Source organism: Somniosus microcephalus, chromosome 30, assembly GCF_052327205.1.
Source record: "Somniosus microcephalus isolate GS21.2 chromosome 30, FLI_Smic_1.0, whole genome shotgun sequence".
Lineage (NCBI taxonomy): Eukaryota > Metazoa > Chordata > Chondrichthyes > Squaliformes > Somniosidae > Somniosus > Somniosus microcephalus.
In genome coordinates, this window is record NC_141016.1 from 7,781,628 (window position 1) to 7,842,575 (window position 60,948).

At 48.2% G+C, this 60,948-nt stretch overlaps 2 protein-coding genes across 2 annotated transcripts; one reads left to right on the forward strand and one right to left on the reverse strand.

Moving 5' to 3' along the window:
• Positions 1–5,087: 5,087 nt before the first annotated feature.
• pcna (proliferating cell nuclear antigen) lies at positions 5,088–11,329 on the reverse strand. The gene is made up of 6 exons (XM_085970956.1): positions 10,979–11,329; positions 9,438–9,535; positions 8,370–8,437; positions 8,076–8,270; positions 6,715–6,838; positions 5,088–5,426 (listed from the first exon to the last, which is right to left on the reverse strand). The coding sequence occupies exons 1-6, from the start codon at positions 11,197–11,199 to the stop codon at positions 5,347–5,349; spliced, it is 786 nt and encodes a 261-aa protein (XP_085827082.1). The 5' UTR covers positions 11,200–11,329; the 3' UTR covers positions 5,088–5,346.
• A 1,338-nt stretch (positions 11,330–12,667) lies between these two features.
• On the forward strand, positions 12,668–60,170 carry cds2 (CDP-diacylglycerol synthase (phosphatidate cytidylyltransferase) 2). Its single transcript, XM_085970957.1, has 13 exons — positions 12,668–12,905; positions 29,115–29,236; positions 30,879–30,975; positions 34,537–34,634; positions 36,612–36,751; positions 39,027–39,085; positions 40,258–40,340; positions 43,159–43,246; positions 44,806–44,874; positions 47,250–47,402; positions 47,656–47,775; positions 49,954–50,057; positions 51,692–60,170. Exons 1-13 carry the CDS (start codon positions 12,834–12,836, stop codon positions 51,813–51,815), a joined length of 1,329 nt encoding a protein of 442 aa, XP_085827083.1. The 5' UTR covers positions 12,668–12,833; the 3' UTR covers positions 51,816–60,170.
• Positions 60,171–60,948: the final 778 nt, after the last annotated feature.

Below are 60,948 nucleotides of genomic sequence, written 5' to 3' on the forward strand. Positions count from 1 at the left end.
GTAGCTTGCTGGTTGGCGGTGAGCCGCCTTCTTGAACCGCTGCAGTCCGTGTGGTGAAGGTACTCCCACAGTGCTGTTAGGGAGGGAGTTCCAGGATTTTTGACCCAGCCACGAATAAAGCACAGGCAATATATTTCCACCTCGGGACGGTGTGAGACTTGGGACGGAAACTAGGAGGTGGCGGGATCCCTACAACATTGCTGCTCCCGTCCTTCCTGAAGGCAGAGGTCACAGGGGAGGGGAGGGGACTCGCTTTCTAAATTAAGCAATGTTTTCCAAACTTCCTGTTCAAGGTCTTTGTTGCACGATTGGATGGAATCCAAATCGAACTCCATTCTGCCTTGTGAACAAGCAGAGTTATGAAGTGGATCCTGCTGCTTCTGGTGGCTCAGTGTGTGAGTGCGCGCCGGGGCCGATTGTGTCCCAAAGCCAGTTTCAATCTGTGGTCGGTGCCGATCGGCTGGTCTCGGCCAATGGGGTCGCAGCTGGCCTCAGTACTCCTGCAAGGAGTAAAAAGTTTGCATTTTATCACTGCCTTGTGCCCACTTCGTGAGAAGTGCCCCCAAGTGGACATTGGGTGAAAGTGGGATGAGGCGAATCAGAATTAGAATCGTAGAATTAATACTGCACAGGAGGAGGCCAGTCGGCCCATCGTACCTGTGCCAGCTCTTTGAAAGAGCTCTCCAATTAGTCCCACTCCCCCCGGCTCTTTCCCCAGAGCCCTGTACATTTTTTCCCTTCAAGTATTTATCCAATTCTCTTTTGAAAGTTACTATTGAATCTGCGATTTACTCTTACCAAAACCATTCATGATTTTGAACACCTCTATCAAATCTCCTCTGCTCCAAGGAGAACAACCCCAACTGCTCCAGCCTCTCCACGTAACTGAAGACCCTCATCCCTGGAGCCATTCTGTAAATCTCCTCTGCACCCTCTCCAAGCACTTGACACCCTTCCTAAAGTGCGGTGCCCAGCATTGGGCACAATACTCCGGCTGAGGCCAAGCCAGTGTATTATGAAGCTGCCCTAGTTGAATAGCCAGCTCGCTGACACTGTCAAAGGTCACGTATACAGGTGAGCTACTGAAGGGCTGTCAGCAGCTGTGCAACTGGAGCCCAGTGTGTATTTACCTCCTTCGGGAAAGGAGGGAAATTGTGAAAAGACTTGCATTTATATAGCACCTTTCACGGCCACCAGACGTCTCAAAGCGCTTTACAGCCAATGAAGTACTTTTTTTGAAGTGTAGTCACTGTTGCAATGTGGGAAACGCGGCAGCCAATTTGCGCACAGCAAGCTCCCACTAGCAGCAATGTGATAATGGCCGGATAATCTGTACCAGGCTCGTTTCTGCTTTTGATGACAAAGCAAACACGAGAAGTAGATTAAATCAGTGATTATGTACAAAGAGAGTGAGCCAAAACAATCCGGTGTCAGAAGCCCAGCCTTGCAGCTGGTTTATGATGCTGAACTGTGTTGATTCATTCTCGACGCAGTTCACACATTCCAGGATAAGCAGAGTTATCATCTGCTGCCATCATGTGGCCAGAAAATGTATTGCTATAAAACTTAATCTGCTGGGTGAGTTGGTGAATCTCTGTAATGGGCCAATATTTACACCACCGAATCAGGCCATTCAGCCCAACGGGTCCATGTCGGTGTATATGCTCGACACGAGCCTCCTCCCACCCTAATTCATCTCACCCCATCAACACATCCTTCTATTCCTTTCTCCCTCGTGTGTTTATCCAGCTTCCCCTTAAATGCATCTGTACTATTCACCTTAACCACTCCCTGTGGTAGCGAGTTCCACATTCTCTGGGTAAAGAGGTTTCTCCTGAATTCCCCATTGGATTTATTAGTAATATATCTTGGATTTATTCGCCTTAGTTCTGGTCTCGTCTCACCTAACAGCACTGTGGGAGTACCTTCACCTCACGGACTGCAGCGGTTCAAGAAGGCGGCTCACCACCACTTTCTCAAGGGCGATTAGGGATGGGCAATAAACGCCGGCCTTGCCAGCGACGCCCACATCCCGTGAATGAATTTTAAAAAAAGAAGTGGATTGTTTTGCCGAGGTCTTTACTCTCTTCAGATTTCCAGCGTCCGCAGTATTTTGCTTTGGAACAAAAAAAACCCCATTGTCTAAATTCCCATCACAAAGTCCGTCCCCTCGCCGCCAATTCCGCCGCCCCCCCCCCCCCCCCAGCCACTGCCACAGGCTGGCCTCCCGTCCTCAGCACTCCGCAAACATCAGCGGGCGCGAAGCTCAGACCCCCTCCGTATCCCATCCCACACCAAGGCCTGCCCACCCACATCCCCTTTGACCCACCGTCTCCCAGAAACTCAGATCCAGCATGCTCATCCTCATGCCTTCATTTTTACTCCAGCTCTACAACCCCTGGAACTCTGTTCCCTTGACTCTGGCCTCTTGCGCGTCCCTCACTGCCTTCGCCCCACCATTGGCGGCCACGTCTTCAGCCACCTCTGGAATTCCCTCCCCGAACCCACCCTTTAAGAACCTCCAAACCTTTGGTCTCCTAATATCTCCATCTTTTTGTCTTGTGAAGTTACTTGGATTATTTTCCATATAAATACACTTAAAAAAAATTCATTCTTGGGATGTGGGCATCGCTGGGCAAGGCCGACATTTATTGCCCATCCCTAATTGCCCTGGAGGTGAGCCGCCTTCTTGAACCGCTGCAGTCCGTGTGGTGCTGTTACAGAGGGAGTTCCAGGATTTTGACCCAGATGACAGAACGGCAATGTATGTCTCGGTCGGGATGGTGTGCGACTTGTAGGTGCTTCACCAGGGTGTTGATGATGGCTCACTTTTCGAAGGTAACGTGAAGGGGAGATGGTTTGGCACTGTCTTGTTGCGGATGACCATTGCCTGGTACTTATCAGCCCAAATGTGGGTGCTGTTCAGATCTGGCTGCATGCGGGCAGGGATTGCTTTAGTTGAGGAGTTGCAAATGAAACTGAACGCTGCAATCAGCGAACAGCCCAACTTCTGACTTTATGATGGAGGGAAGGTCATTGATGAAGCAGGTGGGCCGAGGACACTGCCCTGAGGAACTCCTGCAGCGCTGTCCTGGGGCAGATGATTGCCCTCCAATCTGTTAATTAGCAACTCCAAACCGTGTGCTTAAAATGCCTGCGGGGGCCTGACAATTGGAACCTGGAATCATAGCTTCCTAACTGCATGCTTGCAACCATTTGACAATCCATTTAAAAAGCACACGAGCCAGGGCCAATATTACCTTGGGCTGCAACAGAACTGGGTGCTGCATTGGATGAACTCTGGCCCTTCACTTGTGTACAGCTAGTGTTCCCTCCTATGTGGAGTTCTTGTCTTCTCTTCCATTGCATTTGACAGCATTAGACCAAATCATTTAAAAACTGAATCGTGCTGTTGAGAAAGTTTCCCCTTCAGAGAATTTTTTGAGAAGGCAGAGTCTGTTCCTGGGAACATCACCATTTAACAGGCCAGGCTGTGGAGACATTCAGTTTTATAGACATTTTTTTTGTTAGAAACCTTGTTTTACGGCTTAAGATGTTTGCGAGAAATTGGCAGGTTTGGGAAATTTTGACGGGTTCCAGGTAAGATTGTTACGGTTTAATTTGACTCTCAATAAAATGGTCATTGTTCTGCAGTCGGCACTCCTGATTTTCTGATTGCAGCAAGATCACATGAAAGCAACTCAAAGTTTGCGCTGAGGGGCAAGCCGCGTATTACGTGCAGTGACATTCTTATAAAATGTACTGTAGGGCTGCTCATGGCAGGACATGCACTACAGCTTTAAGGACAGGACTGTTGCCGCATGCAATGCGATGGTCTCACATCTGCTGTGAAATTGGAGAAACTGTACCCGGTGCAGCTTTTCACACGAAGTCTGTGGAGGTGGCATGGCTGAGCACCAGCAAGATGTGGTGCCTGTAAACAGATCAAATCTCATGGTCAAAGAAAGATCGCATCAGTAGAAAGTCGTTTTGAGGGTTGGCGATTTCTTTTTTAAATTCGTTATGGGGAATGTGGGTGTCGCTGGCAAGGGCCAGCATTTCTTGCCCACCGCCATCAACAGATGTCTTAAGATTCACAAAGGGATGAGTAGACAGGCACTGGGGCCAGCCACGATCGAGGTAGTCCCAGACAGACTGTAGCAGGAGCTGGGTTGAAGGGCCGGGGGGGGGGGGGGGAAGAGGGGCCGCTTCGGAAACCAAACCCAAAGTTCTTATTCATCACTTCAGAGAATTGGCCAACATACTCACACAAAAATGTACCAGTTCAGATACTCTCAATAGTTGGGGTTTGTCTCATTTTCTGGGCCAAATATGCAGCACAAGGCAAATCACTCACTTGTCATTATCTGACAACAGCTTTTCAGCATAACCTGGTATTTTACCCAGGTCCATCTAGACTTGCTACAATTGTACAGGGTCTTGGTGAGACCACACCTGGAGTACTGGGCACAGTTTTGGTCTCCTTATCTAAGGAAGGATATACTTGCCTTGGAGGCGGTGCAACGAAGGTTCACTAGATTGATTCCTGGGATGAGAGGGTTGTCCTATGAGGAGAGATTGTGCAGAATGGGCCTAGACTCTCTGGAGTTTAGAAGAATGAGAGGTGATCTCATTGAAACATACAAGATTCTGAAGGGGATTGACAGGGTAGATGCTGGGAGGTTGTTTCCCCTGGCTGGAGTGTCTAGAACCAGGGGTCACAGTCTCAGGATAAGGGGTCGGCCATTTAAGAGCGAGATGAGGAAGAATTTATTCACTCAGAGGGTTGTGAATCTTTGGAATTCTCCGCCCCAGAGGGCTGTGGATGCTCAGTCGTTGAGTATATTCAAGACTGAGTTAAGATAGATGTTTGGACTCATGGGGAACCAAGGGATACGGAGATCGGGCAGGAAAGTAGAGATGAGGTCGATGATCAGCCATGATCTTATTGAATGGCGGAGCAGGCTCGAGGGGCCATATGGCCGACTCCCACTCTTACTTCTTATGTAGACCAGAACCTAACACCGCTCCCTCACTACCCCTCCCTCCACTACTGCCCCATCCTCTTTAGAGAAACAGGCCACCAGTACCAGGACACATTTTATTTTCTGCCTTTTCGCTGAACGCTCTGTATAACAAAAACAAAACTGAACGTTGGATAACATATTTACATAAAATATCTACAAAAACCTCAGAAGGGCAGGAACACAAGCATCTGTAAAAGAGGAACACGGAACCGAGTCAAAGTCAGTGACTGCCTTCCACAGAACCTCGAGTTATCTCTACTGATCGCATCTCAACCACGTCTGTCCCATGGTCATAGTCTTCATCGTCCAAGCTCCCGTCTTAAGAAGTCTCCTCATCTTCAATCTTGGGTGCCAAGTAATACTTGACGTGCCCCATGTCGGCAATCTTGTACTCCACCACTAGAAAGTCAAAATCAGGCATTAAGCACCGGTTCCTCAGGACCACAGACCAATACAGTTACTCAAGCCGCTCTCAACGGGTGCTGCTCTAGTTATCTGAAGGCTGGTACAGGAAACTCTTTGGTATCCGGCACCGAGATGGTGCCAGTTGATTAAAAATTCCGGATGACGGAGAGGGTTATCTACCAAGGCTATTTTTAACAAAATTTTTTTTTTAAATCAAGAAATGTGCAGTATACAGTAATTGGCGGATCGGAAGAGACTACCGGCAGCGCGGGAGAGTCGGACTCCTGTTATTGAGGTGTTAAGACTTCCGACAGCGCCAAGAAGCAGAGTAGCGGCAGTTTGGAGAACTACCCCCACTGACTAACTCGGCCACCGCGGGAGACTCGGACTCGGCAACATTGCCGGTTATTGAGGTGTTGTTTTTGGAGTGAGAATTTTGCCGGTTAATGGAGAATTCCGGATATTTAGGTGCCGTTTAAACGAGAGTTTCCTGTACTATGGTGTTGGCCGGCTCGCTGGTAGCTCAGCTCAAGCAGTCGGTTTCCATGCACGAGGCTGGAGAATGCACCGACGGGCTTATTCAACAGCAGGAAGGGTGCGCCACAGCCAAGCCCGATTCAGCCAGGAGCCAACACCCACCTCCCAGCAGGGGTCACCGGGCCGCCATTTGCAGCAACACCCTCCCTTCTTTACCCGCTCAGCCACTGGATGGTCAGAACCAATGGCCCCTCTAGTTTTATTTTGGGGCCGCACCGGCCCCTTTAACAGGCTGCGCGGGACCTCTAGAGCGTTGTGCGGCCACGCAGCTTCAAGGGAACATTGATCGAAACCCCCAAGCTGTGTAATTGGCAGAGACGTCACGGCACTTACTTTGCTCCAAAGGACACACCTCACCTCATTGGACAGCTCCACCAAAGAGCCGGCACCGGCACAACGGGCCGAATGGCCTCCTTTTGCGCTGTATCATTCTAAATGGTACCAAGAGCTCAGGAAGGGAGCTCAAGAACGCATGACAGGGGAGGTTCCTGCGTATCAGCATAGCGGAGGATAGCAAGACCAGTCAGCAACCGGCTCACCACGACAACCAGGATAAATCTTCTTGCCGGGACAGCCTTGAAATAAACCAGCGCAAAGCCACTGCACTGCTGTGGCCGGGAGGGAGTCAAGGCGGCCAGACTAAAAGGCCACATCTTACAAGTAACATTGCTTCAAGACAAACGCTTAATTTGACAAACGTTGCGCACGGGTGGGGGGGCAGAACGTGATTCGCCGGAACACATACCGAGAGGAATGTCTGCAGACATGCTGAGCGTGACTGTCGGGGAGAGAGGGGTGGCTTTGGTGAAGAAGTTCAGGTACCGCAGGGCAAAGGTCAGCTGCACGGGTTCGTTCATCTCGATGGTCACCTGCGAAGGGGAGAAAGTTTATTTTCCCCACAGTTGCTGCACAAAAAAAAGTCCCTCAAAACCCCACCATCACCCACAGCAGTCAGACCCGGATAGTTACAGCCACATACTCCCAGAGGACATCTTGAGCGAGGTGCTCCAATTTAATATAACAACAGAAAATGTTGGAAAAGCTCAGCAGGCCAGGCAACATCCGCGGAGAGAGAAATAGAGTCAATGTTTCAGGTCAAAACCCTTCGTCAGGACCAATCAAGCTCCAATTTAATTGTGGCTCTGGGCTGGGGGCGTCGAGGAATTGGGCTGAAGTTGATGGACCCCCCCCCCCCCACGGTCTGGACAGGGTGGATGTGGAGATGTTTCCTCTTAAAACATAGAAGCTAGGAGTAGGCCATTCGGCCCCTCGAGCCTGCTCCGCCATTCAATGCGATCATGGCTGATCATCCAAATTCAGTACCTTGTCCCTGCCTTCTCCCCAGATCCCTTTAGCCGTAAGAAATATATCTAACTCCTTCTTGAATATATTTAATGAATTGGCCTCTTTGGTAGAGAAGGCAGTAGAGGCCAATTGTGGGATAATCTGGAACTAGGGGGGTCACTGTTTAAAAATAGGGGGGTCGCCCATTTAAGACAGAGATGAGGAGAATTTTTTTTCCCCACAGGAGGGTCGTAAGTCTTTGGAACTCTCTTCCTCAGAGGGCGGTGGAAGCAGAGTCTTTGAATATTTTTAAGGCAGAGGTAGATAGATTCTTGATAAGCAAAGGGGGTGAAAGGTTATCGGGGGTAGGCGGGAATGTGGAGTCATCAGATCTGCCATGATCTTATTGAATGGCGGAGCAGGCTCGAGGGGCCGACTCCTGCTCCTAATTCGTGTGTTTGTATGAATCGACCCATAGCCATGGACGCAAGGGCAGGCAGAGGCCAGGAATGGATCCTCAGACACCACCTCTTGTGGACAAATAGGATTGACCCCCCACTTCCTTCCCAAGTTAAATGCAATTAACAGCCCACACTCAAGGCCTGAGCCTGCCCGAAATAAAAACCATCAACTCTAAAGGATTTCTGGCACAGTATCTGATGCAGTGGTGGGCACTCGATCGACAGACGGGGCCACGGGCGGGATCGATATATGTATCCTGGCACCGAATAGATTTATTAGGTGAATCATCTCGGTGAGCGGTCCGGTCTTGTGATACCCATTTTGCTCCCCAAGACACAGCAAGGAATGGAAGGCACTCACCGCTTCCTCCTCTTTGTCGACATTGCTGGTCTGGGACAGTTTAACGTTGCCCGTTCCCAGCTCTCCGCTAGCCGAGAACTTCACCCCATCTTTGGCGCAGGAAATCACCACGGCATCACCGATCTGGCTCAAGTCTCGACAGATCCGGGCAAATTCTCCAGACGGCATCTTCACCACACAGCTGTACTCCTGCTCCTGCACGGCACCAGGACAGAGCGAGCAATCAGATTGTGTCGGACAAATTAAAAAATTATCAATCTTTAACACTCACTGGATATGTTAATACCGACTTACTGGAATTCCAAGCTGTTCAACATCCAAATCCATCAGCTTCATCTCGTAGTCAGAGACTTTCTCCTGATCTGCAATAAGATAGAGTCAGCTGAACACACCAAAGCTCACTGCCCAGAACGTCAGCAATTTCAGAGTTATTCTATTGACAAAGAAAGGCAGCTCTGCCAAACCTTTAAACCCCCCCTCCCCCCCCTGGAGTATTCCAGGCACCACTTTAGGAAGGAGGTCAAGGCCTTGCAAAGGAGATTTACTGGAATGAGACCAGAGACTGGAGAAATTGGGAGCGTTCTCCTTCGAACAGAGAAGGTTAAGGTGAGATTTAATAGAGGCGTTCAAAACGATGACGGGCTTTGATGGCGTAGATGGGGAGAAACTAGCAGGAAGGTCGGTAACCAGAGGACACAGACTTAAGATAATTGGCAAAAGGAACCAGGGGGAAGATGAGATTTTTTTTTAAACGCAGCGAGTTGTTGTAATAGAAACATAGAAAAATAGGAGCAGGAGTCGGCCATTTGCCCTTCGAGCCTGCTCCGCCATTCAATATGATCAGGGCTGATCCTCTATCTCAATACCATATTCCCACTCTCTCCCCATACCCTGTGATCTGGAATGCGCTCCCTGAAAGGGAGGTGGAAGCAGATTCAATAGTAACTTTCAAAAGGGAATGGGATTAATACTTGAAGAGGAAATACTTGCTATGGGGAAAGAGCGGACTAGTGGGACTGATTGGAGAGTTCTTTCAAATCGTAAGAGCTGGCACAGGCAGGACAGGCCGAGCGACCTCCTGTGCTGTGACCCTAGTCTGTGACGGTGCACAGGATCGGGCAGAGGATTTCTTCCAATCTATTCGGTAGCCGAGACTACAACTTTCTGCATCAACAGAACGCAGTTTTGGCTCGTCAACCGGGTACAGCTCTGGCAAGTTAACCCGAGGAGCTAAACCGAATGTACTCGGCCTTCATACCCGCCGCGCCACGCTGTGACCGGCACAGTCCTGGTTTAACGCGCCGACCTATCCGGAGGAAAGGCACCGACAGTGCCAGGCCAACCTGGGCGCCCGCTACTCACTCTGCGACTCGAAGACCAGTGCCAGCGTGTCTGCATTGTCCTCCGCTCTCAGTGTGATGATGTCCTCGTTGCCGGCGCATTTGAGAATTTTGGACATGCTGCAATGGAAACCAGAATATTAGAAATCATGGCTATTGTTGAACCCAATGTCCTTACGAATTAACTGCGAACCGATTAAGTCCTCTGTTCTGGATAATTAGCAATGCATCAATTAAAAAGATTACCTTGCACCCCTGTCTATACAGGACAGCTCCAAGGGTCATTCTGTACTGGGGTTACCAATCCGTTCTGACGAAAGGTCATCGACCTGAAACATTAACTCTTGTTTCTCTCTCCAGTTGCTGCCTGACCTGCTGAGCATTTCCAGCATTTTCTTACATTTTTTTCAGATTTCCAGCATCCGCAGTATTTTGTTTTCTTAGTGCGGGCAACAGGATCAGGGAAGAAATAATCCATCAGGCAGGGCTACCACTCGTGTAACAGGATGCCCAGGATCTGTACACACCCCATAGTCCAATAGCACGGAGACACTCTGCCAAGGTGCAAGTGCGTAGAATCCTTTAAAGTCTTGCATTCATATAGCGCTGTCCTCGACCACAGAACCTCCCAAAGCGCTTTACAGACAACGAAGTGCTTGTGAAGAGCAGTCACTGTAGGAAACGCGGCAGCCAATCTGCGCACAGCAAGCTCCCACAAGCAGCAATGTGATAATGACCCGATAATCGGTTTTAGATGTCGATTGAGGGATAAACATTGGTGGCCGGGGTGAGGGAACCGGGGGGGATGGCAAGAATCGGGGTTGGCGAGGGGCTGCGCAAGACTCAGTAGAATTAGACCCCAGTGAGAGTTTGCAACTTCAGGAGTGGAGGAATTATGTAACATTTTTGAAAAAGGCACAGAGAGATAAATTAAATAAATGGGGGGGGGGGGGCAGATTTACTTTTACAGATCCACAAAAATTGAGTTCAATTAAAAATAAAAAGTACAACAGAATTAAAGGGATGCAGGTGGTTTAAGATCTTTTGCTGGTCTCTTTTTTTAAATCAAACAAAGAATTGCAACAAGTCTGGGCAGATTCCCGCCAACTCCGGCCTTTGTCCTTTCGCGCGCAAATGACGTCACGGCGGGGCCTGGTGGCGCCTTTTTTTTTGCAAAAAAGTGAAATCCGGAGGGAAACGGGAATCGGTGCAAAGCTGGTCCCCCCCCCACAGAATCCAGCCCCGGTTAAAATAAAGCCATCAAGCCGCTCAATGCACCGCAGAAATTAAGAACCGGCCGCACCCTCGGGTCTATTTCAAATGCGCAACATTAAAAGAATTGCAACATTGAAAAGTTGCAGATCACCAAGGCATGCATTTGACCCCTTATGTTGCATTTATGTTTCGCCCCCCCCCACAAATAAATGCATCGAAATGGACTATTTGCAAAATTTAGAGCTTGAAATAATAATTAGTTTTGGCTTGAAGATTGAATATCTCTCCCTAGTGTTAATTATTTCACACGCGGATTGCAAGTTCCTATTTTTTTGCAAATGCACCCACCTGCTGAGATTCACCCCCATGGCGAGGTTTCTGTCGCAGCGGTAGGTGTCGAAGCCATCGCTCCGCAGGGTGAGTTGCACCAGGGAGACATGCGAGCTGTCCATGGACTGCAGGCTGATGCCGGTCGAGCTGATGTCCCAACACGCCTCGGTGATCAGATCCTTCAGCGCCTCCAACACCTTCTTCAGGATGCTGCCCTGCACCAAGCGAGCCTCAAACATCTCTGCAACTGAATGTTTTCTTGCAAAAAGGGCTGCTTAAAAAAATATTATATAATAATAACAGATTGCAAAGATGTGGAGCGTCTGCACCCAACTGCAGCCAGTCTCACCACCAAATGAGAGGGCCTGAGCCTCGCTCACTTCCTGATATAAGGTTATGCAAATGATCACTGCCATATATGGTAACGGCGCGAACTTATTTCTAGTTTTAAAATAAAAACTCAAAAACTTAGCTTTTGCAACCTTTGTTAAAAGCCTGTGTTTGAATTGCAAGTTGTTCTTGGAGATAATGCAATATATTGTTGGATCACATTGACAGGCTTTGAAATTGACATATGCAAATTTATCTGTCATCCGGGCGCGTAAATAAGTGTTAGATTTTATACATTATTTTCCAATTTATCACATTGTTTTCCGCTGGAATTAACCTCTGTTATTACACAAAAAGTCATTCAACAAAACACACTTTGCAAAATTTTCCATTAGGGCAGAAGTTTCTTTAAAAATGTCGATTGTTTGCAATTTCTCTTATTCGAAAGGATTTTATAAAGACACTTTAAATATAAAATTCTGTTAAATGCATTATTGCCCAGACCCTTGAAACTGATAAAACCAAATGTCTTACTGGAATGATGCTAATTGTCAGGATGCAGCAATTTAATATTCTGGCAACATCAGGTCAATGAGATAATTGTCACATTTATATAAAGTATTTGCAAAAGAAATGATCGATTAGGGATCAGAAAAGAGAAATTGGAGCAGAAATACCAGGGGAAGGCTGAAAACCACTGGGCGCATGCGTGGGAGGACCTGTGTGCAGCCCTCTCCTGTGCCCCCTCGCGGTGGGAGGACCGTTGTGCCGCTCTCCTGCGCCACCCGGGGGTGGGAGGACCGTTATGCAGCGCTCTCCTCTGCCCCCTGGTGGTAGGAGGGCCGTTGTGCAGCCTTCTCCTGTGCCCCCTGGCGGTGGGAGGACCTTTGTGCCACGCTCTCCTGCGCCCCCTGGCGCTGGGAGGACAGTTGTGCCGCGCTCTCCTGCGCCCCCTGGCGGTGGGAGGACCTTTGTGCCGCGCTCTCCCCCGCCCCCTGGTGGTGGGAGGACCGTTGTGCAGCGCTCTCCTGCGCCCCCTGGCGGTGGGAGGACCGCTGTGCCGCGCTCTCCTGTGCCCCCTGGTGGTAGGAGGGCCGTTGTGCCGCGCTCTCCTGCGCCCCCTGGCGGTGGGAGGACCTTTGTGCCACGCTCTCCTGCGCCCCCTGGCGCTGGGAGGACAGTTGTGCCGCGTTCTCCTGCGCCCCCTGGTGGTGGGAGGACCGTTGTGCAGCGCTCTCCTGCGCCCCCTGGTGGTAGGAGGGCCGTTGTGCCGCGCTCTCCTGCGCCCCCTGGCGGTGGGGGGACCATTACGCAGCGCTCTCCTGCGCCCCCTGGCAGTGGGAGGACCGCTGTGCCGCGCTCTCCTGCGCCCCCCGGCGGTGGGAGGACCGTTGTGCCGCGCTCGCTGTGAGACAGTTGCTGAGGCGGTGTCGAGTGTCGGTGTCTCCCGGTTGCTGTCGGTGAGGGAATCAAGGCTGCAGGCCGTGCTCCCACAGTCCCCGGGTGAGGTTGGCAGGTGAAGGAGAGACCGAGCGGCCAAGAGATGGAGCGGCGGGGCGGTGACACGACCGAGCTGAGGCGCCGGGCCCGCGACGACGAAATGCTGGATGAGCGGGTGAGAGAGAGTCGGCGAAAACCCGCCGGGCCCGCGCTTTTAAATTCAAGGGATTGACTGAGGGGGTCCGGCCAGACACCCAGACACTCCTCCAGACAGACACATCCCCCCCCCCTCCACAAGACACCCCCTCCCCAGACAACCCCCCCACTGACCACGCCCCCCCAGACAACCCCCGCACTGACCACGCCCCCCCAGACACCCCCTCCCCAGACCCCCCCCACAAACACCCCCTCCCCAGACCCCCCCCACAAACACCCCCCCACAGACAGCCCCCCCCCGACGACCCCCCCCAGACGAACCCCCCCCAGACGACCCCACCCCCAGACAACCCCCCCCGCCCCCCCCAGACAACCCCCCCCCAGACAACCCACCCCGCCCCCCCCCCAGACAACCCACCCCGCCCCCCCCCCAGACAACCCACCCCGCCCCCCCCCAGACAACCCACCCCGCCCCCCCCCCAGACAACCCACCCCGCCCCCCCCCCCAGACAACCCACCCCGCCCCCCCCCCCAGACAACCCACCCCGCCCCCCCCCCCCCAGACAACCCACCCCGCCCCCCCCCCCCAGACAACCCACCCCGCCCCCCCCCCCAGACAACCCACCCCGCCCCCCCCCCCAGACAACCCACCCCGCCCCCCCCCCCAGACAACCCACCCCGCCCCCCCCCCCAGACAACCCACCCCGCCCCCCCCCCCAGACAACCCACCCCGCCCCCCCCCCAGACAACCCACCCCGCCCCCCCCCCAGACAACCCACCCCGCCCCCCCCCCAGACAACCCACCCCGCCCCCCCCCCAGACAACCCACCCCGCCCCCCCCCCAGACAACCCACCCCGCCCCCCCCCCCAGACAACCCACCCCGCCCCCCCCCCCCAGACAACCCACCCCGCCCCCCCCCCCCAGACAACCCACCCCGCCCCCCCCCCCAGACAACCCACCCCGCCCCCCCCCCAGACAACCCACCCCGCCCCCCCCCCCCAGACAACCCACCCCGCCCCCCCCCCCAGACAACCCACCCCGCCCCCCCCCCAGACAACCCACCCCGCCCCCCCCCCCAGACAACCCACCCCGCCCCCCCCCCCAGACAACCCACCCCGCCCCCCCCCCCAGACAACCCACCCCGCCCCCCCCCCCAGACAACCCACCCCGCCCCCCCCCCCCCAGACAACCCACCCCGCCCCGCCCCCCCCCAGACAACCCACCCCGCCCCCCCCCAGACAACCCACCCCGCCCCCCCCCAGACAACCCACCCCGCCCCCCCCCCCAGACAACCCACCCCGCCCCCCCCCCAGACAACCCACCCCGCCCCCCCCCCAGACAACCCACCCCGCCCCCCCCCCAGACAACCCACCCCGCCCCCCCCCCAGACAACCCACCCCGCCCCCCCCCCCAGACAACCCACCCCGCCCCCCCCCCCAGACAACCCACCCCGCCCCCCCCCAGACAACCCACCCCGCCCCCCCCCCAGACAACCCACCCCGCCCCCCCCCCCCCAGACAACCCACCCCGCCCCCCCCAGACAACCCACCCCGCCCCCCCCCAGACAACCCACCCCGCCCCCCCCAGACAACCCACCCCGCCCCCCCCAGACAACCCACCCCGCCCCCCCCCCAGACAACCCACCCCGCCCCCCCCCCCAGACAACCCACCCCGCCCCCCCCCCAGACAACCCACCCCGCCCCCCCCCCAGACAACCCACCCCGCCCCCCCCCAGACAACCCACCCCGCCCCCCCCCCCAGACAACCCACCCCGCCCCCCCCCCAGACAACCCACCCCGCCCCCCCCCAGACAACCCACCCCGCCCCCCCCCCAGACAACCCGCCCCCCCCCCAGACAACCCACCCCGCCCCCCCCCAGACAACCCACCCCGCCCTCCCCCCAGACAACCCACCCCGCCCTCCCCCAGACAACCCACCCCGCCCTGACACCTCCCAACCAGACCCACCCTTTGACCCTAGTGGGTGTAGTCTATAGGCCTCTGAACAGTTGCAACTCTGTTGGACGGAGTATTAATCAGGAAATAGTTGAGGCTTGTAATAAGGGAACAGCTATAATTATGGGGGATTTTAATTATCATATTAACTGGACAAATCAAATTGGGCAGAGCAGCCTTGAGGAAGAGTTCATTGAGTGTATTAGGGATGGGTTTCTTGAGCAGTATGTAACTGAACCGACCAGGGGGCAAGCAACCTTAGATTTGGTCCTGTGTAATGAGACAGGATTAATTAAAAATGTCCTAGTAAAGGATCCCCTTGGAATGAGTGACCATAACATGGTTGAGTTCCATATTCAATTAGAGTGTGAGAAGGTTGGATCTCAAACAAGCGTGCTGAGCTTGAATAAAGGAGACTATGAAGGTATGAGAGTGGACTGGGAAAATAGATTAAAGGGTAAGACGGTACATGACCAGTGGTGTACATTTAAGGAGTTATTTTACAACTTCCAAAAAAAATATATTCCACTGAGGAAAAAAGGGTGTAAAAGAAAAGATAGCCATCCGTGGCTAAGTAAAGTAATTAAGGATAGTATCCGACTAAAAACAAGGGCATATAAGGTAGCCAAATCTAGTGGGAGGATGGAAGATTGGGAAGTCTTTAAAAGACAGCAAAAAATAACAAAAAGATTGATTAAGAAAGGGAAGATAGATTATGAAAGTAAATTAGCAAAAAATATAAAAACAGACAGTAAAAGTTTCTATAGTTATATAAAAAGAAAAAGGGTGGCTAAAGTAAATGTTGGTCCCTTAGAGGATGAGACCGGGAAATTAATGGTGGGAAACATGGAGATGGCAAAAACACTGAATGAATATTGTGTATCAGTCTTTACAGTAGAGGACACTAAGAATATCCCAACACTGGACAAACAGGGGGCTCTAGGGGGGGAGGAACTAAATACAATTAAAATCACTAAGGAAGTGGTACTTGGTAAAATAATGGGACTCAAGGCGGATAAATCCCCTGGACCTGATGGCTTGCATCCCAGGGTCTTGAGGGAAGTAGCGGTAGGGATTGTGGATGCATTGGTAATAATTTTCCAAAACTCCCTGGACTCGGCAAAGGTCCCGGCAGATTGGAAAACTGCTAATGTAACACCATTATTTAAAAAGGGTAGTAGGCAGAAGGCTGGAAACTATAGACCTGTTAGCCTAACATCTGTGGTTGGTAAAATGTTAGAGTCCATTATTAAGGAGACAGTAACGGGACATTTGGATAAACATAATTTAATAGGGCAAACTCAGCATGGTTTCATGAAGGGGAAGTCATGTTTAACAAATTTGCTTGAGTTTTTTGAGGAAGTAACATACAGGGTGGATAAAGGGGAACCAGTGGACGTAGTGTATTTAGACTTCCAAAAGGCATTTGACAAGGTGCCACACAAAAGATTATTGCTCAAGATAAAAAATCACGGGATTGGGGGTAATATTCTGGCATGGGTGGAGGATTGGCTCTCTAACAGAAAGCAGAGAGTTGGGATAAATGGTTCGTTCTCAGATTGGCAACCAGTAACTAGTGGTGTTCCGCAGGGGTCAGTGCTGGGTCCCCAACTCTTTACAATCTATATTAACGATTTGGAGGAGGGGACCGAGTGTAACATATCAAAGTTTGCAGATGATACAAAGATGGGACGGAAAGTAGTGAGTGAGGAGGACATAAAAAACCTGCAAAGGGACATAGACAGGCTAAGTAAGTGGGCAGAGATTTGGCAGATGGAATACAATACTGGAAAGTGTGAAGTTATGCACTTTGGCAGGAAAAATCATAGAGCAAGTTATTATCTTAATGGCAAGAAATTGGAAAGTACTGTAGTACAAAGGGATCTGGGGGTCCTGGTGCACGAAACTCAAAAAGTTAGTATGCAGGTGCAGCAAGTGATCAAGAAGGCCAATGGAATGTTGGCTTTTATTGCTGGGGGTTGGAATATAAAAACAGGGAGGTATTGCTGCAGTTGTACAAGGTATTGGTGAGGCCGCACCTGGAATACTGCATACAGTTTTGGTGTCCATACTTAAGAAAAGACATACTTGCTCTCGAGTCAGTACAAAGAAGGTTCACTCGGTTAATCCCGGGGATGAGGGGGTGGTCATATGAGGAGAGGTTGAGTAGATTGGGACTCTACTCATTGGAGTTCAGAAGAATGAGAGGCGATCTTATTGAAACATATAAGATTGTGAAGGGGCTTGATCGGGTGGATGCGGTGAGGATGTTCCCAATGATGGGTGAAACTAGAACTAGGGGGCATAATCTTAAAATAAGGGGCTGCTCATTCAAAACTGAGATGAGGAGAAACTTCTTCACTCAGAGGGTGGTAGGTTTGTGGAATTTGCTGCCCCAGAAAGCTGTGGAAGCTACATCATTAAATAAATTTAAAACAGAAATAGATAGTTTCCTAGAAGTAAAGGGAATAAAGGGTTACGGGGAGCGGGCAGGAAATTGGACATGAGTCTGGGTTCGGAATGGTCATGGCCCTGTGGGTAGTGGAGCGGGCCCAGGGGCCGTGTAGCCTTGTTCTGCTCCTACTGTGTTCTAATTCTGTTAGATTTCAGGAGATGGTTTTATTCCTGTTCCTGGCTGGGGTGGAGATCGCCTTTACAGAAGGTAAGTACTGTAGAAAATATAGGGACAGAGTGATCTCCTGGAAGAATTTCGATCGCCTAGATGGGTCGGAGAGGAATTTCCCAGATTTTTTTCTCCCAAATTGGCCATTGGGTCTTTATCTGGTTTTTCGCCTCTCCCGGGAGATCACATGGGTTCGGGTGGATGCAGAGTGATAGAAGATTTGAGGTTAGGATCAGATCAGCCATGATCTTATTGAATGGTGGAGCAGGCTCGAGGGGCCGATTGGCCTACTCCTGCTCCTATTTCTTATGTTCTTATGACCCAGATCCCCCCAGCACCTCAGACATACCCCAGGACATGATTATAAGATTGGGGCATTGGATGGGATGTGACAGGAATCTAGGACGCGCCTGGGGCCAGTGAAGCTTTGGTCACTGCGACTCAAGGGAGATTCTCAAGCCCTGGAGGCGGTGGCGGAAGAGCGAGGCTGAACCGCAGTGTCAGAGGATCAAGTTCACGAGTAAAGACTGGTGAAGCTTGGCCCTTTCAGCCTTGACAGGTGGCAACTAAGAGGAGAGCGCGTAGAAGTGTAAATGTCAGTGAACATGTAGACACCGAAAATCTGGAACACTGCTTTAGTGCAAGGGGGTTGGCGTACAAGAGTAAGGAAGTCTACAGTTGTACCGGGCTTTGGTGAGACCACACCTGGAGTACTGGGCACTGTTTTGGTCTCTGTACCTAAGGAAGGACAGACTTGCCTTGGAGACGATGCAACAAAGGTTCACTGGATTGATTTCTGGGATGAGAGGGTTGTCCTGTGAGGAGATATTGTGCAGATTGGGCCGATACTCTCTGGTGTTTAGAAGAATGAGAGGTGATCTCATTGAAACATACAAGATTCTGAGGGGGATTGACAGGGTAGATGCAGGGAGGATGTTTCCCCTGGCTGGAGAGTCTAGAACCAGGGGTCACAGTCTCAGGATAAGGGGTCGGCCATTTAGGACTGAGATGAGGAGGAATTTCTTCACTCAGAGGGTTGTGAATCTTTGGAATTCTCTGCCCCAGAGGGCTGTGGAGGCTGAGTCGTTGAGTATATTCAAGGCTGAGATCGATAGATTTTTGGACTCAAGGGGAATCAAGGGATATGGCGATCGGGCGGGAAAGTGGAGTTGAGGTCGATGATCAGCCATGATCTTATTGAATGGCGGGGCAGGCTCGAGGGGCCGAATGGCCGACTCCCGTTCCTAGTTCTTATGCTTCAAACTAAGCCATGATCATAGGACAGAAGAGAACAGACTGAGGCCAGCAAAAGGCAAATTTAGATAAAGAATGATTAACTCGTGGGACAGATCGCTGGGTAGGACAGTGGAGGAAAAACCCTTGGAATTATTGAAGAAACAGATTGATGAGGGGACTGTAGTTATTTTTACAACGTATAATGGGCCAACATTTGCGATCGGAGGCTTCCCGCGAGCCGGCGCCTCCGACCTGCAAAAAATCTGCGCATGTACCTGGTGGCTCGGGAGATATGGAGCCTCGCGATCCTGGGCCTCTCCGGGTCCACACGGGCAGAGGTCCCCGTATCCCAGGGGCGCAGGCGGCTTGTAGGCACCCCTGGGGTCACGTGGGCCGGCCCAACCAATAAAAGAAGGGAAACCCCATTCATACTTATTGGAGTCACTTTAAAAAAATGAATTAATTTTTTTAATTACATATTTAAAATTAATTAAAATGCCATTTAATTAAATATTTTAAGCAAAAATTAAATTTTTGGAAAAAAATTATGTTTTTATGGGGCTAAAATTAAACTTACCTTATTGAAGAGTTTTTAATTTATAAATGAGTGTTAACATTTTATTTTTCTATTTTTTTAAAACTCTTTTGCTGGTAAAAGCAGGGCTTACGGCTGTTTTTACTATGCGTAAGAATTTGACAGGCATTCAGCGGACAGAAGTTGGGCAAATAGTGCAGCTCCCCACCCGCCGGTCGTCCAGCCAGATTGCCTGCCTCTCTTCCGCGGCCATGTTCGCGCCCGGGTGGCCCTGGAGATGGAGCACGCGGTGTCCGCCGGCGCGCTTGAGTATTTCCGCGACCGGTGGGCGCCGCGGGGACTGGAGTGCATTATCAACCCGGAAAACCAAATTTTAATTTGATTTGTTAAGTTTTAGTTGAACTTTTGTTTATTTACAGTCCAATTGGTTTTTTTTTGGGTCCAAACAAAAAGAGTCCCCACCCGCAGGGGCCCGTCTCCCGGGGATGCGGAGGATCTGTCGAAGAGAATTTTTGACATCGCAAGTGCCGGGTTTTCGTGCATGCGCTTCGCCTGCCTAAAGCGGCGCCTGCGCACCTCGTACGTACCCGTGGGGGTCGCAAAATACGGCCCAACAAAAACAGAAAATGCTGGAAGGACTCAGCAGGTCAGGCAGTATCTGAGGAGAGAGAAACAGAGTCAATGTTTCAGGTCGATGGCCTTTCATCAGAACCTTTTTATCCTGGCTCTACATGCACGGCTGGGTCGAGTAAGCTTTTTTCATCCGGGTTTTGTGTTGTAGAAATTTCTGAGGAGGATTTATTTTTTAGGGTGTACTGTGGAAAATGTCAATTTTCGGGTATTTAACTTGACCCATTTTGGCAGCAGTTGGGAGGATATAATTTGCTCCTCGTGATTAGTCTGGGATCAGGAGAACAGTCATGATGTTTAGCTGCAAAGTTGGAGGTGCGGTTTAAACTGGCCTGTCCCTTTAAGGCTGTTGGTCAGTGCGTCCCTTTGGGGAAAGTGGTCTAAACAGGTGAGTCCAGCTGCTTGTAACTCTGAGGTCACCTAGAGACTAATTGCATCTGCTTGTGTGTTTCTGGATCCTGGATCAGAAGAACCCAGCATTTAAAAAAAAAAAAGTTTTATATTGCATAGTATTTACCACACAGAAACAGGCCATTCGGCCCAACTGGTCCGTGCCAGTGTTTCTGCTCCACACGAGCCTCCTCCCACCCCTCTTCATCTCACCCCATCAACATATCCTATTCCTTTCCCCCCTCATATACTTAGCTAGCTTCCCCTTAAATGCATCTCTGCTGTTCGCCTCAACCACTCCCTGTGGTAGCGAGTTCCACATTCTCACCACTCTCTGGGTGAAGAAGTTAGTGACTATCTTATAGTTATGGCCTCTAGTCCTGGTCTCCCCCCGCAAGTGGAAACATTTTCTCTACGTCTACCCTATCAAACCCTTTTATAGTTTTAAGAGAAAAGGGCCCCAGCCTGTTCAATCTTTTCTGATAGGTGCAACCTCTCAGTTCTGGTATCATTCTAGTAAGTCTATTTTGCACCCTCTCCAGTGCCTCTCCATATCCTTTCTACAATATGGAGACCAGAACTGTTCACAGTGCTCCGAGTGTGGTCTAACCGAGGTTTGATACAAGTTTAACATCACGTCTCTGCTTTTCAATTCTCTCCCTCTAGAAGCTAACCCCCGTGCTTTGTTTGCTTTTTTTATGGCCTCATTAACCTGCGTGGCTACTTTTAGTGATCTGTGTATCTGTATCCCTCTGCTCCTCTACTCCATTTCGACACTCACTTTCCAAGGTACACTGGCAACTGAGCTAGATAGTATCTGTGACTAGACTTATAAATAAATGATACATATATTTTTTAAATGTGTAATGATGTGTGCCTGCTGCGTAGGGTGGTGCCTCTGCTACATTGTGTGAGTTGGGACCTATTGGGGGAAATCTCCCGTGTTATTTTTGGTCCAAATGTTTAGGCTGGTAATAATCACCAGCATTTTTATTTGTGACTATCCTCCATTTTTTAAAATATTCATTCACGGGATGTGGGCGTTGCTGGCAAGGCCGGCATTTATTGCCCATCCCTAATTGCCCTCGGGAAGGTGGTGGTGAGCCGCCTTCTTGAACCGCTGCAGTCCGTGTGGTGAAGGTGCTCCCACAGTGCTGTTAGGGAGGGAGTTCCAGGATTTTGACCCAGTGACGATGAAGGAACGGCCGATATATTTTGAAGTCGGGATGGTGTGTGATTGGAGGGGAACTTGGAGCTGGTGGTGTTCCCATTGCGCCTGCTGCCCTTGTCCTTCTCGGAGCTAGTGAGACAAGGGCAGCAGCCACATGGGAACACTGTTCCACGTCATTTTCACCACTGCCTTTAATAAAGTGGGGGGGTTGGTGGTGGTGCTTCTGCCCTTTTTACTGTCTGAGCACCATCGGGTAACGCGTATCTGAGTGCTTCAGGAAAACTGCCCCTTAGGGAGGGAGTTCCAGGATTTTGACCCAGTGACGATGAAGGAATGGCCGATATATTTCCAAGTCAGGACGGTGTGTGATTTGCCGGGGAACGTGGGATGTTAAAAAAATGGAGGATAATCACAAAGTGGCTGAGTGAATAATTAGGATAGATAATTCTCTCTTTAGTGGTCAGCCCAGGTGGGTAACGGGACAGTTCGGTTAATTGGAACAGCCGATTGTGGAATCGCTCCCAATTTTCTGCATTTACTGACGGTTTTCGCAGCGTTAAATAATTATCCACCCGGGGCACACGGCCAGGTGCAGCATCGTTTGGACAAGTGATGTTTGGAGGAACGGTTTTCCCACTGTGCATCTATCCAGTGAGATTGGCCTGCTGGCAAGGTGGTTCCTCATTTTTAAAAATATATATCCCTGTCCAGGTCAGGCAGAGAACACAGCGGAGAAGCCAGGTGGGTTTTTTTTTTGGTATTCCCCCTCCTCCCCTCAGAATCCAGTGTTAAACGCGCACAACGTTACATCGTCGATTGCAGCAGGAAATTGTGGAAATGTTTGCAGATGTTCGTACAGTGAGCGGCTCCATGTTGTAATTTGAAGTGATCGGCAGCAATCGATGAGCACAAGAACTGTGGCTTTAGTTGCCGGGTGGCTGTGGGCTTGGAGCAGCTGCTCACTGCTGCGCGCTGATAAAAAGGCCGAGAGGCCGATTGTGACGAGCCTGTGAAAAGCAGTGCCCCCCCCCCCCCCCCCCCCCCAGCCTGCCTCTTCATGAAATAAAGGCAACGCCAAAAGAATGTGGACACCAGAAGGATGGGTTGAACCTCGCAGACTGATCGCTTCTTAATTCATTGAACAGAGCAGGTGACCAAAGCGACTGGGTTTATAGAGATGAGTAATGTTTGTAAAGGAGATGCAGATAAATCCATTTCCCAAGAGAGACCGGTGAGGTTAACCTATGAGTGCTGGTGGGATTGCATTTCTATCAACTACTGACTGATCCCTGGGCTGGGGGGATTGTTCTTTGAGGAGGGATTGAGGAGACTAGGCCTGTATTCCCTAGAGTTTAGAAGAATGCGAGGTGATCTAATTGAAACGTATAAAACTCTTAAGAGGCTTGACAGAGCAGATACTGAGAGGTTGTTTCCTTGGCTGGAGTGTCTTGAACTAGAGGTCATAGTCTCAGGATAAGGGGTCGGCCATTTAGGACTGAGATGAGGAGGAATTTCTTCACTCAGAGGGTGGTGAACCTATGGAATTCTCTACCCCGGAGGGCTGTGGATGCTCAGTTGTTGAGTATATTTAAGGCTGAGATCGATAGTGTTTGGATATAAGTGAACCGAGGGATATGGGGCTAGTGCAGGAAAGTGGAGTTGAGGTCGAAGATCAGCCATGATCTTATTGAAGGGCGGACCAGACTCGAAGGGCCGAATGGCCAATTCTGCATCTATTTCTTATGACTGTTGTGAGGGTTCCTCTAATACTCCCTCACTCTCCCACATTCAGGTAGGGGCAATCACCAGCTCAAGCACTCTTTTCCACCAGCTCCCCCCCCCCCCCCACCTCAGTGGAAACTATTTAACGTTCTCGTTCCAATGCAGACGCCGCATGTTCCTCTCTTCACGTGGCAGCTCTTTCAAACGGGCCGTTCAGTGACTTGACATTAATAAGCTCGCGAGAGTTTGGATCTCGGGCGGTTGGCGTCATTGGTAACTTCCCCATATGTCCTGAATGGATTGAGGAAGGGTGGGATCACAGTGCTGCTTGCAGGATCATCCACAGCAGCATTATAGAAAGAAATATGGGAATGTCCCTGTCTATGAGCCATGACAGACCAGGAGCAGGAAAAGGAAGAATGTGAACACCTTATCACATTTTTGAACCATCCCAAAGTATTTTAAAAGAGAATTAATTACTTTTGAAGTGCAGACATCACTAGTTAGGCAAATAAGAACATAAGAAATTGGAGCAGGAGTCGGCCATTCAGCCCTTTGAGCCTGCTCCGCCATTCAATGAGATCATGGCTGATCTTCGACCTCAACTCTGCCTTCACGCCCGATCGCCATATCCCTTGATTCCCTTAGAGTCCAAAAATCTATCGATCTCTGTCTTGAAACTACAAATGTGAGCCATTTTGCACACGGCAATGTCTTACAAAGATCCATGAACAGAATGAGCCGCTAATCTAGTTTTGGTTGTGTTGGGTGAGGGCGGAATGTTGGCCAGGATATCAGAGGCGATCTTATCGAAACATATAAGATTATGAGGGGGCTTGATCGGGTGGCTGCGGTGAGGATGTTTCCACTGATGGGTGAGACTAGAACTAGGGGGCATAATCTTAGAATAAGGGGCTGCCCTTTCAAAACTGAGATGAGGAGAAACTTCTTCACTCAGAGGGTAGTAAATCTATGGAATTTGCTACCTCAGAGCTGTGGAAGCTGCGACATTAAATAAATTTAAAACGGAGATAGACAGTTTCCTAGCTGATAAGGGAATAAGGGGTTACGGGGAGAGGGCAGGGAAGTGGACGTGAGTCTAGGTTCGGATCAGCCATGATCCTATTGAGTGGCGGAGCAGGCCCGAGGGGCCGTATGGCCTACTCCTGCTCCTACTTCTTATGTTCTTATGTTAGGACAGCTCCCTGAACCTCTTTGAATAATGCCATGGGATCTGTAATGCCAGCCTGAACCAGAGGTTGGCTGACTGTCTCCTGTGAAGGAGAGCACCTTCTGCAATGCCGTACGCCCCTCAGTACTGCGCCAGAGTGTGTCACGCAGTCCCCGATTCAATCCCCCTGCTCTGTACTCAGTTAGCTGGTCTTAGCCATAGCAGTAGCTGGGGTGCGACAGGCGGCTGCACAACTATTGGCGAGGGTTGCTGCAACCCCTGTGCTGGAGAGTGTGCACTGTTGTACAAGGCTGAGGGCCGGATCGGCCTGGTCTGTGATGCACTCTACAGTCAAACAGCTGATGAACAAGCAAGTTCGCGAAGGTGGCCACTGCCTGCGGAATCATGACCCAACAAGGGAGCTGGGCGGCGAGGGGAAGAGAGAGAAAATGGAGAATCTAGAGAGAGGGGAAAAAACAGAAATGGAGTACGACTATGATGTAATTCTATACAGTATAAAGATAATGAAAGGTTTACTGACTTACAGTGACTCCATAACTTGTCCACTTACAGGACTGAGCTCTGTTGGACACTTCCATTTATCTCTAAAAATACATTTTCCAGTAAAGAGATTGCCCTGTCAGTGAAACTTCTCAATTACAATTTGTAATTACCTAATGGAGATTCTGAGGTGAAATATCCTCCCAGACACTAATTTCAACATCACTTGAATTCACATCCCGAAGGAAGTGACTAATATGCTAATATTTTACAGTGATTCACCGGTAAACAAATTATACGCTCTGAGTTGTATTGTTGGTAAGGCAGGACAATGAAGCAGTTTGCCTGGCACAGACTGAAGCACAGTTTCTTTGGGATTGGCTGATTCAGTGGGATCAGAACACCACAGTTTCACCCAGGTGCTGTGTTTCAGACGCCGCCTAGAAAGGAATCTCTCCCAGCTGCAGCTATCTGTCATCAGTGTTTGCTGCTGGTTATTGGGTGAGGGCAGGGTTGAGTTGTGGCTGTTACAGCCCTCTGTTGCCTAATAGCCTGCCAGGATTCACTAGGCTCGGGCTTGAGTAGTTGCTTGGACCGGGTACCAGAGGTTATGGAGGGGCATAAACCTTCAGCAGAGGGGAGACAACTGGGAGTGGTGGGAGTCAATCCAAGTGAGCAGTCTGTGTCCGCAATAGATTGTAATCTATGATACTGGCCTCTCTCTCCAGACTGCACAGTAGAGGTTCAAGTTAACTGGAGGCTAATCTAATGATTAATACATTGAAGAGAAATGATGGGCTCAATTCCTGTTAGCAGATTAATGCATGATGTGTTTGTGTGACATTCATCTGCCTGCTATTTTAACTAGAGGCATGAGTTTGTGTGTTTTAAAATAGTAGAGGGATGTCTCTCTGAACACATTCAGTGTTATTATCACCAGTGTTCCCTCTCGCCGTGCAGTAATGGGAAAGGTCCCACGCAGGGCGCTCGCCAGCTTTTACAGTGTAAATACCGCGCATGCACAGAAGTTTAACGGGCCCGCAGCATTAAAAGAAACCGGCTGCACAGAACAGAGAGCAGCTTACGGGGAACATTGATTATCACCGAGTAATTTTGAGCCTAATATCGTTCCACAACTTTAAAACAAAAACAATACACTCGTGCCCCACTTGTGATCAGTGATTCAGCTGTCGCACTGTCAGCAATACACGGTGAGGCAGGATGTCACCCGGCCCACTTGTGTCCAAAAAAAACCCCATTTTTTTTAAGCGGGTGCTGTTGTGATATGTTGCTGGGCTGAGGAGGAGTGAGTTCAGTTTTCTTGCCTGGGCGAGCCAAGTTCCATCAGAGGCAGCAAGTACACAGAGTTGGTATCGAGTTCATGAATGCAGAGTAGAAATCACAACAACCACTTGCGTTTATGTAGTGTCTTTAACGTGGTAGAACATCCCAAGGCGCTTCACAGGAGCGACTATCAAACAAAATTTGACACCGAGCCACATAAGGAGATAGTAGGACAGTTGACCAAAAGCTTGGTCAAAGCGGTAGGTTTTATGGAGCGACTTAAAGGAGGAGTGAGAGAGGCGGAGAGGGTTTAGGGAGGGAATTCCAGAGCTTAGGGCCCAGGCAGCTGAAGCACTGACCGCTCCACTCCAGTCTGACATTGCATCTCCCACGTGTTTCCTTTTTATAAAAACAACTTCTTATCCAGTCTCGTGCTCTTCCTGAATTCCTGTAACTTTAAATTTATTTTGGAGTCTTTCATATGGAACTTAGTGAAATGTTTAGGATCTGTGCTGCATCAGCTAACCGGTACTTGGCATAGTTGCGAAGCACTGAGAGGTCAAAGACATTAAGATGACAACAGAGGTTTTACTGCCTTGTAACAAACTTCAGAAACACTTGTATTGTTTACAGTAAGATGGGGACTGACACACGAGCACACTCAGCAAGGCATTGTACCTGAGAGACCAGGAATGTCAGGGGTTCAGTCCCTGCTCTGGGCTGAGTTGCTGGTCTCTGGACTCACTGGCCCACTTCTGATCACTATCCAGTGACCCCCCCCCCCTGTTGGGAGTGTTGCCCTGTGAACTTTGGATGAGGGCAGAGCCGCAGAGTCGCAAGATAAGGCAGGCAGGAAAAGCAACCTTCCGACTGGAAATGGGAAGAGACAAACAGAAGCTGAGTGGCGGTGGGAAACAGAGTGAAGCTGCTCAGAAGCTTGCCCGTTTCTTTACTTTCCATCTCAGCTGAAACTACCTTCTGACTTACATTCTCCCACACACTGTCAGACCACAAACACCTCTTTCCCTTCACGCTCGCAAGGCACTGTTAGCTGAGCTAACAAGTTCAGATTTAAAAAAAATAAAATGCATTTATTGTACCACAGCGCCTGTCGTTAAACACTTTAGTGTCATCAGCCCACAGAAGTGAGCTGCTAGTCAGTGTGGATTTGGGAATTAACTTCTTGCCTATAAACTAGAACAGCACTGAGACACAACTAACGTGCGGTGCCCATTTTAAATCTTGAGTTTCTGTGGCATCACACACTGAAGTTCAGCCATCTTGTGTCTTTAAGACTGTATGCAGCCAGCACGAAGTAGTGGAAAGGATGACGTCAAAGCCTTCGAGCCATTAAAGAGCATGAATTGACGCCATGCCCAATTGCTGCCCAGAGCCAATCTGTTGCCTGTTTTGGATGTCAGTGCCGGGTCAGTGCACAGCATCAGTCTCCCCTTGGACCAGTCCCTTGGTGCCCAGGATCTACTTTCAGCCAATTCCTGTGCAGTAAATATTTAACCTTGGATTAGATCAGGGTTGGCAACAAACAGATTTTGGATTCGATCTTCGTGGGGTTTTGTGGCCAGTTTCCGTCATGTCTCTGAATTCCCCCTCTCGCCGGAAGCTTTCGAACCTTTCCTTGGCCCACTGGCGGCTGGTTTCAAAGCAGCATTGGTCGTTCCCAAGAGTGGGCTTGCCGCACTCTTTGATTGTGGAAGGTGTACGGTACATGGAGATACAACTGGAGAAAGGGAGGGAATAAAGTAGGAGGGCCTGCCTCACCGGATATTCTCCTATTCACATGCTGTAAAAACCCAGCGCAGGAAATGTGCAGAAGCCCATGTTAAAATGTACTCCGTAGTACATCGGACGAGTCGCACTCCCGCTGTCCCTGGTCCCTTGAAAAATTAAGAAAGACTTGCATTTCTATAGCGCCTTTCACGACCACCCAACGCCCCAAAGCGCTTTACAGCCAATGAAATTCTTTCTGAAGTGTAGTCACTGTTGTAATGTAGGAAACGCAGCAGCCAATTTGTGCACAGCAAGCTCCCACAAACAGCAATGTGATAATGACCAGATAATCTGTTTTTAGTGATGTTGATTGAGGGATAGGCCAGGACACCGGGGAGAACTCCCTTGCTCTTCTTCGATATAGTGCCGTGGGATCTTTTACGTCCACCTGAGGGAGCAGACGGTTTAACGCCTCGTCCGAAAGACAGCACCTCCGACAGTGCTGCACTCCCTCAGCACTGCGTTGAAGTGTCAGCCTAGATTACGTGCTCAAGTCTCGAGTGGGACTTGAACCCTCAACCTTCTGACTCAGAGGCGAGGGTGCTACCCACTGAGCCATGGCTGGCACTCCTTGATCAATGTCTCAGTAAAGGGGAGCACGGTTTATTCCATGCTTTGATGAACCTTGGTGAACAACTTTTGGGTTTTCTGACCACTTCAGCCAGTTGTGAACTGGCACACGACAAGAAAGAAAATCCCCCAGAAGATGGTGGAAATGCACAGCAGTGTGATCAGCATCTGAAAATCTAAGGCGGGAGTCCCATGTCGAGTGGGCCCCTTCATCAGAAACACTAACTGCTTTCAGATGCTAAAAGAAAATACTACAGATGCTGGAAATCTGAAATAAAAACAAAAAATGCTGGAGACACTCAGCAGGTCAGGCAGCATCTGTGAAGAGAGAAACAGAGTTAACGTTTCAGGTCGATGACCTTTCATCAGAACTGGAAAATGCAGGAAATGGAACAGATTTTTAAGCAAGTGCAGGGGCTGGGAAATCTGTTCCCTTTCCTGCTTTTTTCCAGTTCTGATGGAAGGTCTTCGACCTGAAACGTTAACTTTGTTTCTCTCTCCACCGATGCTGCCTGACCTGCGGAGTGTCTCCAGCAGTTTCTCTTTCAGATGCTGCCCTGACCTGCTGTGCGTTTTCAGCATTTTCCTATAAATTCAGATTTTCAACGAATTGACCTGGTTTTGTGTTTTTTTTTTACATATATATTGTAGGAATCAGATTCGACGGCCTCTGGAAGCGAGGTGAAAGTAGACTCGGGCAATTTGGACATTCCTGCTTCAGTTGATAACACTCCAGAGGTGCTGAACAAGGCTCTGTCGGGCCTGTCTTCAAGGTGTAGTATTCTCAGCATTGGAAACTGTTTACGGCCTGCCTCCACCGTGGGTGCAATGCATGGCAGCACATTGCTGTTGGTCCCTTTTGACTAGAACGGGGTCGACTTGGGATTTGGGCTGAACAACCTGGAGACAGTATGGGGGGAATATTAACCCATCTCGCCTGTCGGGAAACTGATGCAAAGCTTGTTTTACACACCCAGTGAAGTCAACTGAGAATAATATTGGGCGGGGTGTGAAACCGGACTCGCACTTGGTCTCGTGGGTTTCCTGCTCAGCGAATTAGGTTAAAATTTCCTCCCCATGTCACCCTCGTCTTGAATCGAGGTGTGAGGAGCCAACAAATATTCCCAAGAAAAACACAACAGTTTTCACAAATCAAATACAGCACAGAAGGAGGCCATTCGGCCATAGAGAAACAGAAGATAGGAGCAGGAGTAGGCCATTCGGCCCCTCGAGCCTGCTCCGCCATTCAATGAGATCATGGCTGATCACCCAAATTCAGTACCCTGTCCCTGCTTTCGCCCCATATCCCTTGATCCCTTTAGCCTTAAGAAATATATCCAACTCCTTGAATATATTTATTGAATTGGCCTCAACTGCCTTCTGTGGTAGAGAATGCCACAGGTTCACCACGCTCTGGGTGAAGAAATTCCTCCTCCTCTCAGTCCTAAACGGCTTACCCCTTATCCTTAGACTGTGACCCGTGCACCCCAATCGTGCCTGTGTCTACCCTTTGAAAGAACTACCAATTAGACCCACTCCCCTGCTCTTTTTTTACCCCCCATAGCTCCACAAATCTCTCCTTTTTAAAGTACAGCCTGTATTCCAGCAACACTTGAACTTGTGGGACCTCCCTGGGGGTCCAACCCCTGGGTGTCTGCATCCTTTGGGCTTGTCACCCGTGGTGCTGTAGAAGGGGGAATGGAAGGTGTGATCACAGGTTGAGTTCTGTCGTATACTGATACTAAAAATTCGTCAGTGACTTTACCGGCATAGACCTGATGGGCTGAATGGCCTGTATCTGTGCTGTAAATATTACGCAACTTCAGCAACAAACTGCTCCACAATATGTGAGGTGGGAGGAGGACAGATAGGAGAAACAGACCTTTTGTTTAAAAAGAACAGACTTTTAGGGATGAAATTCCTTGTTAATAACAAATTCTATCACATTCCTGCGTGCATTACTTTAACAAAAACGAACAGGGCACTGACAGGAACTTGATGTGAACACTTTGTCCCCTCCCAGTCCGGTGTCTGGCTGACATCTCAGGACAGGGGAGAACTCCCCTGCTCTGCTTCGAATAATGCCGCGGGATCTTTTACGTCCACCTGAGAGAGCTAACTCGGTTTAAAGCCTCATCCAGAAGGCGACACCTCCGGCAGTGCAGCACTCCCTCAGCACTGCACTGGAGTGTCGGCCTAGATTATGGGCTCAAGTCTCTGGGTGGGGGGGATGGTGTTTAAACCCACGTGCTTGTGACTCACGAGGGGAGAGTGTTATCACAGAGCCAAGCTGACTCTTATCGGGGAATCGTGGCGATCATCAAGGTATAGAAATGGATTGACTAACCACATTTGTGATTTGGATTTAATCCTTGCTGGTGGAATTGTAAAAGCTGTTTCTCTTTCCTTTGACAGATGGAAGAACTGGTGGGTACGAGGAATCCTGACGCTGGCCATGATCGCTTTCTTTTTCTTAATCATCTACCTGGGACCCATGGTTCTGATGATGATAGTAGGTTACAGTGCTGCGCTTGTCCTTTGCTTCCCCCTGCTCTATGTACATTTATTCTGTGCCCCTGTTCTCTCGGCTTCCCAATTAAAACTGATTTCCATGAAGTTGTTTAGCAGCGAGCCACGGTCAAGCTCTTGTGCACCTTCGTGTGCAGGAAGTGCTTTTTATTCCTGTTGTCTCCCTTCCTTCCTCTCGGGCGCTTACTTATACTGGGGTTTGGTGCCTTGCATGCTGTTTGCTAGTCAGTACCTCACCCCAAAGAAAGCAAGAACTTGCATTTACGTAGCGGCGTTCACGCTACGTCCCAAAGCACTTTAAAAAAGACACTTAAGTACTTTTTGAAGTGTAGTCACTGTTGTAATGTTCCCCCCTAATTTTAAATTTGGGTGCGTGGTCCCTTTAATGGGCTGCACGGCCCATCCAAAGTTTCGCGCATGCGCCAAATTTCACGTTGGAACAGCCGGTCCCAGTGCGCGGCCGCGCAGCTTAGCAGGAACGTAGGTGGCAGCCAATTTGCGCACAGCAAGGTCCCACCAACAGAAATGAGATAAATGGCCAAATCATCTGTTTTTAGTTGTTGGCTGAGGGATAAATATTGGCCGGGACACCGGGAAGAACTCCCCTGCTCTTCTTCCAACAGTGGTTTGGAATCTTTTACGTCCACCTGAAGAGGGTAGACGGGGCCTCAGTTTAACGTCTCGTCCGAAAGACGGCACCTCCGGCAGTGCGGTGCTCCCTCAGCACTGCACTGGAGTGTCAGCCTGGATTATTGTGCTCAAGTCTCTGGAGTGGTACTTGAAACCCATAACCTTCTGACTCAGGCGAGGGTGCTGCCCACTGAGCCACGGGCTGACACCGTGACCATTCCTCAGACAGTCAGCCTTGGACTGTGGGAAGCATCACATTGGAGCCCAATGCTGTTCTTAACCTGATGTACATACGCACACACACTTTCAATCATGTCTCGGTGAATAGCGCGCAAGAGCAGGAATCCTGACTGATTTTGGCCCTCCCCAACCCAGATGCACCGAGTGTGATTTGTAGAACGCCCATCAATGCCCCAGCTGAAGACAGCTAACTCTGCACAGACCAGTGATTAAACTCAGGCCCATCTTGTACGTATAGTTTTGTGCTAGACTACTTGCTTGTAAGTTTGTGAACTCATTCCCAAAGTTGAAACTGATATCTTGGGATAAGACTGGGGCAGTAAATTCGGAAGGAGTGAAAATATGCACAGAAATAGTATGATCCTGTAAACATCTACTATTGCAAAATACTTTTACAAAGACTGTTACCCAGTTAAAAACAATTCTGTTACATAATGCTGGCGTTCTGCAAATGTGTAATTTCATCAGTAAAACAATCCCTTTGTGTCCTGGTGCAACTCTTATCTGATTTTTTTTTAAAACAACCTGTCTGTTGACATAAGAACAGACAGTAAACGTGGAAGTCATAATGAGATCACCGAAACAGTGCCAGAAAGTTCAGAACAGGATCAGCAAATAAACGCAAATATTGTATAATAGAGTAGCTGTGTCCTAAAAGAAGACAAAGTGAGGGAGGCCAGGACACACTAAGCCTTGAAGCGATGCTCAAATAGTAGTTGAGCTTTGTTCTTGGGAGGTTGAAGTGTACGAAACTATAGGCCAGTTAGCCGAATATCTGTCATTGGGGAAATGCTGGAATCCATTATTAAGGAAGTAATAGCAAGACATTTAGAAACTCATAATACAATCAAGCAGCGGTTTTATGAAAGGGAAATCGTGTTTGACAAATTTACTAGTTTTTTGAGGATGTAACGAGCAGGGTGGATAAAGGTGAACCAGTAGATGTAAACCAGACACTTTGGTGGGAAGAATAAAAAAGCAAATTATTATTTAAGTGGAGAGAGACTACAAAATGCTGCGGTACAGAGGGATCTGGGGGTCCTCGTATATGAAACACAAAAAGTTAGCATGCAAGTACAGCAAGTAATTAGGAAGGCAAATGGAATGTTGGCCTTTATTGCAAGGGGTATGGAGTATAAAAGTAGGGAAGTCTTGCTACAACTGTACAGGGCACTGGTGAGACCACACCTGGAGTACTGCGTACAGTTTTGGTCTCCATATTTAAGGAGGGATATACTTGCATTGGAGGCAGTTTAGAGAAGGTTCACTAGGTTGATTCCTGAGTTGAAGGGGTTGTCTTATGAAGAAATGTTGAGCAGGTTGGGCCTATACTCATTGGAGTTTAGAAGAACGAGAGGGGATCTTATTGAAACATGTAAGATTCTGTGGGGGCTTGACAGGGAGGATGTTTCCCCTCGTGGGGGAATCTAGAACGAGAGGGCATAGTTTCAGAATAAGAAGTCGCCCATTTAAGACAGAGATGAGGAGGAATTTCTTCACTCAGAGGGTGGTGAATCTTTGGAATTCTCTACCCCAGAGAGCTGTGGAGGCGGAGTTATTGAATATATTCAAGGCGGAGATCGATAGACATTTGAGCTACAGGGGAGTCGAGGGTTATGGGGAGCGGGCAGGAAAGTGGAGTTGAGGCCAAGATCAGATCAGCCATGATCTTATTGAATGGCGGAGCAGGCTCGAGGGGCCAAATGGCCGACTCCTGCTCCTAATTCTTATGTTCTTATGAATGTGCTTTGAGCTTTAAATATCTCCAGGAGTGTTTGTTGATTGTAACATGCAAGGAATAAAATTCAGCTGGCTGGGAACGGCATTGTGTGATTGTTATCATTGCACATTCTCCCCGTGTTTGCGTGGGTTTTCTCCGGGTGCTCCGGTTTCCTCCCACAGTCCAAAGATGTGCGGGTTAGGTTGATTGGCTATGATAAATTGACCCTTAGTGTTAGGGGGATTAAATACATGGGGTTACGGGGATAGGGTGGGATATGTGTTGGTGTAGGGGTTACGGGGATCGGGTGGGATATGTGTCGGTGCAGGCTCGATGGGCCGAAATGGCCTCTATCTGCACTGTGGGGTTTCTGTGATTCTGTGAAAGAGTTAATGGTGTGCAAAGCAAAGCTTTGTGCACAATTCTAAGGCAGGTGTTAACCCATGTATTTTAAATAGGTTAATGTCTCCGTGAAAGTAGCAGACAGACGGGTTCGATCTGAATGCATTAAGCTTCAGCACTATCATTTCACAGTGTGTCATTTCCAAGCTGATGCCCCACAATATATTACAGCAGCACTTGGTTTCCAACCAGAATTCAGTCAGGGATCCTGTGCGCTCCACGACTTGGATTTAACATTGCCCCACGACTCCACGTGTGTGTCTCGAGAACACTAATGCAGCGTGCTTCAAGGACGCTGGAGGTTTGTGGTCTGGGATGTTATGTCAAGCCTTTGTAATATACTTGGAACCAAAGTATTTCCCTCCGTGAAACAGATCCCCAGATACCCATCACATACGCTATATTGACAGAGTTTTTAGAGAAGTGCGTTGAATTTTCTCACTGAACGCATCGTCAAGTGTGACAAACGCCTGCTGTACTCGGGCTGGCGCGTACCTGGGAGCAAAAAGCAGAGATCGTCAGTTTGCTGTTTCTCTTTTTTTGATTCTCTAGGTTTTCGGTGTACAGATCAAATGCTTTCATGAGATTATTCTCATTGGATACAACGTTTATCACTCCTACCATCTGCCGTGGTTCCGGACTCTTAGCTGGTGAGCACATGACAGACATTTGGCACAAACACAGGCACAGTTGAAAAACCTCGCTGTAAGATTAAGCCCTCGGCGTCACGAGAAATTAAAATTTAGATGCACACATTCATTCGTGGAAACAGCCACAGGCTTTTATTTTATTTTTATCCAGAGTGCCACTCTATCTTACCCCTCCCAATTTTGTCTCCAGTTCTCCTGAGGAGGCCGACTCCTGTCGAGGTACAATTTCACTGGCACAGGCTGGCCTACAGTGCCTCACCCAAAATTCATTCCCCCCCCTCCCCCCCCCCCCGCAGCCTAATGTGTAGCAAGAGAGTAAGCAGTAGCAAGTTAATTGGTTGGGAGGGGGTGCATCACAACTGTGCTCAATCCTGTCCTCTCCCAATATCCACACCCTCTAACAGTAGTCACTGGATAATGATACAGCTCAGGAATTCTGGCTGAGTTCTCCCTTGTCTGTTATTTGGTAGCCCCCACCCTGTCATTGCACGGGTGAACGAGGGAACGTGCTACACTGAGGATTGCAGGGCTGCGCCAAGCCTATCTCTGCATAATAAAAAGATATTTCACCCCCACCTGAGCTGCAATGCTCTCCACGATGTTATCTTGTGATGTTCATGTTGGTCCTTGTAATGTAAATGTCAAAGACAGCATTTATATTCACTTCAGATAACTGGCAAAACAATTATCAATCTTTATGATAAATTAATTTGTGCCTGTCTGAATATTTGAATGTAAAGTTCTAACTTGCTTTCTGATTGCCTGCTGCTAGCCCCCCACCCCCGTGGTATTATCAGTCACGTGGTTAGCAGGGACTGCAGTCCCATTCCACAACAAACACAAAAGGCAGCCAATGCCCCCTCACCAAAAACGGATTCAATTCTTCCCATTGAAAAGCTGTAACTGAAAAGTTAACTGAGTAATAAGTTGAAGCTACTGTAAACATTCAGCTGCCAACAGTGTTTAAACTGGAGTAGAAAGCCTTGGTCTGCTCATGCTCTCTGGCCCCCTAGACGGACCTGGGACTGTGTTTATGATAAGCTACCCCAGTCAGAGCCACAACAGCTGCTGAAACACATTCAGTTCCAACGTGAAGTTGTTAATACCTGGCATTGCTGTTTACAGGTACATAAAAATACCCACTGAGGGCATTTTATTTCGAGACTTGGTGTCCTTGTCTTATTATTGGTTAATTAGCCACATCCGTTAATCCTCACTGTGTTGGCTCCCGATACCATTTTTGAGCAGGCAACAACAACTTGTATTTATATAGCGCCTTTAACATAGTAAAACGTCCCAAGGCGCTTCACAGGAGTGATTATCAAACAAAGTTAGACACCGAGCCACATGAGATATATTAGGACAGTTCAAAGCTGTAGGTTTTACGGAGCGTCTTAAAGGAGGAAAGAGAGGCGGAGAGGTTTAGGGAGGGAATTCCAGAGCTTAGAGCCTAGACAGCCGAAGGCACGGCCGCCAAAGGCGGAGTGATTATAATCGGGGATGCACAAGAACCATAGTTGGAGGAACGCAGAGATCTCGGAGGGCTGGTGGAGGTTGCAGAGATAGGGAGGGGGCGAGGCCATGGAGATATTTGAAAACAAGGATGAGAATTTTAAAATCGAAGCTTTGGCGGACCGGAAGCCAGTAGGGCAGCGAGTACCTAAGTGATGGGTGAACGGGACTTGGTGCGAGTTAGGATACAGGCAGCAGAGTTTTGGACGAACTCAAGTTTATGGAGGTTGGAAAATGGGAGGCTGGTCAGGAGAGCTTTGCAATAGGCAGATCGAGAGGTAACAAAGGCATGGATGAGGGTTTCAGCAGATGAGCTGAGGCAGGGGTTATGTAGGGAGGGCTCGGGTGACTTGACTCCATGGTTCCGCGCATGTTATTTCTTCGTTGATCATGAATGCAAAGGGTTTAATTTTTTCTACTAGAAGAGTTTTAAGATAAATTTTTCAACATATTTTTCTCTCTAAGGTATTTCTTGCTGTGCGCTAATTACTTCTTCTACGGGGAGACGGTAACGGACACGTTTTTCGCACTGGTTCAGAGAGAGGAGCCTCTGCGGATCCTGAGCAAATACCATCGCTTCATTTCCTTTGCTCTTTACCTGACAGGTACTGCTGCTTGCTTGTCCCAATCAGCTTGGCGAAATCAGTTAAAGTAACACTGGGCGGACCATTTAATCTCTCAGCAAGCGGACAACAACTCGCCAAACAATAGCAACACTTGGCATTTTTTGTCTATGCGCGCACAGGATTTGGTGGAAAATACATATTTTTAAACTTTTAATTGAACAGCCAAATATGTATTAAGCGCATCGAGTCGGCGAATAGGCTGAAGTATGACGGGAAGTAGCTTACAGGAAGTGCACACTGTACACAAGGCGCTGTGTGATTAGTCTTCAAGAGAGAGAAAGCCAGCCATTGACCGGGAGCTTGAAATTCACAAGCAACAAACGGTTGCGGTCTGCAGTGAACCTGTAGTTGCCGTTTTAGACATCTTTTTCACAGGAAGTACTTAAGCAACGGCTTTCAAGGGCCAGGTCAGATTGGCACTAAGCATCATACTTGTACGGCAGAGCCCCAGGCTGCCCGTGATTAATGTCACAGGAGATCCACTTGCATCTGAAAGGAAGAAGACAATTCCAGTGGCAATCCTTAAGTCAGAACTGGGAGAAGCACACGGACAGGACAGCCCCTTTATAGTCTTTTAGAGAGACTTCTCCAACCTGACGGAGCTGGTTTTGATGTAGGGTCTCCACTTGTAACATTAAACTCTCTTTCCAATGCTGACTGACCCGCCCTCTGACGTAATAAAACTCACTGCACACTTGGTTTGAGCATAGAGCAAGGCTTTAATCAACTTGTTTCAGAACATGGAGGTCTAGTTGTACTTCACTAGTTCCTTGTCTTACAAAATGTCCCTGGCAAGCTGGGCCCACGCCCAAGTATCTATACTCCTTGGACGGCGCCACCACCTGGCTGTCCAGTGTTATTTCATGAGTAGTTTCTTGATGATGATGAGATTTATAACACCCTCCATATCCAACATTTCCAACATGCACAGTTTGTCTTTGCTCTCAAATACTTAGGCTGTTGAATCGGTGACAGAGTTCTAACTGGAGCTGTCTCTCAGTAGGATTATATTAAATGCTTTTTTTTTGTACTGTAACATATCCAAACGTTGGGTGAAATGGTGCCGTTGCAGAAAATGCTGAAGATAATCCGAAGCGAATCTTATCTTGGGTTACAGATAACGCGCAGAAACTGCTCGGCTTGTATGCTGTGGTTTGAGGTCGTCTCAACTCTTGAATCAGATTACTGCCGTTTCACTCAGCTCTACCCTATCTCTGTGTACATAATAGGACAGGTTAACGGAGAAGGGGAGGGAAGAACGCAGCACAGACTTTTTACCGGAACAGAATGAGGTTTCACTTCCAGGAAAAGTGGCCAAAAATGAATTTGAATTTAAAGCGAAGTGGTTGTTGTGGACTGTCACAGTTTAGGGATGCAGGATAACGCAGAGCTGAACAAGACCATTGCAGCCGATCTGGCCAGCCCCAGATGTGAAGAGGACCCTGTCTTCAAAGTTTCTCTTTGCTCCTGCCCTCTCCTGATGCTGTTGCTGGTTGGGATAGTGTTCCACAGGCCCCAGCTGCTTCCTGTTACCCCAGCCAAGTGGCCAATTTTCAAGTGTGCGCTAGGGAATGTTAGCTGGCTCTTTGGCCAGAGAGGGAATTGCATCCAAGCCTGATCCTGGCTCCTCCCTCCCACTCTCAGCGTGGGTTGTGGGTAACAGTCGAGAATGGGAACCCTGGCTGATTTTGTTAAACAGTCCACCAATAAACCCAATAGGGAATCGAGGAAAAACCATTTTACCCAGAGAGTGGTTAGAATGTGAAACTCGCTTCCACAAGGAGAAGTTGAGGCAAGTAGCATAGATGCATTTAAGGGGAAGCTAGATAAACACATGAGGAAGAAAGAAATCGAGGGATATGTTGATGGGGTGAGATGAAGAGGGGTGGGAGGAGGCTCATGCAGAGTATAAACGCCAGCATTAGCCTGTTTCTGTGCTGTAGATTCTATGGTTCATTCACCCTCTCTCCAGTGCAGCATTACTGAACGTAATTGTCGCACCCAAATGCTGACTGAGCGGAGGTCGGTTAATTCATTACAGAGCAAGGATCAAACTCTGGACCTTCCTGGGTTGCGTGGAGCAGCTCCACAATGGGTGATGTAAGTATCAGTTGAACTATTGGGGAAGTGTGCATCAAAGGGACAACCACCGTAAGAACCAGCCTTCCCCGTTCATTGGAATGGGACCACGTTAGTTTCTGCAAGTACAGTTAAAGAGATGAGACGATGACTTTGCCCTTTGTTTTGTCCCTAGGGTTCTGCATGTTTGTCCTGAGCCTGGTGAAGAAGCATTACCGACTGCAGTTCTACATGGTACGTAACCCGCTGGCGGTCAGAATAAAACATAATGTGCATTTGCTTTTCAACTGGCACTGGTTCCTGGCTCAGCGATGCCCATTGTTATGAATCTTATGATCCATGAAGAAAGACTCATGAAATAACACTGGACGGCCAGCTGGTGGCGCCGTCCAAGGAGTATAAATACTCGGGCGTGGGCCCAGCTTGCCCAGGACATTTTGTAAACAGGAACTAGTGAAAGATAACTAGACCTCCGTGTTTATTACATCATCCCAATCTGGGATGGGTTTGGCCTTAAACTGGAGCATAATGGGGAGCCACTGGAGTTCTGCGGTGGGGTGGGGCAAGGGCTAACAGGACCTGTCTCGTCCTGTTGGATTTTGCTCTGCTGAGGTAATGGAATGGGGCGGAGTGAGAGGGGGAGAGTGATCACCCGCCAAGGCCAGTCTCTATTACACGTTGGGTGTTTATTTGGGCACGGCGCCGATCCTGATATCCATGCCAACTAGCCAACAGTGTCGGAAGACAAGACACAGCGGCCCAGTCCATCCTGCTTCCTGAGGTATGATACTCGCTCTATCCACTTCAGAAGGATGATCAGCCCTGCCAGGGTTTAGTCCCAATACCTGTAACAGCAAAATGCTGTGCTGTACCCTTGGAACCCCAATTCAAGACCAGTTGTCACCTTAAACATTCACTCCCTCCACCACCGGCGCACCGTGGCTGCAGTGTGTACCATCTACAAGATGCACTGCAGCAACTCGCCAAGGCTTCTTCGGCAGCACCTCCCAAACCCGCGGCCTCTTCCACCTAGAAGGACAAGGGCAGCAGGCGCATGGGAACACCACCACCTCCAAGTCACACCCCATCCTGACTTGGAAATATATCGGTCATTCCTTCATCGTCGCTGGGTCAAAATCCTGGAACTCCCTCCCTAACAGCACTGTGGGAGTACCTTCACCACACGGGCTGCAGCGGTTCAAGGCAGCGGCTCACCACCACCTTCTCAAGGGCAATTAGGGATGGGTAATAAATGTTGGCCTTGCCAGCGACTCCCACATCTCATGAATTAATAAAGAAATAAATTCTCAGTGGTTTAAATTTCAATTGGTTTAAAATGTTTGTAACCTGGTCTGATTTTACAACCCTCACCTGAGGTTTATCCGATGTCTATTGTTCCTTCACAGTTCGGCTGGACCCATGTGACGTTGCTGATTGTAGTCACTCAGTCTCATCTCATCATCCACAACCTCTTTGATGGAATGATTTGGTACGTGACAGCCCAGTACTTTGTTCCATTCTCCATTACTCTTAAAATTAGTTACGTTTACACGTGCAGTTTAAACAGTTGGCACAGTTGCTCACATAAGAACATAAGAAGTAGGAGCAGGAGTAGGCCATACGTCCCTCGGGCCTGCTCCGCCATTCAATAGGATCATGGCTGATCCGAACCTAGACTCGCGTCCACTTCCCTGCCCGCTCCCCGTAACCCCTAATTCCCTTATCAGGAAACTGTCTACGTTTTAAATTTATTTAATGTCGCAGCTTCCACAGCTCTCTGAGGTAGCAAATTCCATAGATTTACTACCCTCTGAGTGAAGAAGTTTCTCCTCATCTCAGTTTTGAAAGGGCAGCCCCTTATGCTAAGATTATGCCCCCTAGTTCTAGTCTCACCCATCAGTGGAAACATCCTCACCGCATCCACCCGATCAAGCCCCCTCACAATCTTTTATGTTTCGATAAGATCGCCTCTCATTCTTCTGAATTCCAATGAGTAGAGGCCCAACCTACTTAACCTTTCCTCATACGTCAACCCCCTCATCTCCAGAATCAACCGAGTGAACCTTCTCTGAACTGCCTCGAGAGCAAGTATATCTTTTCTTAAATATGGAAACCAAAACTACGCAGTATTCCAGGTGTGGCCTCACCAGTGCCCTGTATAACTGAAGCAAGACTTCCCTGCTTTTATACTCCATCCCCCTTGCAATAAAAGCCAAGATTCCATTGGCCTTCCTGATCACCTGCTGTACCTGCATACTAACCTTCTCGCACTTCTCTCAAGTCCAACCTTTCCCCATCACAGGATTCCTTTGCGTGGGATTTTTCAGCCCATGGATATCACCATCAATGTTATGAGAAACACGCATTTACATAGAGCTTTATGGCATTGTTGAGATCTCCGAGCCCTTCACACAATGAATTGTTTCTGAAGCCAGTGACTGTTACACGGCAAGTGTGGCAGCCATTTGGCACACAGCAAAGATCAGTGAGATGAACGATCAGCCATCCTGATTTTCGGTGATACTAGTTTTAGGTGTGAGGAAAATTCTCCTTTTACCTCTTTAGGGAATTGGCTGTCGCTGAGATTCCTGTTTAAAGCAGAAGCAGTAATGATGTTACCACCAGGTACCAATAGCCCATTTTGTTGTTAAATTGTCCTGTTATGTAGGGGCACCAAACCATCTCTCGGCACTTTCCCAACCGCACACGTGGGACTCCATGCTCGACAGATATTGAAGACTTTGTTTGTCCTATTATATGGGAGCACCAAACCATCTCTCAGCACCTTCTTTAAAGAAACTTCTTCGCCCAGAGAGTGGTGAGAATGTGGAACTCGCTACCACAGGGAGTAGTTGAAGCGAATAGTATAGATGCATTTAAGGGGAGGCTAGATAAGCACGAGGGAGAAAGGAATAGAGGGTTATGCTGATTGAGTTAGATGAGGAAAGGTGGGAGGAGGCTCGAGTGGAGCATAAACGCCGGCATAGGCTGGTTGGGCCGAATGGCCTGTTTCTGTGCTGTATTTCCCATGTAACCTTCCCAACAGCACATCCAGGGAATCCATAGCAAAATACTGCGGATGCTGGAAATCCGAAATAACAACAGAAAATGCTGGAAAAACTCAGCAGGCCAGGCAACATCCGTGGAGAGAGAAATAGAGTCAACGTTTCAGGTCAAAGACCCTTCGTCAGGACTGAGTCCTGATGAAGGGTCTTTGACCCGAAACGTTGACTCTATTTCTCTCTCCACGGATGTTGCCTGGCCTGCTGAGTTTTTCCAGCATTTATTGTTGTTATTCCAGGGAATCCATGCTTGACATACACTGAGGATTCTCTTTGGCCTTAGCAACTTACTGTTGGCATAACCCCATCTAAACCCAAACCCATCTTGCTCCCACCCCTGTCGGCATTCTTCAGTACAGGAAACTTTCGATTTACCGGCACCTAAATAACCGGAAATCTCGGTTAACCGGCAAAATTCAGGAGTAGGTTCAGGTAAGTTTTATTACTTGCCTTCCTCGATCTGTTGCTGTGCAAGGGTGTGGCTGCAGCTGTTGCTAAGCTACAGAGACGCTTGGAACTTGTGGCCATTGTTCTGAACCTGTTGCTAAGCAACAGGGTTTGTTGCTTTATACGGAGCTCTCAGCTCCGTATCTTTTACTATAGCTTTCGGTTATCCGGAATTTTTGATGAACCGGCACTACGTCGGTCCCGTCGGTGCCGGATAAAAAAAAAAGTTTCCTGTATAAAGCACGTGAACGCCATGCTTCCCATTGAACCTGAATTACTGTGGCTCCTAAGAGCTGTTGTCAAAGACAGCACAAATGCAGGCTTTTGTCCCTGTTGGTTCCCAGCAGGCCTACCTCTGAGCCGGCCCACTGCAGGGTAAACTGGGGACAGCAGAGCTCCTCGGTTGTGGGTCTCCACTTGAACAATGCAGCCCTGGCACCTGAAAGACAACATAAAAATGTCACGAGTTGCATTAACAGACTGCTGCATTTAACAGCACGGGACACAGCTTGACAGAGTGCTGTCTCATTCAGAGTAGAATTGTCAGCTGCTGGTTCTAGTGCCTGAAAAGGAATGGCTTTGGTTTCCATGTGGAATAAAGACCAGGAGCCCCCGATAGGTCTGTGCCTTTGTGTCTCCTGATATTGTTTTATCTTTGGCCATTCTTTCTTGCTCTCCTTCCCACATTACAACAGCGACTCCACTTCAAAAGCACTTCATTGGTTGTAAAGCGCTTTGAGACGTCTGGTGGTCGTGAAAGACGCTATAGAAATGCAAGTCTTTCTTTCTTGCTTCTAGGTTCATCGTGCCCATTTCCTGTGTGATCTGCAATGACATCATGGCCTACATGTTTGGATTCTTCTTTGGCCGAACTCCACTCATCAAGGTCAGTGGGGAGATGAAGAGTCGATATCCCACGTCGGAGAGAAACGTTAAAAAAAAACTCTACCAATAATAGAAGTCGCCAATTCAGCACTGGTTTGCATTGCATTGGCGACCTCACTCCGAGGAGGCTGCAGCACGGTTGGTGTGGGAAATGGAAAATGGCATCCAGGTCCAGAAGGAGTGCTCTTCTGCTGGAGGCTGAAGTACATTGTGGGGTAGAGTAGAGGGATCTTCATGCTAGACTTGTTCTCTATTTGACCCGGGAGTGCTTGATGCTGGCCCCGCACAGTACGTGGCACTGTGAAGCTTTCCTTTCCAACAAGTTTATGTGCAACTCACAATTACCCGAAAAATCCAGTGTGAAATTCACGCCCCAATGTGAATTTTCGTGACCCACTGATGCAACGTTAGTTAATCAAATTTGCAGACGCTAAACTGGTAGAGTCTGATGAAGCAGCGAAGGAGTAACAGAAGCACTTAAAGCAATATTTACAAGCGGACAGGTGAAATACAATAGGTGCGAGGCTTTACAGATTGAAAGAACAAAAGGCTAGCTAGAGGAGAGGGCATATTGCCAGATTAGTAGCATTGAAGTCCCAGACTGTCTTGTGCTTTGGTTAGGCTACACCATGTTCGATTCTAGTTACTGAGGCAGAGAAAGACCACAAGGCTGATCCCTTGTGTGAGAGAACTGTTATGGAACTTGCTACCACAAGGAGTAGTTGAGGCAAATTGCCTGCATGTATTAAGGGGAAGCTAGATAAGCAGATGAGGGAGAAAGGAATAGAAGGCTCTGTTGATGGGGTGAGATGAAGAGGGGCGGGAGGAGGCTCGTGTGGAGCATAAACACCGGCATGGAGCCGTTGGGCAGAATGGCCTGTCTCTGTGCTGTAAATACTTTGTAATGAGAAGAAGTTAGAAGAACTTAAACTCTTCTGCCTTGAGATGAGGTAACCTAGAGGCATATGCGATATTAAGTGGACTGAAACTGATTAATCCGGCACACTATTACAAGTTAAACCATGAGTGCAGGACCGAGGTACAAATTGGTAACAGCCAAGTTCAGGACTGATGCCGGGAAGCATTTCATCACGCACACAAAACAATGAATTCCTAGAATGGTTTTCAGATAGGGTGCTGAGGGCAAATACTCGAGTCACGTAAGAAGCATTGGATGGTGTTGTAGAGGGAATCACAGATTTCCTTGGAAGGGATGATGTAGATGGAGTGAATGGCCTCCACTTCTGTGCACTTTCTACAAATGAATTCAGGTTCCAACTGACCCAGATCGGGACCTAACAGGATGAGTCATGGGGGGGGGTCGGCGAGGGAAGGGACAGTCTTGCATCCCACCATTCTGTGACGCAGCTTGCTTGCGCATGGATGTGTGGCACAGTGGGATCACCTTCCCCTTTGTTGTAGATACTTCTATCCACTTACATTTGCAAAGCAGTTTTTAGTAAGCTATGGCAATTTTATCAAAGAATAAGTTATATAACAGCCACTTTTCTTTTTATAGCAAGAATGATCTGATTCTCAGTTGTGTCTGTGTTTTTACAGCTGTCGCCCAAGAAGACCTGGGAAGGATTTATCGGAGGATTCTTTTCGACTGTCTTATTTGGCGTTTTGGTGAGAGACAGTAAATGATCACTTGTACAGGGTCAGAATGAAAAGCACGGAGGCACTACCATTTGTTGATACAGTCGTACCTCTCGACTGTCCCTTTTTACTCAGGACGCTGCCACGTTGTACAGGGCGCCTGAGAAAAACAGCAGCAACAACACAAAATGCTGGAGCCAGTAAAACTGGTTTTGCAAGTTGTAAAAGAAAATGATGCTCCTGTCCCAAGCCCCAACCTGAATTTCACTCTTTCAGTTCGAGAGGATTAGGCACAAGTCGCTTACTCACCGAGGTAATGGATTGCACTTGGAAGGGGATTGCTGAAGACCGTTTCTTTTAATTTTATGGCAAAAAAAAAAAGGACTCAGAGAGGGCGCAGAGGAGATTTACTAGAATGGTACAGGAAACCTTGGTTTATCCGGAGGTTAACTGTCCGGAATGCTCGAGCCACCGGCAAAAATCAGGAGCCGTTTCGTTAGGTTTTTTTTCTTTTCATTGCTTTTTTTTCACCAGTCAGGCCTCTGCAAGGTCTCGCTGAAGCTGTTGCTAAGCTACAGAGACGCTTGCAAGGTACGGCCGACTGTTTAGAAGCTGTTGCTAAGCAACAGGGTTTGTTGCCAGATACAGAGCTCAAAATCTCCGTATGTTTCAACATTAGCGCTGGTTTGTCCGGCAGCTTTGATGGGACGGCAACAGCTCGGTCCCGTTGGTGCCAGATAGCACAAAGTTTCCTGTACCAGGGAATGCAGGACCTCAGTTACATAGAAGATAGGAGCAGGAGCAGGCCATTTGGCCCCTCGAGCCTGCTCCGCCATTTAATGAGATCATGGCTGATCATCCAAATTCAGTACCCTGTCCCTGCTTTCTCCCCATATCCCTTGATCCCTTTTGCCTTAAGAAATATATTTAACTCCTTCTTGAATATATTTAATGATTTGGCCTCCACTGCCTTCTGTGGTAGAGAATTCCACAGGTTCACCACTCACTGGGTGAAGAAATTCCTCCTCATCTCTGTCCTAAATGGCTTACCCCTTATCCTTAGACTGTGACCCCTGGTTCTGGACTCCCGGCCATCAGGAACATCCTTCCTGCATCTAGTCTGTCTAGTCCTGTTAGAATTTTATAAGTTTCAATGAGATCCCCTCTCATTCTTCTAAACTCCAGCGAATATAAGCCCAATCGACCCAATCTCTCCTCATACATCATTCCTGCCATCCCAGGTATCAGCCTGGTGAATCTTCGCTGCACTCCCTCCATGGCAAGAACATCCTCCCTCAGATAAGGCGACCAAAACTGCACACAATACTCAAGGTGTGGTCTCACCAAGGCCCTGTACAACTGCAGCAAGACATCCTTGCTCCTGTACTCGTATCCTCTCACTATAAAGGCCAACATACCATTTGCCTTCTTAACCGCCTGCTGCACCTGCATGCTTACCTTCAGCGACTGGTGCACAAGGACGCCCAGGTCTCGTTGCACTTCCCCTTCTCCCAATCTATTGCTGTTCAGATAATAATCTGCCTTCCTGTTTTTGACACCAAAGTGGATAACCTCGCATTTAACTACATTATACTGCATCTGCCATGCATCTGCCCAATCACCCAACGTGTCCAAATCATACTGGAGTTTCTTGGCATCCTCCTCACAGCACACACGCCCACCCAGCTTTGTGTCGTCTGCAAACTTGGAGCGACTAGAGAAGCTGGGGTTGTACTGCTGAGAGCAGAGAAGGATAATGTAGATTTAATAGAGGTGCTCAAAACCAGGAAGAGTTTTCATAGATTAAATAAGGAGAAACAGTTTCACGTGGCAGAAGGGTCAATAACCAGAGCACACAGATTTAAGGTCATTGACAAAAGAGCCAGAGTGGAGATCAGAATTTTTTTATGCAGTGAGTTGTTATGATCTGGAATGCACTGCCTGAAAGAGTGGTGGAAACAGATTCAATAGTAACTTTCAGAAGGGAATTGGAGGTATACGTGAAAAGAAAAAAATTGGTTGTGTGGGACTAATTGGATAGCTCTTGAAAGAGCCGGCATAGGCACGATGGGCCGAATGGCCTCTGTACTGCATAATTCCATGATTCTAAGAAAGTCTGTCTGGGTTGGGTGTGCAGTGAGACGATGTCAGAGCTTGGTCACTGTGCAATGACACTAGCCACAGGTTCGCGATCACTCCATCTATTGTTAACATTCCTGACCCAGGACAACTGGACCAGTGTTAAGTAGAAAAACAGGCTTGAAACTAACTGGATGCTATCACCAGGCAGGACAACATCTGGGGGACTTTCAGCTGAGCTGCTGGTATTGCAATACATCTGTGCACTGTCCTGTACTTCCGCGCTGGCCTGCGGTTTTCACTCGTTGCTTTCTCTTTCTTTGCAGCTGTCCTACGTGATGTCCGGGTACAAATACTTTGTCTGCCCGTTCGAGTTCAACAACGACGCAAACAGCTTCACCGTAGACTGTGAGCCACCGGAGCTGTTCCAGCTGCAGGTTTACACTATCCCCTCCGTCCTGCAGCCCATCTTGAGCTGGGTACGACGCTTTGCGAGTTCGCCGAGTTTTAAGGGCTGATTTTCCGGCTTAGTGCGTGCCGGGAAGTCGCAGGTTTTTCTGTCAACCCATTAAAGCAAGTGGACAGAAAATAACGTGCCCGCCCATTGCTCGGTGTATGTGTGGGGCTGGTGGACAAGGCTCAGAAAATCAGTCCTTCATAAAGCTAAGTGTTCAAAGGGGAATAATTGTTACCCATGAATTATTTGTGCTTTTTCTTGTCTCATTTCTGCAGCAAACGGTCCGGTTGTACCCTTTCCAGATTCACAGCATCGCCCTTTCCAGCTTTGCGTCGCTGATCAGCCCCTTTGGAGGATTCTTTGCCAGCGGCTTCAAGCGAGCGTTCAAGATCAAGGTATTTTTTCCTCCTCGGGTTGGGGCAAAGAGGAGAGATGGTTCAACGTTTGTGAGCAGGGGCTACAACTATCGACTCCTACAGCACACAAGCAGGCTGTGAGAGTCATGGAATCCTACAGCATGGAAGGAGGCCATTCGGCCCATCGTGCCTGTGCCGGCTCTTTGAAAGAGCTCTCCAATTTATTCCCACACCCCTGCAAATTAGTCCTCTTCAAGTACATGTCCAATTGCCTTTTGAAAGCTCCTATGGAATCTGATTCCTCTGCCCATTCAGGTAGTGTGTTCCAGATCTCAACAACCTTCTGTATGAAGCAATTTCTCCTTGTTTCCCCTCTAGTTCCTCTGGCAATTATTTAAAATCTATGATCTCTGGTTATTAACCCACTTGCCAGAGGAACTAGTTTCTCTCTACTTTCTTTATCAAAACCCCTCATAATTTTGATCCCCTCTATTAGCTCTCCCCTTAACCGTCTCTGCTCTAAGGAGAACAATCCCAGCTTCTCCGATCTCGCCACATAAACTGAACACCCTCATCCCTTTCAGCCCATCGCGCCTGTGCCGGCTCTGTTGAAAGAGCTAGCCAATTAGCCCCACTCTTTTTCCCCCCCCCCCCTACTCTTTTCCCCGCAGCTCTGCAAATTTTTCCTTTTCAAAATATTCCAACTCCGTGGCATGGGAGGCAGGGCAAGAGAGAGAAAATGAGGGGGTTGTTCCTGGACTGCCATCGTGCCCCTACTAACAGCATCAGCAGAGATCGGGATTAAGTCAGCCACTTGCCCGCCTGGTACAGATGCCAATCAACAGGGAAGATGAGGGGAAGGGGAGGAGAAATGAATGTCACCGTGACATGATGCCGCTTATTTTTAATGAGGTGTTCAAATCGGAAACGACTTGAGGAGTGAAATCCCTCCTGTCGATCGGTGCAAAAGTTGGCCCAAGTACAAAATAGGATTTGCTGTTTTGTAATCTTCTGACGTTTGGTAAAATTAGCAGTGGGAAGAATTTCACCTCCTTAGTGTTTATAATCTTTCCAGTAAAGACAAATAAAATGACTTGCTTATCGCGTGAGTTCTCACAGCTCTGCTCAGTAGTTTTTGATCAGCACTTTTTACATTATCTCCATTATACTCGACCCTCACTTGTGCTGGTTACTGACCTTGAGAAGACTTTTATCATAGATGTGTCTGTAACAGCTATGCTGAACCAGACACTGTTCTATTGCAACTCCCTTCCTGTTCTCGGGCGATCGCGAAACATTTTATAAACTCTCTGGAGTTTAGAAGAATGAGAGGTGATCTCGTTGAAACATATAAAATTCTTAGAGGGCTCGACAGGGTGGATGCTGAGAAGATGGCTGGCGAGTCTAGAACTAGGAGTCATAGTCTCAGGATATTTAGGACTGAGATGAGGAGAAATCACTTCACTCAGAGGGTAGTGAATCATTGGAATTCTTTACCCCAGAGGACTGTGGATGCTCAGTCGTTGAGTATATTCAAGATTGAGATCGCTAGATTTTTTTTTTAACACTAAGTGAATCGAGGGAAATGGGGATCGGGCGGAAAAGTGGAGTGGAGGTTGAAGACCAGCCATGATCTTATTGAATGGCGGAGCAGGCTCGAGGGGCCGAATGGCCGACTCCTGCTCCTAGTTCTTACGTTCTTCAAAGCGCCTTGGGTGTGTTTATCTCGGCACTGAGAGCACCTTCCCTCGAGACTGTTGCTAAAAACTGCTCCGCTAATTCCTCCCCAGTATCCGGGGTGGAGTGGCCATGTGGAAAACCAGGAGATTTACAAAGCGCCCGGTGAATGGTTCCATAGCGCTGTATTATCAACGACCCACTTTCCCCAAGAATCCCGCACCCGTTTGGGGGAGCTGGTCCATCTCAGCTTAGATGGCTGAAGGCACAGCTGCAGGAAGGGGGTCTCGCAAAGGTCTCCCTAGTTAGAAGTCCTTGGTTTAGTTAGCGACTGTGATGACTGCTGTAGCAATTTTTATTGTTACAGATCAACGTATTTTTAAAGCTAGTTCGCTATTTAAAAAGGAGATTGAGACATTTGCTGTAGCGCTCAGTCTTTGCACAATTCCACTCGGGGCCGGCTCTTACTGTTCCAGCAGATGGCCAACAGCAAGGAAAAGGTGGAATTCCCATCAACTAATTGGCCTTTTTTCTTCCCAGGACTTTGCCGACACCATACCTGGACACGGTGGGATTATGGATCGCTTCGATTGTCAGTTTCTCATGGCGACCTTTGTCAACGTCTACATTGCCAGCTTTATAAGGTAAAAGCCTCTCAGCGATTCCGAAGCTCCATCTCCTTCTCGTGACTATGAGCACTCTACACCTGTTTGAATTCTCTTCCCCAGAGAGCTGTGGAGGCTGGGTCATTGAGTATATTTAAGGTGGAGATAGACAGATTTTTGAACGGTAAGGGAGTCGAGAGTTATGGGGAGCGGGCAGGGAAGTAGAGTTGAGGCCAAGATCAGATCAGCCATGATCTCATTGAATGGCGGAGCAGGCTCGAGGGGCCGAATGGCCGACTCCTGCTCCTATTTCTTATGTTCTTACGAGAGTAGGAAGGCTCAACCTTCCAAAAGGAGTTCACTGGCTGTGAGGCGTTTTGGGATAAGGCACTATATAACTTGCATTTTATAGAACACCTTTAACATAGTAAAACGTCCCGATGCTCAAACTGACCTGATTGCCGTGTAGAACCAAAGCATCGTTTGACCACGATGTGCTGAAAGAAAGGACCACTTTCTTTCAGTGCTGTAAATTGAATGCTTGTGGGTGTTATGAATAAGTCGAAACAACTCTTTTATTTGTCACCCCTGCCTATCTCGGTAACCTCCTCCAGCCTTATAACCCTCCGAGAACTCTGCATTCCTGCAACTCTGGCCTCCGATTCTTCGCCTCGCCATTTGAGTCGGTGCCTTCAGCCATCTCGGCCCTCGGCTCAGGAATTCCATTCCCTAAACCCCTCCGCTTCAGCACTTCTCTCTCCTCCTTTCAAACCCAGGTACCGCTCCTAATATCTCTTTCGTTGCCTTGGTGTCAATTATTTTGTCTGTTAACGTTCCTGTGACGCGCCTTGGGACTTTTCCATACGTTAAAGGTGCTACATAAATGCAAGTTGTTGTTTCTGCACTGTGCAGTTTGCCTGGATAAACTGGAGGGTAAATTTTCCGATAGCGCACTCCTTGCGCTGAGCCTTGCCCATCAAAAAGCACCTATCGGAATTGTGCATCTGTAGCCCATGCCCATCAATGGATGGAAAATCATGGGCTGCGCCCGTGGGCAGTTTCCCAGTGGGAGCTCCCACGGTGTCAGCCGTGGCTCAGTGGGTAGCGCTCTCTCACCCCTGAGTCAGAAGGTTGTGGGTTCAAGTCCCCACTCTAGAGACTTGAGCACAAAAATCTAGGCTGACACTCCCAGTGCGGTGCTGAGGGAGTGCTGCACTGCCAGAGGTGCTGACTTTCGGATGAGACGTTAAACCGAGGCCCTGTCTGCCCTCTCGGGTGGACGTAAAAGATCCCACGGCCGCTATTTCGCAGAAGAGCAGGGGGAGTTCTCCCCGGTGTCCTGGTCAATATTTATCCCTCAATCAACATCGCTAAAACAGATGATCTGGTCATTATCACATTGCTGTTTGTGGGAGCTTGCTGTGCGCAAATTGGCTGCCGCATTTCCAACATTACAACAGTGACTACACTCCAAAAGTACCTCATTGGCTGTGAAGCGCTTTGGGACGTCCTGAGGTCGTGAAAGGCGCTGTAGAAATGCAAGTCTTTCACTTTTCTCCCAGCGGGCCATGCTGTCCCACCGGGAAAGTGCAGCCGGAAAGATTTCCTTTGGAAGTGGAGTTTAGAATGGGTCCATTTTTGAATTGTCTCTCTCTCTCTCTCATTGTTCCTAGGGGCCCGAATCCCAGTAAACTGCTGCAGCAGTTGCTGGCCCTCCGCCTGGACCAGCAGCTCCAGATATTCAAGAGCCTGAAGGCCAATCTGATCGAGAAGGGCATGCTGCCGGCTGGGGCGTAGGACTGAAGAGTTGAGTGACGTGGTGGCAGCGAAACAGCCTGGGGAAAGAGTCCAGCCTGTGACCTTGCCCTCAAACACAGTGCATCCAAGCGAGTATCCTACCAGCAATTTCCCTATGTAACCGAGAGGTCCAAATCCCTTCAGACACCAAGCAAAGTATTCTTCTTGTACTAGCTGATGCAATAATTAATATGTAGGCATGTGTCTAATCATGGGGTCTTAGCCCATTAGTAAGACGGTTAAAAGCTGTAATGTGCCTGAGCCCATGATTAACCATCAAACCCGCACACACACACACAAATTGTTTTTCTCTTTTATAAATGATTCACCATTGCTGTTTACGATGCAAAGCAAATGAAGGGGCTGTGAGGCTGAATCTGAACTACGCATAAATCATGGATTTTAGCCCAGTTGAGGACCAATCCGACCGAGCCTGTTCTGCACCAATGCAGGAGCCTCGCGTTCAAGGTCTGACTGATTTTCCACGATTACTTGTTCTTTAACCCGAATGTACGCTTTAGGGTGGAGTAGATGTAGAATTTGGTGTAGCACGGACCATGTAGTTTTGAAAAACGTGCAGTTTTACATTTGCATTCTTCGTAGGGCTTCTTGAGCCAGCTGAAGGAACTTCAAACACAATGTTTGCATTGGCTGTATTCTAGTAGATAGAGGAGTCTCGTAGAAACAAGTAGAGCTTGCAACAGGGAGAGAGGAGGTACCAGAACGGTGGGGTGTCCAAGGACAGACTTATAGAGGGACAGAATTCCCCAGATGCATGTCACATATCTGGCATGGTGACCTTACGACCTGAATGAAGTCATACCACTGCTAAAAGCATTGTCTGCTGCTTTTGAAATTTCCACGGTCCCTTTAACAGAACATGGTATCCCCGTCAATTAGTAAAGTGTTAGCTTTTACAAAACTATAATAAATATATATATATCTCTAAAAAGAATATGTGCACTTGAGCAGTATTTAGTTATTACCTGTAATCTTAACTAAGGTGTCATGTAAGGAATTTCAAGAGAATCGCTGCACGGTGATTTCAGTCTAATTCTGGAGTTTTTGGGGGGTGGTTTCAAGGGCTGCAGGTGTTCTCTGGTACCTCAGCCAGGTGGCCATTCGTCACATGCAAGCCTAGACGGCGTCTGCAGCCTATTCTGCTACAGAGGGCATCACCGTGAAGGCCAATCCCCCCCCCCCTCTTCCAGTGTCTATACAAACACGCTGGATAGTAATCGGGAGCCCTGACTGAGTTACTCCTTCCTAACCCAAGGACAGCGGGATTAGTCATAGCGCCCCTATTGCAGCCTGGGGGAGATCAGTTAACTCGGTGCAGAGTTTCTACAATTGGCCTGTATCTGTGCTCAGTAAACTTAATACATTGTCAGTTAGATAAACTACATATTACGAACAGGGAGGTTTGGATTAACAATGCTCCACTGAAGGTGGGCAGGGAGACTCTCGGGCTTGCGAGAGTGTTGCTCTTCGGCTGGTCACCGGGACAAGCTGCAGAGCCCCCGGTGCGAACGTGCCGTCAGATTTACTCTTCCCTAGTCCATGAAGTGGCAGGGTTGGGGCCTGAAACCAGGCCCACCTCTGCTTGGCAGTACCCACGACAACACCCTTGACAGTGGGAAGTCACGGTGGCGTGGGTGGGGAATTGTATCCATTTCTTAGGAGCATCTAAAGGACTGCAAGGTGCCAAAAGATGGGTACTGCCATATTTTTCTAATGAGGCTAGCACGCATGGAGAATCCCACTTAACAAACAGGACAGCAAAATGTCACTTGGCTGACGATAGTACGAAACATTGAGAGACAGTGGAATGCTAAATAGTCCAAGGAGATTGTGCAGATGATTGTTTTATCAATATTCCAACAAAACTTGGATTAGATAAACGTTCAGTTCTTCAGAAGTGATATTTTTACGTTAGCTGCCCTGCCGCCTTGCTCCTCTTGATAAAGTCCCCCCGCCCGTTGATCCAGTGCTCAGGATTTAAAGTACCCCAACTTCTGTCAATTCCCAGTATTTGGTTTCATCAAAAAGACATTGCCGTCAAAGGTAGTTCACGCCAAAAAAATTCCACGGGCAAAATGCTGTATCGACAGTCCTTGTGTAAACCGGGGAGGAGACACTCCTTAACAATGTGCACACACCTTAGGAGCAAAGATTTGACCTGCTGTGGAGTCTCCTTCAGTGCGCAGGTCATGCACTGTGCTATATTTAGTGGGCAATGAAAGGAGACCAACATGTTTAAGTTGTCGTATACTGCCCCACTAATTAGCATCTTTTGCTTGTGTTATTTTCTCTCTCTATTCAACCTTCACTCCAATACCCTTTTTATTTAGTTCTGTATTATTAGTTGTCCTGCTATGTTGTGGAAGCGATGAAGAAGAGAGTGGATTTTGTGTGTGTGCAGAAAAATACTGCAAATTGTTGTGTGCAGCTGTCTGCAGAATCAGCAGATACTTTGCCAGAGTTGGGACCTTCCTTCAGCGTTGCTTCCTCTGAGGTGGGCCAAGGTAGGGTTGGGCGCTGTTGAGGAGGGACTGGCTATGGGAGGTGGTGACGGGACAGGACGAGTGAGAACAACTCGGGAATTGCCTCAGGCTGGTGCGACTTTCTTTCGGGCGCAGCTGGTTTTTCTAGTTTAGTTTCAGTCACTTGAGGGACTTGCGTGAGAAAGATAGCCACTGTAACTTCATTCATTCGGAGGGGGTCCCGCTTTGAAATCGATGCATTATCGAACTGAATAAACTACTTTAGGTCATTGCAACAGTGATGGCACGTTTAGTGAAAGAGGTGACTGATTATTGGCAGGGCCAGTAAACCAATGGACTTGCTTCTTGGGTTTTAAAGAAAGGGGGACCAACATCACACAGCATTACTTTGGGAAATAAGGAGCAATTGAAGCAAAGCACATACCTGATGCACCTCACCATCTTTAAACCACGCTGCAGTGTGTGTGAGCAGGAAGGGTGGATCGGCCCACACATTGGCAGTGTCCATCCAGTTCTCGAGCTCAGCTTTCAATCTACCCCGGACTGATGTGACTTGCCATTGTCGAGTGGCGGGTATCCTGCTGCGTACAGTTAGTGCAGGGGAGGTGTTGACTCTGATCCTGGTGGACAGGAGCTGACAATTCAGCAGCAACTCGGCAATTTCACTGAAAATAAAAACAGGGCCTGGCTGGTAAAGTATTTCCCAGACTTTTTCATGGTAGTTCCGCTGAAGATATAAATTAATTATGTCTGGTTAGAACTGATAGAAAAATTAACATGTATTTTTACAAAAATGGTTTTGGCATCAAATTGGCAAGCTTAACCAGTTCCTTGTATTTTCTGAATGAGACCAGTTCAATGTTTGACAGACTGCCTGTATATCATTTTAATAAATGCTCTGATCAAGCAAAGGTCAAGTTTCTAAAATTCCCTCAAGATTGCCGAACCCGTCAAAAGGGAATTCTTGAGATCTGCAACCTGGAGAATCATACAGCGCAGAAGGAGGCCATTCGGCCCATCGTGCCCGTGCCGGCTCTTTGGTAGGGCCCCCGCTCCCCCTGCTCTTTCCCCATAGTCCTGCAGTTTTTTTTCCCCCATTCAAGTACTTGGGGCTCCCGCGCTGAAATCGGAAGCCGCTTGCCCACCCCACGCAGGACTGGGCAACGCCCCCCTTACCCCGGACTACCGAGAACAGTCAGTCATTCATTCTCGGGAGTCACTTCTCCTTCCCTCGGAACAGTTCATCGCCCCCTCACTAATTCATACGGGCGGAAGCTGCTGGTCGAGGGGTGGTGGGGGGGAGGCGAGGCAAAAGCGGGGGAGAGGGGGCAATATTACTGCCTTGTGCCTCTTCGAGTTGGATGTCATGCTGTGCCAGCCTGTGTGCTCACAGAATGTTACAAGACCTGAGAATGCACCCTCGCTCCGCACTGCTGCCGAGTGACTCGGGAAGATCGGTGTACGAATGCTTGTGGGGTAGGGGTGGGGTGGGGGAATGCCCAAGGAATTGGTGCAGGCCGGGTAATCTGTCGGCGTTGCCGATGCTGATCGGAGCAAGGACAGGATAGGTACAACAAATTCCGAGTTCGTAGCTTCTCTTGTGGTATGTGAAATGGTACAGGGCTCCAGGTTTTCTGTATGAATCAGTTAATCTGTGCCACGCTGAATCCCTTTACAACCCCACATGCATTGCAGTAACCTTCCCTTGAATCCTTTTCGCCTGTCTTGCTGTAGCCCTCGTTAACCCTGTGAGCAGGACTTCCGCATTACAACACAAATATATTCCGCATAAAACCTTTTTTTTTTTAAGTATTTTTTGTACACTGTGAATTAAGAATGTTTCTGTCGTCCGATTGAGTATTCATTGTTAAAAGCCTACGGAAATTAGTTTTACAGAGTTGTGTGTTTAATTCAAGAGCAGGAGCTTATGTGAAGAGGTGACCAGCGGCTGCACGTTTATAGATCAGAAAATTCTGCAGCGTCCCTGTGATAAAATTGAACCTTTCTTTATATATATACAAAAAACTGAAAGCAACTTTAAGAGGTCTGCTGAAAAATCAGTTCCTGAAAGACATGGTTTTTTTGTGAGCTTGATGAAGGACAAAGTTGTTGCAATGTTTAGGATTTGTTCTGTTAACAAAAAAACTGGTATAAGTTTACCACCTTGTGTTTTTTAAAATAAAATTCCCCCTTACATTTGAACTGAAGTCCTCGTTTGATGACTGAAATGCCACGGCACTGCGAGCTTCAAGCTATATTTCATACTGTTTGCAATGGCTGTGCAGCTTATGTGTGTATATAATCAACTGCTCCGACCTTACATACAGAAAGTCAGCTGCAGAATATCTGGGACATATTAATCCCTCAGACCCAATAATGTTCTGAAAGCCAGCCTGTGGCAGCTGCCTTGCTGGAGTACTGGTCCTTCCAGCATCAGAAAAATCAACGTGCTAAAGCTGCCTTCTGTCACATGGGCTGTTACTGTAGGATAAGTTGCATTAAGATGATACCAAAAGCCTTTGGGATAATGACAATGCAATACGCTATGCTTTACTTTATTAAAAAAAAACAATTAAAAACTCTCTGCAGAATGGTTGCCTGGCATTACACTGAGGCATTGCTGTCTGTTTTAATGAAGTATATTTTGTGCCAAAGTGTCGGCACCTTCTGCCTTTGCACGAGGCTTCTGAATAATCCTGCACAAACGCTGAATACATTTGCATGAAAATTCTTGCCTGCACTGGCTTAAGACAAATGGGCACTGCCCTCTGGTGAAGCAGCAAAGAAGAATTTTGTATAAACCTGGTGCACAAGCTTCATTTCAAAGCATTGTGAGTAACTTAAAAATGTCTTTTTGTCAGAGGATTTGGTTGAAAGCTGAGTTGTGTAGTTGCACAGGTATGATACCTGGTGAGAATTACCAGTAATATAGTTGTGTTTCACTGAGCCACACGTGGGGCTTATCCCAAGAGAGTGCATTCAATGTTCACACTGTAACTCCTTTGTAATGAGGGATATTTACTCGAGCCATGCGGTGAAATGTACACAAGTGGTCCACTGGCCTGCAATAAATAAGACAGGTGGCGTGTGGGTGTGTATAAGCACAACACCTGAAACCCCTCTGCTTCCTCATTGCTGCCTGTGGTGCCTGCAGACGAGGCCTTGCAGTAATGTGATTTTCTTTCCTCCAGTGCACTGCTCCTGCCCCCCAACACAGACACCGAGTCAGTGCGGCAGCAGTGAATGGCTTTGTTTTTTTTTAAATTCGATTGGGGGGGGGGGTATTTCTTTAAAAAAAAAAGCTGAAGCTAAAAAAGTGTGTAGGGAGCTTTCGAGGATTGTGTTAATTCAATTTTGGAATGCAATGTTCTTTTCTGTTTTTGTGGAAACTCTGTGACATGTTTCAATTCCTTAATGTCCATGCACTGTTGTACGACATTCATTCGAGTAAATGCTGTATCTGCCTGACATAGAGGAAGTTCAACATTCTGCTCGTTGTCAGGATCAAGTAGCACAAAGTACAGCTAACTGCAACCCCTAACATTCTGACACTCTGGGGATGCAATGATATTTAATTCCCCATGTCTGCTATTTTTGGTCTATTGGATGCTACACTCTTATTAAAATTCCTGTTTGCAATATTCTAATGCTGCTGTGAAGCCACTTAAAATAAATGAGTTAACATAGTACGGCCACAAATTTAACAAAACATGTTTAACTAGTGCTCCAAGGACAGGGAGTGACACTTGTTAAGTCTCAGGAACAGAGGGGAAGGTTACAGAGAGAGGCCTTTGTGCAGCAGTTGGAGGTCGTGTTTAAAAAATAAAAAAAAATACCTCTGATTTGAGACAGTCTCACACCCGGGAGAGGACACACGGACAGCAGGTGTGGGAAATAGTAACGCAGCTGCGGTATAATGTGAAGTGCTCTTCTGAGTTTGGGGTTAAGATGCAGTGTTAAGGGATATCTTGCTTCGCATCTGGGCCAGGTCTGTGAGACGCTGACACTGAATGCATGTCCCAGCTCTGACTCCCAAACTTACTTGCAGTTTATAAAACTTATTTCCAAACAAACTTGAATGCTTTGTGGTGAAAAATAAAATAAGTAAGAGGTATACGCAAATATATATATATATGTGTGCATAAGCAAAATAGTGTTCTCAAATTTCTGAACTTTTTGTTTCAAAAATGGCGTGCATTTATCTACTTAGTTACTTAAAAATGTTGGTGCAGATTTTTTCTTAACTTCCCTATTATCTGGGGATATTTTTGGCTATGAATGCCTCTGTTAATTTTAACTGCCCGGACTGTCCCCTCTGAAGCCAAGTCCTGCTTCAATGCCCTTTACAGCTGGTCACTAGAAGGTGAAAAGTAGTACAGGAAACTTTGTGATATCCGGCACCGACGGGACCGAGCTGTTGCCGTCCCATCAAAACTGCCGGACAAACCAGCGCTAATGTTAAAACATACGGAAGCTTTTGAGCTCCGTATCTAGCAACAAACCCTGTTGCTTAGCAACAGCTTCTAAACAGTGGCCGTAGCTTGCAAGCGTCTCTGTAGCTAAGCAACAGCTTTAGCTAGACCTTGCAGAGCCTGACTAGTGGAAAAAAAAGCAACGAAAAGAAAAAAAACTTACTGAACTGACTCCTGAATTTTGCCGGTGGCTCGAGCATTCCGGACAGTTAACCTCCGGATAAACCAAAGTTTCCTGTACTCTGCTCTTTGCTCCTTCCTGCTGGGAGACGCCTCAGCTTCTGCTTAGTGTCTTCCTGCTTGAAGTGGCTCAGATTGGGAACTGAACAGAGCAGAATTCTAACTCATTCTGTGGTACTAAACGTGTGTGAGCACCAAACAGTGCCGCTTCTTACAAACACACAGCATCAAATTCGACAAAATTCGTGCAATTTAGAACATTTTACAAGCTGCTCGTCCAAATTAAAAAAAACTCTTCTATTACCAAACTAAACAAAAACACATTTCTTGTATCAATCACATTTGTTATGTATTACTACATTTTTGGGATGCTATGACTGATATCACGGAGACAAAAAAAATGGAGAGTATTATGTATATTCGTGTATAATGTGCACCCCTGCTTTTCAAACAGTAAAATCGGTGGCACAAGTATAAGACACTCACTCCATCAGTCATCATGGCACCCCAGAGAGTAGAACATTTGATTGCAACGTACACTGACTGTATCACAAGTGCTGCCCCACGGAGTGGGAGCCCGGGAGAGGTAGTTCGGGGACAGGTGTAGGGAGGCCAGGAGCTGGGAAAGGGGGAGACCAGAACCCCCGAGAGACCAGGAGAGTCTAGAATAAACAGGACAGAGCAGGTGAGTGCACTTCCCAGAGTGAGCCGTGATACTTAAGATGACCGCTTGACTTTCAACCCTCCGAACAATAAGCTAGTCTGATAACGTGAGTTATACACTGTAGCCCAAGAGAAGCACATTCAGAACTGTAACCGTTCTGCTTATTTATCGTGTCAAAATGAAGGAAACTGCAATAATGTTGAAACCTCTCGTAGGCCAGGCATAGCATTTCTTTAGCACTAGTTAAATTACAGAACAGATCTTTATTTAGGTAAAGTGCTTGAGTAAATTGCTTATTTTATTAATGCTTCTCCATGTGTGTCTGCGTGAAGTATGAAACATTCAGTTCAAGTGAAACCTGCTGCCATGTGTTACTGTATATGTGCCTGTTTTTGTATTGAATATTTCAACTTTAGTGTGTGTGTGTGTGTATGTATAGTATACACATAATATATACATATATATATATTTGATGGTGTTAAAGAGTACACATTTATATATGTTCCAAATAAAAAGAATCTTATTAAATGACAAAGCAGTTGCCTATTCCTTCAGTGACAGTGAAAGCTGTATTCTTGTCGTAAAACTGGTTCTTACCCGGTCTGGCCTCCATGTGACTCCAGTCCCACAGCAATGCGGTTAATGCATCTCACTGTCCTTTCAAGTGGCCGAGCAAGTTACTGAGTTGTATCAAACCGCCACAAAGAAGTGCAGCGGTTCAATCAGCCACCACCACCACCACCTTTTCAGGGCAGGTAGGGATGGGCACTAAATGCCGGCCTTGCCAGCGACGCCCGCATCCTGAGAATTTTCTTTTAAAGGTTGGAAAAGGATGCTGCGTTACAATGGATTTTGGGAGGGGGCATTAACAATAATGAAGAGGGGGGCAACTGCCGAATGGATTTCAGAGCAGATACTGCTGGAAGTACAGGACAATCTGGAAGAGAAAGGGTAATTAGCATTTTTGGGGGTTGGTGGGAGCTCAACATTTCTTCTCCTTTACTTGTTGATGGACCTGATCCGCGGGTTAAACATTTTTTGTTTGTTTCAGATTTCCCCGCAATTGGAGTTTTCTCTTTACCTCTTCATCCTTGACGTGGTCATTCACTGTAGAAAGATTGCATTGCTGTTGAATGTGAAGAAAAGTTTGAGGTTCGCCTTCTGCCCCCTCACTTTAGAACCTGTGCCCATCACCTTATGCAACGGAAAGGGCCAGCGTGTTGGATTCGTGGACTGGCCATATGCCCCCCCCCACCCCTCTCCGGTCACACGGCTGCCTGTTGCTCAAACAGGGTTGCCAACTGGGCTTGGAC

Coding starts and splice junctions, on each gene's coding strand:
- pcna (XM_085970956.1), bottom strand. CDS start 11,199: ATGTTTGAGGCTCGCTTGGTGCAGGGCAGCATCCTGAAGAAGGTGTTG. Junction 8,438..9,437: donor ACTGGTCTTCGAGTCGCAGA/GTGAGTAGCGGG, acceptor ATCTTATTGCAG/ATCAGGAGAAAGTCTCTGAC. Junction 8,271..8,369: donor TTGAACAGCTTGGAATTCCA/GTAAGTCGGTAT, acceptor GGTGCCGTGCAG/GAGCAGGAGTACAGCTGTGT.
- cds2 (XM_085970957.1), top strand. CDS start 12,834: ATGGAGCGGCGGGGCGGTGACACGACCGAGCTGAGGCGCCGGGCCCGC. Junction 36,752..39,026: donor CTTTGCTCTTTACCTGACAG/GTACTGCTGCTT, acceptor TTTTGTCCCTAG/GGTTCTGCATGTTTGTCCTG. Junction 43,247..44,805: donor GCCGAACTCCACTCATCAAG/GTCAGTGGGGAG, acceptor GTGTTTTTACAG/CTGTCGCCCAAGAAGACCTG.